Source organism: Eublepharis macularius, chromosome 5 (genome assembly GCF_028583425.1).
Source record: "Eublepharis macularius isolate TG4126 chromosome 5, MPM_Emac_v1.0, whole genome shotgun sequence".
NCBI lineage: Eukaryota > Metazoa > Chordata > Lepidosauria > Squamata > Eublepharidae > Eublepharis > Eublepharis macularius.
In genome coordinates, this window is record NC_072794.1 from 12,452,580 (window position 1) to 12,523,384 (window position 70,805).

The 70,805-nt window shown below is 46.8% G+C and overlaps 2 protein-coding genes across 4 annotated transcripts; both read left to right on the plus strand.

Annotated features, from left to right (window-relative positions):
• The first annotated feature begins 10,454 nt into the window (after positions 1 to 10,454).
• TMEM59L (transmembrane protein 59 like) lies at positions 10,455 to 36,102 on the plus strand. 2 transcript variants are annotated; one of them, XM_054981847.1, is made up of 8 exons: positions 10,455 to 10,699; positions 15,372 to 15,477; positions 17,677 to 17,771; positions 21,630 to 21,776; positions 23,472 to 23,580; positions 25,683 to 25,800; positions 27,587 to 27,785; positions 32,629 to 36,102. In XM_054981847.1, exons 1-8 carry the CDS (start codon positions 10,538 to 10,540, stop codon positions 32,788 to 32,790), a joined length of 1,098 nt encoding a protein of 365 aa, XP_054837822.1. In that variant the 5' UTR covers positions 10,455 to 10,537; the 3' UTR covers positions 32,791 to 36,102. The 2 variants fall into 2 exon arrangements, with proteins under 2 accessions (XP_054837822.1, XP_054837823.1); XM_054981848.1 differs by having other exon boundaries at positions 27,668 to 27,785.
• An 18,907-nt stretch (positions 36,103 to 55,009) lies between these two features.
• On the plus strand, positions 55,010 to 70,707 carry KLHL26 (kelch like family member 26). Of its 2 annotated transcripts, XM_054980874.1 has the most exons (3): positions 55,010 to 55,091; positions 63,761 to 63,943; positions 68,333 to 70,707. In XM_054980874.1, the coding sequence occupies exons 1-3, from the start codon at positions 55,024 to 55,026 to the stop codon at positions 69,912 to 69,914; spliced, it is 1,833 nt and encodes a 610-aa protein (XP_054836849.1). In that variant the 5' UTR covers positions 55,010 to 55,023; the 3' UTR covers positions 69,915 to 70,707. The 2 variants fall into 2 exon arrangements, with proteins under 2 accessions (XP_054836849.1, XP_054836850.1); XM_054980875.1 differs by lacking the exon at positions 63,761 to 63,943 and having other exon boundaries at positions 55,032 to 55,091.
• Positions 70,708 to 70,805: the final 98 nt, after the last annotated feature.

A 70,805-nucleotide genomic window follows, 5' to 3' on the forward strand; every position in this document is an offset into this window, starting at 1 on the left:
CAGTTGGTACATCAGTTTTTCCACCATTGCAATTTGTCATAATTCAGAGTACCAAAGATGCACTGATAAAGATTCAGCCGACTTCCAGCACTTTGCTATACCCTTACACACTGCCATTGAGGATCATTAAGCTGTTTTGTCAACCTCCAGAGTGTTTTGCCAGGGGAAGGTCCATTCACAAAAGCACACGTAACACTCTGTTTTACTCTGCTCCAGGCAGGACAAGATAAAACGTGTGGGAGTTCTACTGATAGCGGAGCACGTACAGAGTTGTCCTCTTCCCTCGTGCCATTGGGAATTGTCCAAAACCCATCCCCTGAGTTGGATAGATAACAAGTTTTAACAATCAACCAATGCGTTCGGGATTTAGACAGGAGCTAATTTAATCAGTACTGCTGAGATAGGAGGGGGCGCTTCTCTACAGCTTAAACTAAAGATGTGTTAGTTCTGGGATATTTCCCTGGAAATAAGAACTGGGGTGGGGAGGGGAATAAAAGAGTAAACAGCTCCCTTTTAACAAATAGTAGCCATTTTGGTTTGCACATTAAAGTTCTTACCTCCTTCAGCGTTATGAAACTCACTCATACAGGGAGGTTTGGCTAATCTGCAAACTGATTTAAATGACTGATTGTGAATCTGTTAAAAGGCAGGTGATCAACTAGATAAAACAATCTTTCTTGAAGCAGCGCCTACATATTCCAAAGGGCCATGTTCTAGGTCTCTATTCTGCAACTGAAAAGATGGAACCTGACTCCCTTGCTTAGAACACAGACAACAAAAGTTAACCTACTTATACTACGATACCCAAGTGGTGATGACGGGTGACTTGAAAGCCAGTTTGGTGTAGTGGTTAAGAGTGGCGGGACTCTAATCTGGAGAACCAGGTTTGATTCCCCACTCCTCCGCTTGAAGCCAGCTGGGAGACCTTGGGTTAGTCACAACTCTTCCAGAGCTCTCACAGCCCTACCCACCTCACTGGGTGATTGTTGTGGGGATTATTATTATCATTTTGTAAACCGCTCTGAGTGGGTGTTAAGTTGTCCTGAAGGGCGGTATATAAATCTATTATTATTATTATTATTATTATTATTATTGATCATCCAATTACTAACCGAGGCCGACCCTGCTTAGCTTCTGAGATCTGATGAGATCAGGCTCACCTCGGCTATCCAAGTCAGGTCACATAAGGTTATTACCCTGTCCCTTACGCTCACAACTACCCTGTGAGGTAGGTTGGGCTGAGTGTGTCTCTGTTTCAATGAACTACAGAAAATCACCCTGGCATTTCTCTGGGACTCTCAGAAAATTACTTTGGGTAAGATGCACAATTAGCTCCATTTAACCAGTCAGGAGATGAACCAAACAGAGCCAGTTTGGTGAAGTGGTTAAGAACGGCAGGACTCTAATCTGGAGAGCCAGGTTTCATTCCCCACTCCTCCACTTGAAGCCAGCTGGGTGACCTTGGGTCAGTCATGGCTCTCTCAGAGCTCTCTCAGCCCCACCCACCTCACAAGGATTGTAAGGATAATAACAACATACTTTGTAAACCACTCTGAGTGGGTGTTAAGTTGTCCTGAAGGGCGGTATATACATCAAATATTATTATTATTATTGATTGTCCATAATATGCAAGGTCAAAAAATGGACCACGTGGAAGCCATGCACGGGTGCAAATGGACAATGGCACAGATGTAGGCCTGTCCAATGTGATCCTCGTACTCATTCTTGGAGCTTCCTAGCAGTCTCTTGGTGTGGATGAGAAATTCACCATTCTGCACATCAGACTAGAGGCACACAGCACCTTGTGGTAGAGAAACATCACTAGTGAGAGAAGGGAGGCTGCAAAACTAAATTCAACGGGCATCCTTCTATAGTACATCACAATCAGAGTAGTACAGAGATGCATGTTGCTGTAGCATTGGGCTAAGCGTTTAAAGACATAGGTTCAAGTAGCCAACTTTGTTCCAATCTCTCTTCACCTAACCTCACAGAGGTGTTGTGAGGATAAAATGGAGAGCCATGCGTGCCACTGCGTACTCAGTGGAGGCAGGCTGGGTTAACGATCTAATAAATCGCTCCTGGGCTGCAAGGAAGCTGCTGGCATTGCCACAAAAAAGGAGAAAGGAATTGAAGATGCCTGCAAGCCAAAAGGAGGAGGATGCCCACTGTGTCTCTGCAAGAGCCCTGGCTGTGGATGTGACTCCTTCCCGTGATATCTGTTGTAAAAGGGGTTAAACTGTCACATCATGGATGTGTCTCTGCATGAGTCCGAATTCTAGGCATGCCTCTTTCCTCCCAGTTCTTTGTAGGTAATTCTTGCATACTAATCGTTACGCATGCTAAAAATAAAACTTTTGGTGTGTAAGAAGGAAGTGTAATTAATTCAAGAAAAATACATGCCTCATCTGTGTAAATCTGGTGTCACTGGCACTCTAAATTATTGGCTTCGCCTTTCTTTCCTCTTCCCGTGGGGTGCGCTGCAGCCGTCAACGCCCGAGGGCTCTGGCATTGTTCAATTAAGGTTAATGGCTTTTGCTCAGCCGGACATAAAAATTAATGAAGACATTGTTAAAAGGATGGGGGAAAGGCCATTAAATGTTCATAAGGCAGGATGAATCAGGATTCAGCTATAAAAGGACAGGAACCAGCCGAATTTTTGGTCGGGGGCACAGACATGTCCCCTGCCCCCCACAACACACCGCTCAGTCCAACTGATCACTCAGTGTTAAGCACAACTCGGAGGTCAGCTCTCTTTCTCATAATGGGATTTACTTTGAAGGAAGTATGTTTGGGATGCGGTCAAAGCATCTGGGGAATGATACATAACGGCATCTGATGAAAGGAACTCTGATGCTTGAAAGCTCATACCCTGGAAATCTATTTGGTCTTTAGGATGTTAACGGACCTAAATCTTGCTCGCATACATTACCAGACGAAGTTGGATCCCCTTCCCTATGCATGCGTGCGCATGTGAATGGACAGTCAACTTCAGTTTTGTACAAATGAACAGATTATTAAAAAGGGCCTAGGAAGGTCTACTCAGAAGTAAATACCATTCAGTGTTCTTAGGACTGCAGCCAATGACACGCAAGAGAAAATGCACCAATTTTGATGAAGGAGCAACCTCAAGGGGTATCACCTCTGGAGAGCATTCCTTCAGGGGTGAGCGGAAGCCGTATTTTGGAGACCTTTGGCCGGCTAAACCGATCGATAAAAATAAAAATGGCTGGTGAAATCTTCATTGATGCTTCTTCAAGAATACTTTCACTTCATCATTCAAACAATTGAATTATTGTGGCTGATGGGTAATGATAGAGCCTATATCACCTGGATTTTCCAGTTCGGCTTCAATCTTTTAACCTTGGGGCCATTATTGCATCTCTTGGCAGCAAGGCCCGGACCATGTTTAAGAAATTCTTTTGCTGGATACTTTTGCCAACCACCTTCATTGGCTTGATTTCTAGCATTGCAACAGATGGAGAGAATGCACACACACTCCCTCTCATTCATCATTTCGGAAACCTCATCGTGCCCCGTTCTCCTGATCGGTTATCTTTGTTTTTAAGCTAAAAAGCCCCGCATTAGTCAGGCCTCTTAGTTTTTCCTGGTGGGCAGTCCGTCTTTGCTAGCGGAGGAAAGATGAAAGAGAAAGGAAGTGTGGGGGACCACAGGAATAGAGAGTACAGGGAGGGACACAGCAGAGCCTTTGGATGGCCATACTGAAATAAATGTGCCCCTGAACTTTTATTTTATTTCGCTACAAGAGACGAATAGTTATCCTTTGCAATCACGGAAGCTCAGAAGGTAGGAAGATCCCATTCTTCTTCCCAGGGCCAAAGGACAGATGGATAAAGGGTTGGGGAAGGCCCCAAGGAGCTTCTTCACTCAGGTAATAGGGCAGTGCTGTAAGAAACGGCTCAGAGAGATCCTTTGGTAAAGGGAGAGGAACTGTAGGCTACACTACTGGGCACTGTCTGTTGATGCCGATATGCTGCTACTGGGGAGTTTCCACATGGTTTAACATGCCATCTCAAATTACTTATGTTCTGGTTCACCAATATATTTGGAATTATGCTTATTACTTATGTTCCGGTTCACCAATGTATTTGGAATTATGCTTATTTTCAAACTTCTGCAATCCACTGTCTATTGTATTGTTTGTCCCAGCCGTTGATCATATTGGCTTGCACGGTGTAATCCACATTTGAGTTTCAGTGAAAAAGGAGGACTATAAATAACACAGAAATAAAATGAAAATAAAAATCTCTGGCTCAGGTTGAAAGATGCAAAAAGCGCAATCCCTGAACAGAGGAATATAAACCCTTCTACGTGCATTGACTTTAATGGACAGGATATAATTGACAGCTCTGTAAAATGTTTTCCATTATTCAGTAACAGCTCTTGGGTCTAAAATCGGGCATGAGTGAGATGAGAAGCTTTTGATTTGAATCTGATCTTCACAATTAGTTTATTAGAGTCTAATAGCGCGATGGAAGGCCACAAAGAGACAAATGTTATTTTAGACAATCTTATGGGTGGTGCTAGGCGGAGCCCCCTGGCCAGTAGATTGCAGAATATGCCCTCCATACTAGCAATACCTCCATCTAGCAAACAGTCCCCAGTATGATGCTCTAGAGATGGGTGAAGATTTGTTGGTTGGTTGCTGTGCCGTTATGATTATGTATATATATGTATTATAACTGTGTAACTTTGACTGTTTTATGGTTTTAACTGGTATTATTTGTGTTTTAATTGTATATGGTTGTAATCCGCCCTGAGCCTGCCAGTGTGGGGAGGGTGGAATATAAATCAAAAAAATAAATATAAATAAATAAAAAGAATTGAACCTGAATGGGGAAACCTTTCTCATCGTCCCCAAAGTAAAGAACGTATTTAAATAGGATACTATCCAATTTTGTGGCCATGTTGGTCTGACGGTTATATTTATATAAACATGTAATTTAACATCAAGTTTTTACTACAGCCTTTTCCTATTTTTTAAAAAACCTTCTGAAATCTGACGGTTTGCTAACAAAGCTGGAGGAAAAAACATTTTTCAAAAACTTTGTAAGGTTATCTTGGGTGGGCGGTTTTCCCCCATCTGAAAACGGCGTAATCGCTGTAACCTGCCTTATAGGACAGTTGTTATGCTGTCATGCAGTCGAGACGAGATATCAAAGCGTCATATGCAAATGCTAGCATGTCGTTATTCATTATTCTTTTGCTGAAAGCTGCCCCTTAAGCAGCCTGACGGGTACACAAATGGTGTGTACAAAAACAGCTTGAGGATATAAGCTACCGACGGCATGCCCCCCACCCCCAGCTTTGCATCTGCTTGATGTCAGTCGAAAGCAAGGTTAGAGAGGCAGGACACATTGGCACCAGGGTGGCCTGGGAGTGTGGGAGGGCAACATAGCTTCCCACTGGTTGGTGCTTTGGCAGGGAAGCTGCCTGCTGCGGACCCAGACGGGAAAGGCAAGGCGCCCCACTGCTTGTTGCCCGTGGCGTAAAGACCGTTGGCAAACGTTGAACAGATGTTTGCCATTGGAGCAGAGAGTCCCACACATTCCTGGGCGATTATACCACTCTTGCCCGCTTTCACCACCTCCAAAGATGGATGAGGCACCCCAAGAATGTAAACCCATCTCAGGCCCAGGGAATAACAGGAGAGGTCAGACCAGAGGGGGTCATGACATCATGGCTGGCCAATCAAAACCAATGCACCTTGCGCCTTCTGTTGACACGGGTGTGACATCATTGGTAGCCAATCGGAAAAAGCCATTTGCATCCCTCAAGTGGCTGAAGTTTTCCTGCAGACATCAGCCAAGAGCCTTTCCGTGCTGAGTTGAGAAAAGGGTACGATTTCAGATTTCCAGTTCTGGAAGCGCAACAGTTGGATTAAACTATTCCAAGTTTTTAATTCACCCATCTCTAAATTTCACCAGCCGTGTCAAGCGTAACCTGAACAACACGCACGCAATGTTCCAGATCTTCATCCACCACAAATCAACAGATGGTGCTCATTTGGGTTTCCAAAAAATCTTCAGGACTGCTTCTCCTGTACAACTGCAGACAAATTTTCTCTGCCTCTAATCTCGCCATGCAATCTTTCAAACGTGCCAACAACGCAGGCATGTATTCCAGGAACTCCACACAAATACAGAAAAACCACAAGATTTGGTCGTGGCTGCAGAATTTGGAGTCCTCTGACCATTTTTTAAAAATTGATTTTCTAGCCCTCCTGTTTGTGGAGGCTGGCTTAAAAAAACTCATGAACGATGCCAGGTGAAATTTCGGCAGACAAAGGGTATTAACTTCTTAAATTGTTTTCAGCCTGGTATTTAAGCTGTTGCAAGGCACAAATTGCTTGAATAAATAAAAAGGGAACGAGTGGCTTCCGTGCTTTGCAAAACTGCTTTGCCTCCCAAAAGAAAGCAGAACAGAGTATATCAACTAAGAAAAACATGTTATTTTTGCTGACATGTTGTGATGCCAAAGGGAGAGGGGCAAAGTTGTCTGTTTTCAGGAGGGCTCCTCTCAAATATATTGTATGTCCCATAAAATGTAATTTTTATTTCCTTTGACTCTTTTGGTCCTGCACTTTATTTTATCAGTGGGATGGGAAGTCCTTTGGAGGGCAGGGGTGTTTGGCCTTTACAAAAACGCATGCATCCTTTGGTGCTAGGAAATGCGAGATACTGTTCTAACGATTAAAATGAAATAAATCAATACAGGTTGTCACATGCAGTTCTCCCCACCCTTCTTTTCAAGGCAAATTATAACAGAATATCTGAAAGAGTGACCGCTGTTTACACAAAGCCTCTGGTTGCTGGTAGTGTCCACCAGATGTGCAAATAGCAGAATTCCAGCAATGACTTTCTTTCAAGAGCTACCATGTGGCCTTCTAGGTGCCTCGTATCAAGGCCTGGGACAGCAGAACTGAAGAGACAGCTAAGGAAAGGAAAAATGCCTCTGGGCATGTGCAGAAACTTGGATCCCTTTGCCACTTGGCTCCACTACAGCCTGCACACATACACCATCTCCGGGTGTCCATTCTATAAAGAGGCAGGTTTTCTTGTGTCCCATCAACTCTCTTCTTAGAAACCACTCGCCCCCACCCCATCCTTTCTCCTTTCTTCTACACAGCGGTAGACCCCAGAATGTCTATTTCACCACTGCTGATTTGGCTCCATGCCAACTGCCTGGAGCCCCAATGCCACTTTTTGGAAAAACATGGCTGGCTTTGTCCATTTGCCAACCTTCCACTGCTGCCTCTTTTTTCCTTATCCTTCTCTTCCTTCCCCAATCCAACACTGCATGAGCTTAGGAATGCCAACCATGGGTTGGAACCAGGGCTTTTTTCTGGGAAAAGAAGTGGTGGAACTCAGTGGGTTGCCCTCAGAGAAAATGGTCACATGGCTGGTGGCCCCGCCCCCTGATCTCCAGACAGAGGGGAGTTTCGATTGCCCTCTGTTACGATCTTTACTTTCCTTGGGGTAGATGTTTCTTTTAATCTTTCCCTTACACCCTCTGGGTAGTTGGCTGCCACCAGGAATATATTATTCCAAGATATTTTATTTAAATTTTCCCTTTTGGTAACGTTCTTAAGCGTCAGGCTCCTTCGTGGTTCTATGTGGCCCTGAGGATAGGAATGGGATATAGCAAGGACAGCTACACTGGGATATAACAAAACAAAAATAAACTTTTATTTAGTCAAGAAGCGTATCGGTTTCATAAATGTAGTTCTCGGTTCTTAAAGTTACTTCATTTACTCTCATTCACACAGATCTCTTCTAAGGCTTCACACACAGTTAGCCTCTTTCTCTAACTCAATATTTGTCTCACAGAAATGCTTAAACTCCTCAGACAGCACACAGCTAGCCTCTCTGACTCTTATTCACAGATATATTAAACCTGCTCAGGCAGCACACAGCTGGCCTCTCTTTCCCTGACTGAGTGTCCTTTCACAAACATGCTCAGTTCAGGTTCCACACAGGTTATATCTCTCTCATAAACACTTCAACATACTCAGGCAGCACACAGCCAGCCTGCTTTCTTCTGACTGAAACCTTTCTCTCTCTCTCCCAGTCTAAACTGCATTCACTCCGCCCACAATCTCAGTCAACCAATCATATCGCTCACTCGTTCCTCTCTTTCACCCCCCCCCACTCTTCACCTAGCTCAAACCAAGCATTTAAAGATACATGCACCCATTTCTTGAAATCATTACACCCTCCCTGCCGCTCCACTTGGGCAATCTAAACTCCCCTCTGTCTGGAGATCAAGGGGCGGGGCCACCAGCCATGTGACCATTTTCAAGAGGTTCTGTAACTCCGTTCCACCATGTTCCAGCTGAAAAAAAGCCCTGGTTGGAACATTCTCCGAGCCTGGGGTGGACCCTGGGGAGGGCGTGGTTTGGAGAGGAGGGACCCTAGCCTGGTATAAAGCCATAGACTCCATGCACCAAGGCTGCCATTTTCTCCAGGGGAATTGATCTCTGTTGTTTGGAAATAGGATTGCCAGCCTCCAGGCAGTGGCTGGCGATCTCCCAGAATTACAGCTAATCTCCAGGCGCTAGAGATTAGCACCCTGGGAGAAAACGCCTGTTTTGGAGGGTGGAGTCTATTGCCTAATAGCCTGCTGAGACCCTTCCCCTCCCTGAACTTCACCATCTCCAGACTCCACTCCAAAATCTACAAGAATTTCCCAACCTGAAGGTGGCACCCCTATTTGGAGATCAGCTGGGATTCCAGGCAAACACTGGCCTCACCTGGAGGTTGGCAACCCTATCCCCCAGCACTGCACTCTTGAGCCACACTTGACTCATCTGCATTTCTTCATGGTACTGAGCCCCACCACCTCCTCCCCCCGCACTTCTCTCTTTATTTATTTATTTATATTCCGCCCTCCCCACATCAGCAGGTTCAGGGCAGATCACAACCAAGTTTAAAAACATATTTCATCATATATACAATTTAAAATCATAAAACATCCTAATACATAGATTAAAATACATGTAAACATATTCACACACACATATATATGCGCATGTATGTATGTAAACACAGTGGCACATAATCCCCCTATTTAGCCATCTCCAGAGTATTTTGCCAGGGATGTATGAGAGATGGAGGTGTCACTAGTAGGGAGGGCATAGACTGTGCTCCCCCCCCCCGCTAGGGGGCACCAACCGGCATCAACCATATGCCTGGCGCAACAGCTCCGTCTTACAGGCCCGGCGAAATGCTAATAAATCTCGCCGGGCCCTGGTCTCATTGGACAGAGCGTTTAGCCATTCCTAGCTCCATCTTCTCTCAGCCCCAACACTTCTCCCTTACTCACTCTAGCCAAGCCAAGCTTTGCTCTGGCTTCTGAGCCCCAGTACCTCTTTCCTTACAGCAGCTCTCTCTTCAGCTGCTTGTAGCTTGGCTCTATTTTGCCTGAGCCCCAGTACCTCTTTCCCCAGCATCTGTCTCTTTAGCTACTCCTAGCCTGACTCTACCTTCCCTGAGTCCCAGCACCTCTTTCCAACAGTACTTCTCTCTTCAGCTGCTCCTAGCCTGTCTCTATTTATCCTGAGCCCCAGTACCTCTTTCCCCACAGCAGCCTCTCCTCAGCTGTTCGTAGCTTGGTTCCATTTTCCCTGAGCCCCAGTACCTCTTTCCCCAGCACCTCTCTCTTTAGTTGCTCCTAGCCTGGCTCTATTTTCCTTCAGCCCCAGTACCTCTTTCCCCATGGCACCTCTCCCTTTAGTTACTCTTAGCTTGCCTGCTTATTGCCCGAGCCCCCGCCTCTCTTCCCCCCAGCACCTGTCTCTTTACCTGCTCCTAGCTTGGCTCTACCTTCCCTGAGCCCCAGCACCTCTTTCTGACAGTACTTCTCTCTTCATCTGCTCCTAACCTGTCTCTATTTTCCCTCAGCCCCAGTACCTTTCCCCCCACAGCAGTTCTCTCTTCAGCGGCTCGTAGCTTGGCTCTATTTTCCCTGAGCCCCTGCACCTCTTTCCTATAGCACCTATCTCTTTACCTGCTTCTAGCGTGGCACTATCTTCCCTGAGCCCCAGTACCTCTTTCCCCAGCACCTCTCTCTTTAGTTGCTCCTAGTCTGGCTCTATTTTCCTTCAGCCCCAGTACCTCTTTCCCCATAGCACCTCTCCCTTTAGTTACTCTTAGCTTGCCTGCTTATTGCCCGAGCCCCCGCCTCTCTTTCCCCCAGCACCTGTCTTTTTAGCTGCTCCTAGCTTGGCTCTACCTTCCCTGAGCCCCAGCACCTCTTCCCTGAGCCCCCCCCCCTCTCTTTCGCCCCTCCTTTCCCTCCAGAGCCCCGGCGCCTCTCCTCCTCTCCCTCCCAGGCAGCCTCCGCTCGCCCGGCGCGCCCCTGACGCGCCACCGACGCCTCCCCGCCTCCTTCCTCGCTCGCTCGCTCGCTCCCTCCTCCTCCTCCAGCGGCCGCTCCGTCCTCTCCGCTTGCTGCAGCCCCCGGGCGGCGCCGCGCGAGGCCCAGCCGGCACCCCTTCCCTCCCCGGCAGGCAGGCAGGATGGCCGGCAGCGCCGCTGTGCCCTGGCTGGCCCTCTCGCTGGCCTTCGCGTGCGCCTCGCAGCCGCCCGACGGCGACCCCTTCGCGCCGCAGCTGGGCGACATCTCCGCCTGCCAGGCGCGCTGCGCGCAGAGCCCCCCGCCGCCCGGCGCGGCCGCCAAGGTAGGGGGCGCGGGGGGCACTGCAGGGGGCGATCCGCGGGGCGGGCTGTGCATTGCACGCGTTGCACCAAAGCCCGGCTCCTTGGCTCGGGCCACCCGTCCGGCAGGGTCCTGCGCTCGCAATTTAAAGCGATGCGATATTGCGCGCGTGTGGCTTTGGATGCGTGCGTTGGGGAGCGGGTGCGTCTTTTCTCCCCTTCTCCTACTCCGGCAGCGGAGAAGAACAGGGCGTCCATCTTCCCTGCCTAGGAGACCAAGAAAAAAAATCACCCATTTTGTAAATGTCCGCTTTGGCGAAGCTGCCTGCAAGCCTTCCTTGCAAACGGCAGCATCAGGATCTCTGATTATTTCTGTGTCTTCTCGAGCAGTTTCCTGCCGTTCGATCAAGGCTACTGTGGGTCTTCTCCGCCTCTTGCTTTGGGCAGGTGCTCTTCGGCCATTCTTCCTTCGCACCTTCCCACTTTGGAAAGAAACGGTGCTCTGGGTATCTGGGCGAAGTTGCCTAGAGCAACCTGCTAGCATCTCACCTGCACGAACACGCGTTCGTTTTCCAGAAACCGTTAGTTGTGTGCATGCGTGAGCATGCGGGAAGGCTGCAATGGTGTGTGTGCCCTCTTGCAGCGGTAGAGATTTTTCAAACATCAGGATTTATTCCCTGCGGCAAAGCAGGAGAAATTCATCTCCGAAGCCCAACCTTTGCAAAGGCCGTGTAATCGTATCCAGGAATTTGTGCGTCCAGAGGGTGTCTTGTGTTTCTTTTTAGAACAAAATATGCCAGGTCTGTATGCTATGATGCCATCAGGGCCTCTGCCAAAATAAAAGCCGTTCTGAATTGCTTGGCTGGATCCAGGACCCGGATATGACAGAACACCATCTGTTTAAGAGGCCCATACAATTAAAAAAAATATACGTTTTTGCATTCTTAGAGAAATGACGCTGAAAGTAGAAATATGATTTTTAAATTTTTGCGTACCTAGAAAGAGACAAAAGTAAAAAAAACAACAACCCTACAACCTTCTTTTATTTTTTTAGAGGCCTTTTAGATTGTGAGGCCCCACCAAGCATATCCCGAAATCCATCTGTGGCTGAACTGGACCGAATGGCCATTTGCCCCGGCGTTCTGCTTCTAACAGGGGGCCACCAGGCCCCTTTGGAAACCCACAAGCCAGGCATGGAAGGGAACAGCTGACCTGTATTGGGCCTGTAGCAGATATTTATTCAAAGATAAATTACCTGTCTACATACAGGCTCAGTTTCAAGCTTTTGTGGCTGATAGACCTTGATGGACCTAATAGATGAACTGTTTTACTGGAATAAATGCCACCGAACTCGTCTTATTTTGCTACAATAGACTAGCTGGATTGGTTCACCAGCCCCTAGATATTCATAGTTTGCCTGCTCCTGAACATGGAGGTTCCATTTTGTTATCATGGCTATTGGGTTTTTAAATTTTATTTTACAAAATTTATTCCCCACCTTTCTGCTCTCATAAAGGCCACCAAGGCAGCTAACAAGTTAAAAAGCATACATTATAAAATCATTGTAAAAACCAATAGCTAGATCAAACCAAAAGTCTAGCTCATCTGGCATCCTCAGTTAGATGTCTCAGGAAGTCCACAAGCAGAGCATGAGGGCTGTGGGCATCCCAAGCCGTTTGCCCTGTACATCTGGAATACTGCCCCAGTACATGGAGGTTCCATTGTCAGCACCATAGATGGTAGCCTGCTAAATCAGAGGCCAGCCTTCTGTTGGCCAGACAGATTTGCAAGCATCCAGGTTTGCAGACAGGTTTGCAGGCATCCATCCAAGTGAGAAATGAAATCACTTTGTTCTCTCCCCCCCACTCCACACTTAGAGGGCTGGATCCACCAGGAAAGCTCACAGGAGGAGTTGGCGGATCAGATCTTTCTTCCCCTTCCCCTTCCACCCACCAGCAGCCTGTTGTTTGTCCTGAGAGTCGGAGATAGAGGAGCTGGTGAAGAAAATGCATCCCCCAGTGGGAGGCTATACTGAGAGGGGTATCTAGTCCAAGCTGCCAATGGAAGTGGGGAGAGGTGGCAGTGCCCCCCCCCAAATCTCTGCAGCTTCCTCACACTGTGAAGCCACCCGACCCAGGCTCACTCTTCCCACCAGCTTTTCTGCTGGGTTCGAGTCACAAGGTCCCCTCCTTTCTTGTGCTGAGGTGCAAATTGTCTCTTGTTGGAGAAGAGATTGGGACCCCAAATGCCACACACACACTGATAGTGCTGTATGATCAAGATCCATGGTCTGGTAAGGCTGCCAGCAGGCTAGGAGAAAAGGACATAAAAAGTCCCTTTATGAGAGGCTTAATGAGAGGTTAAATAGTCAAGAGTCCAGTAGCACCTTTAAGACTAACCAACTTTATTGTAGCATAAGCTTTCGAGAAGCACAGCTCTCTTCGGCAGATGCATGGGGGGGGGTGTAAAGGAACTGGCCAGAGATATATAGGTAGTGAGGGGAGTGGGGAAGAAGGTGCATGGAGTGAGGGCCATGTAAATGTAAATCAGTTGCAAAAGTCATGAAAGAAACCTGTGTATCTCTGGCCAGTTTCTTCATACCTTCCAGGTATCTGACGAAGAGAGCTGTGGTTCTTGAAAGCTTATGCTACAATAAAGTTGGTTAGTCTTAAAGGTGCTACTGGACTTTTTACTGTTTTGCAACTACAGACTAACACGACTAACTCCTCTGGATTAATGAGATGTTGTAAACCAGGAAATATTTGCTTAGGAGTTTGGGTTATTAAAATAGTTATACTTGGCCTTTCCTCTTGGAAACGAAGAGAGCTGACGAAGAGAGCTGTGGTTCTTGAAAGCTTATGCTACAATAAAGTTGGTTAGTCTTAAAGGTGCTACTGGACTTTTTACTGTTTTGCAACTACAGACTAACACGACTAACTCCTCTGGATTAACGAGATGTTGTAAACCAGGAAATATTTGCTTATGTGTTTGGGTTATTAGAATAGTTATACTTGGCCTTTCCTCCTGGCTCAAGGCACCTATTTTATCTCCCTGCTGTGAAAACCTTCAGCTGTCCATTTCTATGCACAAAAAATCTCTATTAAAAGGACAGGGTGTTTTTTTTCTGCAGGTCTGTTGGCAACCCTACAGTCTGGGCTTGCCGGTTCTGATCGGGTTCAGAGCAGGTGGAAGAAAGACATTCTCACAGGTGATGCACACTGAGCGTATCGGACATCTTGCTGCAGGACATGAGGACAGTCAGTAGCTTTAGAGGACTGTGTAAAGAAAAGGATGCTGAGAGGAGAGAAACAAGATTTGGGTCCAGTAGCAACTTAAAGACCAACTAGATCTCCAGGGTGTGAGCTTTCCAGAGTCAAAGCTCCCTTCATGGTTGATGATCACCAACAGTGATTATGTTGGTTTCTTGGAGGCACCTGGCTGTCCTCTGATGGAAACAGGAATGCAGAGCCAGATAGACGTTTGTTCTCTAGTGTGACACTTGTCATTTTTACTGCTTTGTGATGTTAAACTTAAGATCTCGAAACAAGCCAAAATCCTGGAGGCCATCTTATGCATCGTACACTAGAAATGCTTTTTTGGCTGAAGATTGGCCCATGGAGAAAGATTATTGTGGCTGTGTCAATGTATATATTACTAAATGAGTTGTCATTTTACTAGTTACCTATGGTGAGTAGAGGATTGTCTCCAGGTGAGCAGGGGTGTTTGTCAAGTAGGGAGAAATTGCATATCTGCTACGACTAACACGCAGGTAAGAGAGCTGTTGTATGTTAGAATCTTTTGTAGGCTTAGTCACAAGGCAGTGTTCGTATCCTGTCTATTTCTAAAGTTCTCTTCTGTGCCACTGATTTGACCTCAAGGAGAAGCTCATTTTTATTTTATTAAGTACTGTTTTGGAATTGTGGGATCATGAAATTGGGGTGAGGAATGAAGGTCTCTTTTCCTGCCCATACTTGGTAATAGACTTTGTAAGAAAACTTCTGGCAAAGTTATGCTTGCAAGATGTTGATGCAAAAGACAGCTCAAACATGGATTGTTTGGGGTTCAGCAATAATTACTGATAAAATATTTTTTTTAAAAAGCCTTGATCTGTTTTCCTAACACGTGTGCAGGGTGTGCACAGAATTTCTGGAAGCTTTCATAGCAGTAAAATGATTTCATTTGTCTTGGGTATCCTTACAACAGCCCTGTTGAACATGCCAGGACAATAACCCTCTCCCATGTTTACAGTGCCTTCTTGTGTTCATGCACATGGATGGTGAGAATTGCAGGTGAGAAGGGCAAGGAGTGATTTCTCATGGAGGGTGGCTCTTTCTCTTCCCATGCCTCCATCTACAGAGCCCTGCCCCATATCCTGGTTCTTGCTCACTCTAGTAGGCTTTCGTATATGTGATTCTCCAGCAGCAGCAATATCTACGGACCCAAAGGACAGCATTTACCACGTAGCCACCTTGTGAGCCGAATTGTAAGAAATACCTGTGTGTGTGAGATGTGCTGTCAAGTCGCCTCCAACCTACGGTGACCCTATGAATGAAAGACCTCCAAAACGTCCCACCCTTAACAGACTTGCTCAAATCCTGCCAACGGGAGGACGTGGCTTCTTTGATTGAGTCAAGCCATCTCGTTTTACGTCTTCCTATTTTGTTCTGATTTCCCCCTCTTTTGTTTCTCTCCCAGGACGCTGTTCTCAATGCCTGTTATCGTGGCTGCCGCTTGTTTTCCATCTGTCATTTTGTGGATGCTACTGCCGAGCTGAATGCAACGAGAGCCGAGTGCGAATCAGGTGAGGCCACATCTGTATAGCGTACCTCCACCCAGCCCCTGTTTGGTTATGTTATTGAGAAGCTTTTGTCCATATCGGGCTGCCATCCCTATTGTGCTTTTGGACTTTTCCTACAGATGCTCAAGGACAGAGCAAAATGCAGGTGCAGATATAGCAGAGCGCCCCCCACACACACACACACACTGTCTGTGCTTTTACGAGGCTTGTTTTTCTCCTTTGGATCATTCGGGATGGTTGGAGGGAAAGAGTACCATGATTTTTAACCAGCATAAGTCTTTGTAATCTTGTGACAGCCACTCTGAACTGAAGTGAAACTAACATAAGAAGACAGCAGTGAGTGCTCTGCCCCTGTCCATCCATTCATCCATTTTTACTCTCTCTTTCCTCTAAGAAGCTCAGGGCAGCGTGCACAGTTCTGCCCTTCTCTGTTTAGCCTTCTCAGCAGCAACTCTGTGAAGTAGGTGAGACTGTGGCTGATTCCGCACACGTTGGATAATGCACTTTCAATGCACTTTATCCATCGTTTGAGGTGGATTTTTTGTTCCGCACACACAAAAAATGTGTTCCAAATGATCTATAAAGAGGATTGGAAGTGCATTATTCAACGTGTGCGGAATGACACTAGGAGAGAGTGCCAGGCCCCCAGTGACTTAATGAGCACTTTGACAAAAGGGAGATTTTGAACTTGGGTCTCCCAGGTCCCCAAACATGGCTGAATTTAGAAGGTAAAAAGCGCTGCCAGATCGAGGTAAATGTCCCACCTAGTGTGGCATTCTGACACATGCGCACATTTGCAGCCAGCTGGATGCCTCCCTGGAGCCCCTCAGCCAGGCGTGAAGGGCGGCCTCCTTTGCCATTTGTCTGAGATCTGGGATCTTGGAGGTAGACTTCTTCTGGTCATGGAGGTTCTGCCTGGGGCGAAAAGATTCTGATAGACCCATCTAAGAATGGGCCTTGCTGTTTCGTTCTTCTTCTAGTGGTGGCCAGGTAGGGTATGTTGACAGTTGCCTTCCTTCCACTGAATTTTCCCAGCACCCACTATTCAATGACAGACTACTGCTGAACGTGGCGTTCCCTTTAAAAATGGTTAGGCGAATAGCTCTCACAGCCTGTCTGCTGTGAATTCCTTTATCCCACGTAAGTGATGTTACAAGCACTAAACAACATAAGCATTGTTTTGCTGGACTGGACCCAGAGGTTCTTCTAGCTTAACAACAACAACAGCACTCGATTTATATACTGCCCTTCAGGACAACTTAACACCCATTCAGAGTGGTTTGCAAAGTGTGTTATTATTATGCTCACAACAATCACCCTGTGAGGTGGGTGGGTCTGAGAGAGCTCCAAGAAGCTGTGGCTGACCCAAGGTCACCCAGCTGGCGTCAAGCAGAGGAGTGGGGTATCAAACCTGGCTCTCCAGATTAGAGTCCTGCTGCTCTTAACCACTACACCAAACTGGCGTTCTTTCCAACACTGGCTGGCCAGTTTTCCTCATGGAAGCCTGCAAGGAGGGGGGCATCAAAGGAACAGCTGTCCTATGTTGTCGTTATTTATTTGTTTTATTTAGTTAATTAAATTTAAATTCCAGTATTCTGGGATAGACTGTCTCTGGCCATGGAGACTCCATTTTGCTATCATGGCTCGTAGCTGTTAATAGGTTTCTCAATATGAAAGGTTTTACCGCATCACACCAATGGTCCGTCTAAGCCTGGGATCCTGTTTCTAGCCAGGACTTAAAAGTCATGGTCTTCCCTTGCCAAATGACCACATCTGGTATTCAGAGGGGTAGACTGCCACCGAACCTGGAGGTTCCCTTTTAAAGAAACATGGCCAGATAGCCACCGGTACATCTGACTTCTAGGTTGGAGGGGCTTTGGAGGTCAGACTGAGGAGTTTGTACTGGATCTAGGAGGGGACACGAAACCGACAAGGAGGAAGAGTGGTCCATCAGAACTGAGAGAGAAGTGACTGATTTGGGCATCAGGCGGAAGGGAGACAAGGTGCAGCCGCTGAGGATCAGAGAGAACGAGGCCGCTGTAACCAAACCAAGGCAAGAGATGGCCAGATAGGCAAGGGATAGTTGTGGTTTTTTGCAGTGGTGCATGCAGAGAAGTGAGGTTCACAGGAACATCTTGTCCTCCTTCTCCTGAACAAGAGAAGATCTCATTGTCTCCTGCCTCTCTTCTCCCCCATTTGCAGCCTGCATGGAAGCTTACTCTGGAGGCATGGAGCAGTTCGGCTGTATGACCGGGTGCAGGACGCAACTGCCAGAGACAGAGAGCAGAGCTGAAAAGGTAACTTCCAGACCCTGTCCTTTGGGCTCAGTCTTAGATGGCGAACTGCATTATCAGCGAGCGGTTCTTATCCAGTGTCATAGAGCATGCAGGACTCCAAGATGTTTAAAGACGCACTTATGCATGGCTGTTTTTTGTGATGGTGAGGGACTTAAGTTCTGCACATGCTTGGGGGATGCTCTTGCTGTCGTCCTCAACAACTGTGCAGGACCCAAAACCCAAATGTTGTCACAAGCAACCTGCTTTCAAGCTGAATGCTGGGTTCAAGTAACTTCCTGTGACGGGCAGTGATTCTTCAAGGTCTCAGGCAAAGAAAAGTCTTGTTGAAGACTGCTCCGTAAGATCCTGTCAGTGGGAATGATGAATAGTGACCAGGGGTCTTCTGGAAGCAATCTAGATTTTCCTGAAAGCGATCTAGATTTTTAAGATCTTTTCTAAATAGTAAAGAATCCAGTAGCACCTTTAAGACTAACCAACTTTATTGTAGCATAAGCTTTTGAGAACCACAGCTCTCTTCATCCGATGCTACTGGACTCTTTACTGTTTTGCAACTACAGACTAACACAGCTAACTCCTCTGGATCTAAAATCTTTTCTGTATTCATGAGAGCTAGCAACTTAAACAGCTGTTCTTATTGGGGCCTCAAACCCTTGAGACATTGGAGTTTTTTTGGTAAAAAATCTTGGTTGTTCACCCGCCAGTGGTCTAGGCTCAGTCTCAGAGTTCTGAGCACATCAAGAGATGGTTACTGTCTTAGCTGACCTGGGCAGGAGGAGACGGGGAATCAGAGAGGAAGTACCTCTGGCCACTTCTGCAAAGTGTTTGTGGGCCTGGATGGCACAATGTGGACCAGAGCCATAGCATAATTCATGTAATACCTTTTATTAGGACCAACCCAATGACACGTAACAATGTGCAAGTTTTCAAGTTCCCCAGGAGTCTTCTTCAGGTTGACATTACCAAAAAAAAAAAAGTTCTAAAAGGGTTTGGGGAAGGAAGAATACCTCAGAACATGTGACTCATGAAATCTTATTTTGAGATATATATTGTTAGTCTTTAAGCTGCCCCTGGACCTTTTTTATTGGGCTATAACAGACTAGCACAGTTCTCTCTTTGCAAGTTCTGTTGAAGCCGACATTCTGTGTTAGATGCAGAGCAGATTCAAACAGAGCTGGTTTGAAGTTACTCCATAATAAAAACTTTGTTCAACGAATGCCTCTGACAGTTCTCTAAATTACTGAGACTCAAAATCCCTTTTCAGAAGAGAGATTAAAAATCACTTGGAAGTTATTTCAGGTGTTGCAGAAGTGTAGAGTCAATTGAAGCCTGTTGCATTCTCATGGTGGCCATCTTTTGCTAGTCCCAGCAGCCTCCTTATGTCACAATCCTTTATTGGCTAAAATTCAGGTATCATAAAAAGTAGGGAGAAATTGTTGACAACCACGTCGGTCCAAAAGAATAATCCAAATGCACGATCCATGTTATAATACTTTGTGTTAGGACCAACCTAATGATAAAACAACAGTGTGCAAGCTTTTGAGTTAATAAAAAATGGTATAAAAAGAGTTTGGGGAAGGAAGAATGCCTCAGGACATAGCACGAAGTCCTCTTAGAGCCTGCATTGTGTGGGAGATGCACAGACTTCAAACAGGGTTATTTACCTGACATCGGGAATAACCTGTGTCCCACTGAGAGCCAAAACAGATGAGACACCTGACGCGTGGAGGATGTGTCAGTTTCCCTCAAAGTTCCACAGGAAGTATAGTGAGAAAAAAACTCTGCCAGGAAGAAGAGGGAGAGAATCCCTCTTCTCTCTGGCAGAGGTTTTTTCTCACTATACAGAAGAGAATCCCTCTTCTCCCTGGCAGAGGTTTTTTCTCACTACACAGAAGAGAATCCCTCTTCTCTCTGGCAGAGGTTTTTTCTCACTATACAGAAGAGAATCCCTCTTCTCTCTGGCAGAGGTTTTTTTCTCACTATACAGAAGAGAATTCCTCTTCTCCCTGGCAGAGGCTCTTCCTCTAGGTGTCTTGTCTAGTCTGCTCGGCTCCCTCTCACCACCACCGGCTCCCCTAAAAGCCCTCAGCAGCTAGAGGGAGCTGAGCATGCAGGTGGCGGCAGTCAGGAGGAGCTTGGAGCGGCAATCGGCTCGGCTCCCTCTCGCCGACGCCAGCATGCTCAGCTCCCTCTAGCTGCTGAGTGCTTTTAGGGGAGCAAGAGGAGCTGGCGGCGGCAGAGGGAGCCGAGCAGACTAGACAAGACGCTTAGAGAAAGAGCCTCTGCCAGGGAGATGAGGGAATCTCTCCCTCTTCTCCTGGCAGAGGTTCTTTCTCACTACACTTCTCGTGGAACCTTGCGGGAAACTGATGCGTGTCCTCCACGTTTCAGGCGTCTCATCTGTTTTGGCTCTAAGTCATCAGTGACTGTTCTGACGGTTAAAAACATTTGTGGATGAAAATTGCCCAGGGCTGCTTGAACCGAGTGGGGTACCAGATAAGAGCATTTGAAGCTGCCTTACACCAACCCTTGGCCCATCTGGCTCAGTTGCTTCGGACTGGCCCTGGCTCACCAGGGTCTCCAGCAGAGAAGGGTCTCTTCAGTTCTGAAAGTGTAGACTGAACAGGGGGTCTTTGTGGGCTTCAACTGCTAGGCTGTGGCCCTTCTCAGGGGAAGCAGCAGAGCATAGCTGTAGGTTTTTTTTTCTTCATAAACATGTCAAGAAGAAGAGGCCTTAGGCCGAGCCCTTGAACACGTGATGCTGGGTTTGAACCTTGTGTAAGGAAAGCATGTGTGAGCTGTTCACTATAACAGGCCTTAGGCAGATTCTGATCCTTGGACTACTGACTGTCCATGTTCTCAAGCAGGGAGAGGCCACGTCCGTCACTCACAACAACCCAAGATGCTTTCAGACTGCCTGCATTAGTAGCCTCAAGTTTTGATGGGAAATGTAGGCGTCCTGGTTTTACCGCTTGGCTCTCCATTACAGCTGCAAGACCAGGATGCCTACATTTCCCATCAAAACTTGAGGGAAGCTGACAAGTGTCCAACCTGTGTCAGGCGTCACTTGTAGCTTAGCTGTCAGTGTCTTTGCACATGTGGGCACCCACACTCATTTTTGCAGGCCCAAGCAGGCAGAGGAAACCGGTGTGTTTATCATGTTGCCTGCTGAACATAGGAGAGACTAGAACAGTTTATCCTCCCCGTAAAAATATTGTGAGTATCCACATTTACAGACTTAGATACACTGGAGAATTTGCGTGGTTGGTGGTGGGATTTTCACTCATTCTTCCCCCCATAGCAAACTTCTGACTCCCCCCTCATGCTATTTCTGAGAGTCCCCTTCCCCCAGGAGTGGCGTTTGGGGAGGTATTTGGGTCTACAGCAGCCCAAGGCAAAGCCACACTCTGTGGACGCAAATCTCTTCTGTCCATGGAAACCATCCAGTGGATTCAAACCGTGTTTATGGCACTTGAACACCACTGAATCAGACAAACGGTCCATCAACTCAAGGAGTTCTGTTTCCCATAGTGGTTCCCCAAATGACCCACAAGTAGGTGCACAGAGGGAAAAACATCCCCTATTGTTGCCTCTAGTATTCAAAGCTACACTGCTTCTGAACATGGAGGTTCCATTTAGTAATTCTCCCATTACAAATTCTCTTTGAAAGGCAAGTTCCCGAAGTTGTTGATGGATTTGGAAATAAAAATGGAACCAAATGTTGATTTTTCCAACTTACAAACATCTTTTTCTGGTCCGGTCATCAAGAGGCTACTGTTACCTGCCAGGGACAACCTCTCAAGCAGTATTAGGAGGGCATAAAAGAGTCAGAGAGCATTCACTTGTTTTGCTATTGGACAGGTTCCGGATCTGAAACCCACCTCATTCTCTGTCTTCGACCTGGTCTCCACTTTCTGCAATGACATTGTCAGTTCTGCCCAAAGTTTCATCTCCTCGACGTGGACTTTCTACCTTCAATCGGATGATGGGAAAGTGGTGGTTTTCCAGGTGGGTCAAAGGAGGATTCCATTAAAGGGAAGACACAGAGATGACAAAATTCCTCCCAGAGGCAGGGCAGAGGATATCCCAGTTGAGTTGGCCAAAATGATGGCCGGGGGTGGGTGGGTGGGTCCAGCCCTGCATGGAGGGATATCCTAACAGTCTCTTTTTGTGTGATCAAGCCACGGGTATCTGGAAGCTCTGAAGCACCCTTCAAAAGATACAAGAAGAAAAGGCAAACGCATGGGTGGGTTGGTGTTGACTCGAGGCGACATGAAATCTTGCAAAATTTGGAAGGAGAAGGAGAATACTTTCAGAAACCTTAATGTTGTGGTATTTTATAATGGCCATTTCCACACACGTTGAATAATGCACTTTCAATGCACTTTAGCAATCCTTTGGAAGTGGATTTTTTGTTCCACACATGGAAAAGCAGTTTCAAATGTTCACGAAAGCGTATTGAAAGTGGATTATCAACGTGTGTGGAAGCAGCCAATAACAACACGAAGTATCCCCTACTAAAATTCAGTACTTTATACACTCCACGTGTGTGCACGTATGTGTGCATCGATGCAGCAATAACAGAGACTCTTGGGCTGAAACGAAATAGGCATCAAATCAGGAGGAGCTGATTTGAAATATTGAACAAGAAGAATTTGGTTGAAGTTTGGTTGATAAAATTGAGGGGAGTTGTGGTTATTGTTTGAACCTTTAAAATGGATTTATTTTATTTTATTTTATTATAAGCACACACAAAACTACTATTTTAAACCTGTACACCCAAATCCAAGCCCTCAGAAACATTCCGAGCATCTTTTAGAGTCATGAGAAGATGGGCTCCCCAACCGTGGCTGACAAAGAACGGTTGCACAAATCTGGTCCAATTTGACTTGACTCCACAATTGTTTTCAGTTTTAAAAAAAATCTATACTGCCTTTTGCCGCAAACACTTGGATTCAAATTGTCAAATTCTTGTTCATCTCTTGCTCTTCTGTGGAACATTCTAGACAATGCAGTAGAAAAGAGCAAGAGTCCAGTAGCACCTATAAGACTAACAAAATTTGTGTTAGGGTATGAGCTGTGGCTCACGAAAGCTCTTTCCCTACCACAAATTTTGTTAGTCTTATAGGCAGGGGTCATTTCGTGAGCTGGAGGAACTTATTAGCATAACTCACTAGCATATGCTATGCCGTTTCCCATCACCAGAAGTGTGTCATTAGCATAACTGATTTGCGTATGCCACACCCCCTGACATCACCTATCCTGGCTGTTTTGGACCCAGTCCAGGCCATTCAGGGCTGAAATTGGGCCCAAAATGGCAAAAAAGGGCTGAAAATGGCCCGAAAGGGGCCCAAAATGGCCAGGATCGGGCCGCTGCTGAGTGGGAAAGTGACCCACCACCCGTAAGAGGCCCGTTCTGGGCCGTTTTGGCCCCAGTCCAGGCTGAAACAGGCTCAAAATGGCTGAGAGTCAGGTGGGCGGGGCCACCTGACATGTAACGTCTTTGGGGAACTGCCAGAACTGTGTTCCTGTGCGTTCCCCCTCGAAATGAGCCCTGCTTATAGGTGCTACTGGACTCTTGCTCTTTTCTACTGCCACAGACAGACTAACATGGCTACCCATCTTGGACAATGCAGAGATGCATCGATAATCTCTTGATATTTACCAGCTGTGAAAATCATCCTGCTTCTCTTTTGTCCTCAGTCACAGCCAGAGATTGAGTACCCTGTTCCTGAGGTGCAGGCACCCAAATCAGAGGTGTCGGAGAAGGCCTGGACTGTCTCGAACCCCAACACCATGAAGCCCCACACAGGTAAAAGAGACAGTGACGTGGGATTGCTTGGAAAGGGACTTTACCACTACTGTAGTGCCCTTGAAAAGATCTCAGGTGTGACCCCATTTTATTTCTCTTTGTAGACAAATTGCTCTGCTCTAATATCATTATAATTTTGTTGTATATTTTGGTGCGGCTGCATTTTAAATTCTGTTTACATTTTTGGTTGCTGTATCTGAAAATAGTCGTTGCAGAGCTGGAAAATGTGCAGAAAAGAACAATGAAAATAAAGGATGGGTGGACATGAGGACAGAGGCTTTTCTGTTTAGATAAAAGATGTCTGTGGGGGGGACAGGATAGGTGTTCATAAAATCACACATGGAGAAAGTGGATAGAAAGAACTTTTTCCTTCTCTCCCATAATAGCAAGATTTGAGTAAGGAAGCACCTTAAAGATGAACAAGATTTTCAGGAGATAAGCTTTCAAGAGTTAAAGCTCCCTTCATCACATAACGTATCTTTATCTTATCTGACAAAGGCAGCCTTGACTCTCAAAAGTTCATACGCTGAAAATCTTGTTGGTCTTTAAGATGCTATTGAACTTGAATTTTGTTGTTCCATTGCAGACACACAGGGCTACCCACCATCTCCTATAATAGAATTTAGGGGGGCATCCAGTGAAGTCAGTGAGCAGTAGATTCAAGAGAGTCTTTTACTCAACAAGCAACTTGGCGATGTCCCCCCATGGGTCAATAATGACTTGGTGCTTGCACAGGGGACTACCTTTACCTTTTTAACTTGGCGAACTCGCCGCCACATTATAAAGTGGCACTTTTTCTGGGACTGTCCCCGAGCCATGTGCTATGCTCATATATGGACTCCCAGATATTTGGTTGTTGTGGATTTTCCGGGCTGTATAGCTGTGGTCTTGGCATTGTAGTTCTTGACGTTTCGCCAGCAGCTGTGGCTGGCATCTTCAGAGATGTAGCATCTCTGTCTTTTGGTGCTACACCTCTGAAGATGCCTGCCACAGCTGCTGGCGAAACGTCAGGAACTACAATGCCAAGACCATGGCTATACAGCCCGGAAAATCCACAACAACCATCATTCTCCGGCTGTGAAAGCCTTCGAAAATATATCCCAGATATTTATTTGAATAGCGTGTTCCTGGACTATTTTAATTATTCTTTTAAGATTATTATTGATTTTATGGCTTTGTGATTGATTCTCTGTGTTTTGTGAATGTTGTTAGCAGTCCTGAGCCCATTTGTGGGGAGGGCAGGGTATAAAGCAAATCAAATAAATAAATAAAGTACTGGCCACTAGATACGTTGGCTTTAGGGGAGATTAGATAAATGGATGAGAGAGGTCTGTCAGTAGCTGTTAGCAGTTGAGCAAAGTAGAACCTCCATGTCAAGAGGTTAAGTGAAACCAGGGGTCATTTCATAGAAAAAGAGCTGGAGGAACTCATTAGCATAACTCATTAGCATATGCCATGCCTCCTGCCATCACCGGATGTGTCATTAGTATGACTGATTTGCATATGGCACACCCCCTGACATCATCTATTCTGGCTGTTTTGGACCCATTCACGGCCCAAAATGGCAAAAAGGGGCTGAAAATGGCTGAAAAGGGGCCCAAAATGGTCAGGATCCGGCTACTGCTGAGTGGGAGAGTGATCCATCACCCATCAGAGGCCCGATCTGGGCCATTTTGGGACCAATCCTGGCTGTTTCGGCCCCAATCCAGGCCGAAATGGGCCCAAAATGGCCGAGAGTCAGGTGGGCGGGGCCACCTGACATGTGACCTCTTTGGAGAACTACCGGAACTGCGTTCCTGTGCGTTCCCCCTCAAAATGAGCCCTGAGTGAAACGGTTAAGCTTCCATTGTTGGGGACTCACCTCAGGGGAAGATGGTTGAGTCCAGGCCCTGCTCGTGGGTTCCCTAGAGCCATCTGCTGGTGCACAAAGGAGCTGGACTAGGTGGACCCTGGGTCTCATTCTGCAGGGCGCTCTCTGTGAGCAGTGAGGTCGGGTCCCCCCCCCCAGGGGGGGTCAGGTACTTGCTAGCATGGAGTACCGGCTACATGCTTGTCCTGTGTCGTGCACATCCTTGGTAAACAACTGTTCCCCCCCTCTTTAGGTCTTCGGGAGAAACTGGAAAAACCTCCCGTTGAGGAACCGAAGGGCAAAGCCAAAGGGCACCCCCCAGTGGAGACCGTGCCCTCAGCCGAACATGACTTCCTGGGCTGCATGTCCAAGTAAGACAGTTTGGGGGAATTTGGTGCCTGATTAAGGGTTGGGCAGAGGAAGTGGGGGTCCAGGGAGAGGCAGGGGTCTCTGATTGAAAGAGGGTAGGGAAAAGCCCATGTTACTTGGGTAACGTCTGAGTCCGTTCATGTGCTAAAGGCAGGACTGTTTGTATGGGTACAGAGTCTGCAAGGATGCAGAATTCACCCCACTGAAAAAAGAAGGAAATTCAATTTCCTAGCCTCTATGAATGCAGTGTTATGCTTGGAGCTGCTCCTGCTGAAAACTCCAGAGCTGGAGGAGCTGCTGAATTAGATTTCCAGCCGTCGGAGGGTGGGTTCTGTGTATCTCTGGCTCGTTCCGAAAGCGAGAATAAATTATGCATAACTTATGTAGTTATGCATAGCTTATCCAGGTCACAGAACTTAGGTTTTCCTAGTGCAGTACAGACTCTTACAGTACAATCCTTTCCTGGGAGTAAGCCCCGCTGGATATACATGAGTAGGAGTCTAAGTAAACCTGCTTAGGGCTTCTCTCTTAGAATTGTTTTTCTTACCCAGCATGCACATAGCCCAAGAGACCAAGTACAACATTTAAGGGAGGGTCACTGAGAGTCTGTCTACGTGAGACATCTTACACAAGGACACTCAAGTCTAGGGGAGACGCAACGTTAACTGGGAAGCATAGTTTCACCTCTCTACATGAAGGTAGTTTAAAAAGACAGAGCCGACGGAGATCGCTCAGAGGGTTTGTTAATTTCATCTTTGCCTCCTTGAAGGCTCTGTCAATTTCACCTCCCCTTTAGGGAGGTGAAGATGAAATTAACAAACTCTCTGAGCAGTGATCTCTGCAGGCTCTGTGTAGAGGTGAAATTGAACTTTAAACTACGCTTCCCAGCTAACATTATGTCTCCCTACACTTGAGTGTCCTTGTGTAAGATGTCTCGTGTAGAGAGGCTCTTAGAGTCAACCCAAAATCCCGATATGTAGGAAACAGAATGGAAATTGTGGCCGGCCATGGGGGTAGGCCAGGGCTAGGGAATGTCTTCACAAGTTGCAAATTTAATGCACCGATTCTCAGAGTGGATTCTCCCACTCCCACCAAGGGCAAGAAGAGGTACATGTGGAACAAAAGACATGAAGATCCTGCAGTAGGCAGAACGTGGGTGGGGGGCTTCTTTCCCATTACAAAGGGTTAATGGCACAGACTCCTGCTGCCTCGAGAAGCCACAGAGAGGCAGAGGACATACAAGAGGGGTCTGAAATGCGACACCAGATTTTATAATACCCTTTCTGTGTCAGGGCCCCGATCCGCAGAGCCTTCCCCACGCACCCCGCAGAAGGCTGCATTCCTGGAGCTGAAAGTCAAGGTTCTAGGCTTTCACAACACCCAGGAGATGTAGAAAGGGGCTCAAGTTAAAAACCTTAGGAGAAACAGTTTGCCTGTGAGCAAAATCCACAAATTCAGATCTAGGGGAAGATGCCCTTTGGCTAGGAGGAGGGTTTTAGTACAAATGGGAATTAAAGTTCACTTGGAGAAGGGAGGCAGGATTGATTTGGTTTATGAAGAGGGCTACTCTAGGGAAGGGGGTGGAAATATTGGGCTTAGAGCCAGAGCTTTGGCATGGTAACAGGCAGGTTTTGCTAGCTGGAGACAGAGTTGCTGGAGAAATATGGGTAGGTGGTCCATCAGAGTGGGCAAAGCTAACTTCCCTCATCCCAGCAGTTGACGTTCATCTCCTCCCTCCCCACCCCCACCCCACACCGGCCTGCTCCTTCCCCTTTACCTCTCCCTCAGCCAAATTGAAGTTTCCTCCGTCCCCATGGCCAGCCATAATCTCGTCGTCTCTCTCTGGCGGGGGGCATCCGGGTGTTACAGGCGTTCAGGGCTGCCCCGCTGGATCCTGGCCGCGTGTCTCTTCCTTTCCATCATGGTGATGCTGTGGCTGAGCTGTGCCAGTCTGGTGACTGCACCGGACCAGCATGTCAAGACCCAGGTAAGGGGAAACTGACGGGCATTTCTGACGCCTCTCTCCTTGATTGACCTGTATAGGAACTTTGTTCACAAACACCAAGATGTTAGTGGGAAGATTGCTATTGGTTATGAATGAATTACTCCATTTAAAAAATTGGGGAAATTTGGGGTTCTGCTTGCCTGGAAGAGTATTCCTGAAATCCATGTTGTTGCCATTCACTCCAAGTATTTCTATGCTCCCATGGATATTCAGTGTCTTAGACATGCATATACCTACAAATCTTTTAATGTTTGAGGGAGAGGCAGTATAAAAAAATCTAAAAAATGAAAAATAATCCTAAGACTACCAAACCTATGATGCTGTGCATTTCTGGGCAGTTGTGCCTTCAACCATTAGAAAAGGCATGATAGAAATATTTTAATAAAGAAATAATAAAAACAATTGTATTGCACTAGCTGGAAAACTTGGCATTGATGGGAAGGTTCAGAGCATTGGACCAAAGGGCCACCACTGAGAGATACCATGTTTTGGGGATCGCAGAAGAAATCTTAAGCAACTCTGTGCTTTACAATGAAATAGTTTTCTAAATAAATACCCAAAAGTCCAGGGCAAAGACATACTCAACACCTGAACACTTAAACTATTCCAGCGTGCGTTTTGGACTAGCTCCTCCTGTGTCCTTTTTTATTGAAAAGCTGCAACTAGTTACTCTCAAAAGTGGATGGAGATGCAACGGTATATCTGCTGCTGTGCGATTACTTCTGCATGGCCTGTGGGAATCTATTTTTTCATTTTGCCGCATGTCAAAATGTAGACTGTAAGCTCCTCGCAGCAGGGTCCTGCCCAGTGGATTCTGGGTAGATAAAAGGGGAGTCTTCCTTCACACGATTCACTGCCATCAGATGAAATAACGGCCTCTACATATGGTTGCCAGCTCTAGGTTGGGAAATTCCTGGAGATTTTGGAGGTGAGCCTGTGAAGGGCAGGATTTGGGGAGCTAAAGGACCTAAGTGGAGTATAATGCCATATACATGAGACATGTACTCCTAAGTGGAATATAATGCCATAGACACATACTCCTAAGTGGAGTATAATGCCAATGGCTCCAAGGGAGCCATTTTTTCAGAGGAACTGTTGTCTGGAGATAAGTTATGATTCCAGGAGATCTCCAGACCCCACCTGGCAGTCCTACAGCAGTTCCTTCACAAAGAGGACAAGGCAAGTTCTTTGGTCATGATGGCTAGATGGAGCCTCCATGTTTAGAGGCACAGAAGATAAAGTGACTGATAGAGAATGGGCAGGGGGTCAGTTAGCTGGGGTTTTTCCACTCAGGGCCAAGCTACAAGTGACGAATGATACAGGTTGGCCACTTGGCAGCTTCCCTCAAGTTTTGATGGGAGATGTAGGCATCCTGGTCTTGCAGCTTGGCTCTCCAACTGCTGTCCAATGGACTTTTCAACTGTCATTTGTCCAACATTCCACCAAGCTGCCTACATTTCCCATCAAAACTTGAGGGAAGCTGACAAGTGTCCAACCTGTGTCATTCGTCACTCGTAGTTTGGCCCTCAGATTCCTCTTGGAAGAATTGGTGAAATAACAGAGCAGCTTGGAATCTAGATGAAGGTTTTTTTCTGAGCTCATAAGGTTGCCAGTTAATGACTGACAAGCTTTTGTGCATGAGGAGGCAGCACATCAGATTCAGCGGTGGAGCCAGGTGGAAGGAGAGCTTCTTTCCTTACAACACCCAGAAGAACAATTAAAATGAAAAAAAAAATTAAAATAGCAGGCATCATTATAACCTCAGATTTTGGGATCAGGATCCGAAAACTTTACCACCAGATGGCTTTCTCAGCTCATGAAGCTTAAGGATGGAGTGGCTCCTTCCCTCAAACAGTGTACAGGGTAGGTCCTTCCTCCGAAAAACAGGGATCTTGCCCACGAGATCCAGCACACAGTTAGAGAGAGAATTCTGTACATGCAACGTTCTAGATAAGTCTTCCAAGATCTATCCCAAGAGACTTCAGATCATCGACAACCAATGAGACATAATGAATCACTCAGGAATCAAGGGACAAATGGGGCTGTCCCTTTATTTTTATTTATTGATTTGATTTTTATACTGCTTTTAAATTAAGAGCTCGAAGCAGTTCACAAGAATTACATCAGATAAAAACAAATATAGAACTGAGAGATAACTGAAGCACTCCGGAATTAAGGTACAAATGGGGCTGTCCCTTTATTTTTATTTATTTGTTTGATTTTTATACTGCTTCTCTGCAATTAAGAGCCCACAGCGGTTCAGAACAATTATATCAATTAAAAACCAATACAAAACCTAATATACTTAATAAAATCACAATAAAACAATAACATAGTACAAATACTGAAGGTACAAATGGGGATGTTTCTTGAAACTCATAATCTGCAATAAAGGGAAAATATGACCTGGATAGGTCAAGAGAGCCTGATCTCGTCAGATCTCAGAAGCTAAGCAGGGTTGGCCTTGGTTAGTAATTGGATGGGAGACCTCCAAGGAAAACCAGGGTTGCAGAGGCGGGTAATGGCAAACCACCTCTGTTAGTCTCTTGCCATGAAAACCCCACCAGGGGTCGCCATAAGTCAACTCTGACTTGATGGCTGGATTTCATTTTCATTCATGCACTGCAAGAAACACAGAAGAGAAACATCCGAATTCAAGGATTTGAGAGGGCATAAGCTTTTGAGAGTCAAAGCACCCTTCTTTTTTAGGTAAAGGCTTCAGGTTGGGGCTCTCAGAGTGCAATTCTAAGCAGAGTTACACACCCTTAAGCCCTTTGACTTCAGCAGGCTTAGAAAGGTGTAACTGTTTAGAATTGATTGCCCTGTTGCTCAAACCAAATTGGAAAAGAAATCAAACATTACTTTGATGTTATTACAAATTGCCAAGATGGGAGCAGCAAGACAAAGTCTGAGACATGTTTTAATACCCAGGCTGCATATGCAAACAGCTTAGCTGCTGCTTTTAGGAGAAAAAGGGCTACTAGAAAAAGAGAAATCTTATATATTCAAGAAACTGGATTCAGAAATTTGTCACAAGAAAAACGTGCTCAATAGGAAATAGGGGAGAATGGATATTTTAAAGCTCAAAAAGAGCTGGTCTACCTCAGGCTTCTTATGAATGGGGAATGGGGTAAAGCCAGCCAATTACTCACCGAGGTCCTTATCTTTGCAACCGGAGCTATGACCAGATTAAAAGGGAAAACCAATTCCGTCCTCGGTAAACATAAAGGTGTACAAGTCACCAGGCACTGATGACAAATCGAACAACGGCAGCATGAAAAACTTACAGAACAACTTCAAGAAAACAGTCTTTATCTGAGTACAAACATTTCTTTGATAAATTAATTGCTGTTGAGTAGTTGCAACGAGATATTAAAATCCCTCAAAAGCCAATAAAACTGCACAGGGGGATTTCTTCCTGGTGAAGTTCTGTAAAAAAAAAATTCAGGCATCTGTTGACTCTTAGCAAATAATTCTAGATCACTGGATTGCTCTCACCGCATGGCAAACAGGGTGTGCTGTGATGATCTCCAAACCACGTCTGGATTTGGAACGTTGTTCCCCGCACAGCCCGATTTCCCTGCTGAACCAGGTTGCTAAAACATTGATTTCCCTGCTCGCTGGCAGAATTAACTCATGCATACATGACTATATTAATCCAGATCAACCTAGTTTTATCCCAAAAAGACAAATTAACATTTAACGTACTTTAAATATTGTTCTCCTCTAGAACAAAACGTTATTCACCTCTAGAAAAGGAATTTGATCACCTGGAGGAACCTTTCCAGGTAGAACTTCTACTTAGTATGGATTTTGAACCAGAGTTCCTTGGGCAATCAATGCTTTATATTGCCGCCCAGCGTAAAGGTGGATGGATATAAGTTGGACTTTCTGGGCTGAGCAGAGAATATTTTTTGAAGTGGTCACAAAAAATGATCAACAAAGTCAGACTCTTTGCTGATATCACAGTAGTCTGTTTTTTTCCCAGAAATATCTTTTCCCCAAATTCAGATAAATAGAACTGCCCACTCAAAGGAGCCTTCTTCTATTTCTACTTGCTTTCTAGGAGCTTACCATTGGCAGGAAAACCAAGTTACACAAAGACTTGGGAACAAGAATGGTTGCATGGTACATAAATATTTGTATTACGTGTCCAAAACAAATGTATCAAATCCACCTGTTCCGAACCACATCTCCAACATGAGAAGCCCAGGCACATGACAGGCCCTGCAAGGTTCTCTGGGTAGTGTAGTCTTACAAAGAACAGGTGCTTGATGCGATTCTCTGCTGGGGGAAGAGCAATGGGAGGGATTCTCTCTCTGTATCTTACAAAAAGCCTCGGCTCGGGTTTTCCTCCAGGAGCTAGGGGTGGGGGGCAGGTTGGACATAAGAGGAGGCAGGAAATCTAGGACGGCTTTTTGCAACAGAGAAAGAGAATCCACAACCCAATTCTTTGCTGAAGAGAAGAGCAGTGGGGGGGATTCTCTCTCTCGCACAAAGCCATTCGGGATTTCTCGCCTCCTCTTTCGTCCACCCCCCCAGCCCCAAGCTCCTAGAGGAAAACCCGAGCCAAGGATTTTTGCAAAAGACAGAGAGAGAATCCCTCCCATTGCTCTTCCCCTGGAGGAGAATTGTATCGAGTGGCTGTTCTTTGTAAGACTACACTACCCAGGGAACCTTGTGGGCCCTGACATGTGAAGAGCATCTCATGTAGTTTGGCTCTTATTGAATGGGGCTTTCTCCCGTAGGACGGAAACATTAATGTTGCTTTTCTGCTACTAATAAACGTTGATCACGGAGGCCAGATCTATCATCCTCTTTCCAGCCCCTGAGCATCAATGGAGACAAGGAGTACCTCGATGACATCGAAGGCCCCACACCGTACTCCCTGCGGCCCGTCATTGCTGTTGCCATCTGTCCGGCAGAGGACAGTGAGGAAGCAGGTTTGCTGCCGGTCAAAGTGGATCTGGACAAGACTGCTCTCTAGGAACTCCCTGGTCACTCTGATGCCATCCACCCCTCTCCCCTCTCCCAGTTTCCTTTGAATCTCCATTACCACCTCCCCCCTCCCCTCCTTACTTGTGTCGCCTCACACCCCATCACCGGCTCCTTCACCCAGGTAGGACACAAGAGCATCTTGTTCGGAAGCAGCTCACAAAGCCCCCATTTTCACCAGCAGCGACAGCTCAAGCTTGGGGGAGACTAGGGTGGCGATACGTTTACTTTCAGAATAATATCATGAGTTGCGTTTGGTGTGACCTGACTCTGGCCATCTCCCACGAAAAGTTCTGGAGATGGACTTCAGAAATCTTGGCTTTTCCAGTTTTCAATAGAGAGGGAAATGCGTGTCTGTTTTTCTTTCACACCCATTCAGGATCACCTGTGGATGAAGCCCATGAAAAAGATCTGTGGCTTGTCCTCCCGCTGACAGGCACTTAGTTGTTAGGAAAGGTGTCTCTCTGCCTGAGTCTCTGCCAGTCAGAACAGACAGCAGTGGGTTAGTGGAACATCTGGCCTTTTACAAGCACGGCTTCAGCTATACTTTGTGAGATTGGCCATAACATGTCACTTATGGGAGGGTCTCAAGGGCTGGGTGCCTACTTCAGTCCCTAGTTAAGGGATCTCAGGTGATGGGGCTTAGCTCTGCCCATGAACCTGGAGAGCCACTACTAGCTAGAGGAGACAGTACTAACCTTGACGGACTAAGGGTCTGACTCTGTATAAGGCAGCTTCAAATGTTTCGGGTCAGACCCCTAGCTCAATGGTAGAGCATATGCTCTGTATGCAGGCAGTGCTGAGTTCAGTTCTCACCATCTTTAATTATGAAGATCTTGGGCAGTGACCGTCTTGATTGAACACGCACCAGTTGTCTGGAAGGCCGATTTGGATGTAGTAATGAAAGAGGAGAGTGGCTGGTTGTGTTTGGTTTCCTGAAGGTCTCGTGTCTTGGAGCGTTCTAGACTTCTGACCAAATTGTACATCTCTTGGCGATTCTGCGGTACGAACTGGAAAGTTCAGGAGCTGAGTTGGGTCGATTGCATGACCGCACCGGCAGGAACCAAGGCCTTCACCATTGGCCCTGTGATTGGCCAACAGTCTGGATTGGCTGGACGTGGCTTAAAATCGAGAAGCCTCGCCTTCTGACTTTGCCCGATCCATCTGAGCAGCTAGACACATCACTCTGTCCAGGGCTTTTTTTCTGGGGAAAGAGGTGGTGGAACTCAGTGGGTTGCCCTTGGAGAAAATGGTCATGTGGCCAGTGGCCCTGCCCCCTGATCTCCAGACAGAGAGGAGTTTAGATTGCCCTCCGCACCTCTGTCTGGAATTAGGGGGCGGGGCCACCGGCCATGTGACCACCTTCAAGAGGTTCCGGAACTCCGTTCCACCGCGTTCCAGCTGAAAAAAACCCCTGACTCTGTCTATGGTAAAGTTTATATTTTGTGCCCTTAGAATTAGGTGGGCACATGTTAAAAATACCACTGAGGGTCAAATTTTAATGGGCTGCTGATTTTATTTATTTTGTTGACATGCCTTGATGCACGCAAGCGTTCTGATTTTGAAACAGGGACATCTGAGCAGTTATCAAAAACATCCAGGTTCATCTGTTGAGCTGCAGGAGCTTTCGGTTGGAGAATACCCCCTCTCGGTCCGGACTTGGATAAGGTCACGGCCAATCCCAGCTTGCCTTTCCCAACTTGACAGGATCCTTTGAGTGAGAGCTCGGTAATTCAGACATAGTAGCACTACAGAACTTAAACCAGCTTACGATCACTGTTCAGTGGTGAGATTGGGGCCTGTTTGATGCCTCTTTCACTTTGGATGAGTTCATTTCCGTTTTAATCCATTAACATAGGAAATGCAACCCAGCAATGTCAAAGCCCCATAGCTAGAACAGCCCCGTGATGCATGGTTAGGCTGCGATGATTCTGGTATAATTGGTGGAATTGGCCCTTACCAATCTGGAGGGCATGCAGTGCCTTCTGCCCCCTTGGATCTCTGCTATCTCATTCTCCTGCTTGTGGGAACCAGCCCTGACTTCGACACCCTAGCATCTAAACAGCATTGCCTCTGGTTTTCTATGTATTCAGCATCTTTGGGGAACATTGAAAACAGGATGCAAAGATTCCCTTGCAGTTTCCACATGTGGCACTGAAGCACAGACAATTTACTGAAGGGAATCCCCCCAACTCACCCTGCCCTGATTTGTGTCAGTTTTAAAGCCACTTGACTATATATATATATATTTCCAAAGCACCCACTGATGGATATGGGGCATCCTATGACCCCCCCCCTCCTAGCATGGGCTCATGGAAGCAAACAAACCCTTGGATTGTTTCTCTCCCAGTATCCAGGATGCCATAACTATGGTTTAATTATGGTTAAAGAATCCTGCTTCCTGGGAAAGAATCCAACCACAGATTGTTGAGGCGGATATCTCAATGGAGAGATGGAGAGAGCTTAGCCTGACAGTTATATAGGGGTGTAACTCCTGGGAGAAGGGAGGGCTGTTGAGATGGTGGCACTTGAACGTCTGTGACTTCCCTGTTCCCTAGTTTGTTCCTTTTGTTGCACTGGTGGGTTTTCCCATCCTCGTGTTGGGCCGGTACACAGCAAGTGCTGTGTAAAAAATGATGCTCCTTGGCCGGCGGGACTTTCCGTCGGCTCTTGATCGCTTGTACATTCTGCCTCATGCTCTTTTCCTCTGTACATAAATTTAACTTATTAACTTTTCTCTCTCACCTCTGATCACTTTTTTCCCCCATTAGTTAGGAGAGGCGTGTTTAAAAATTGGGCCGAGACTGTCCTCACCCGTAGAAGTTGTTCCCATAGGAATACTTCGCTGTAAAGAGAGTTGTGAGACGCTTCCGTTTTGCTTTGGATGACTTTTTACACAAGCTTTTCTCTTACGTGTATTCTGACATATCTGTTGTGGGGAAAGTTTGGGGAGGGGGAGGGCGATTGGGGGAGGGAGGGGAATATATTTTGTGTATGGGCAGGCATTCATGTGTCAATCTTTCCATCAAAGCTTTTGCCGATGAATTGCCTGCGCGTAAAGCTAATCTGCGTTTGTGCATTCTTTGTTCTGACAGGCTCCTTCGAATTCCGTTAAAGCCCACACCCCAGCCTTTTTGGGGAGAGGGGAGGGCTGTACATTTGGGAGGCTGTATCTATCTATCTATCTCTGTAGTTCTAATGACGCCTTTTTTTGTCTGTCCTGGAAACGTCTGAGAGAGATGGAGTGTTGGTTTATTAATTGTAAATGAAATAAAATCCAAGATGTGAAAGGAAACAGCTTGAATTTTTGTCCTGGGATTTTCTTTTTTAAATCCATGTCACTCGGCAACTGAAGATTTAGATTCGTCTCGCAAAGTCAGAATAAGACACTGGCCCGCAAAGACATTGAAGAGCTCTCACACGATTAAGGAAAAGTGTACGAGTTTGAATTAATCAATTGAACTGGAATAATTCACATCTGAAGAGGCGCTGTATCCTGCCGAGCAGTAGAGGAGAAACATCTCTTTCAAAGAATCTCTCAGCAGTTTTCGTAACACAAGAGCCGGTGTGTAGTTTGTAGAATGCCAGACTAGGATGTGGGTGACCCAGGTTCAATTCTTCACCCTGCCGTGGAAGTTTGATGGGACACCTTGGGGACAGTCACATACTCTTAACCTAAACTACCTCACAGGGTTGTTGTGAGGGGAAAAGTGGAGGAGAGGAGAATGATGTAAGCAACTTAGGGTCCCCACTGAGAAAGGTGAGATATAAATGAACTAAAATAAAATAATTTTTAAAACAACTGGCGAATTTGCAGCCAAGTGGGAGATTTGAACTCGTGTCCTTCTAGACTTCAGCTCATTTTCCAGGTGGCTAAACTGCAGGGGTGGACAGGGAGGCAAAACATCCCTGGAAAGGGTCCCACCTGCATACTCCCCAACAGATGGGGGAGAGAAGGAGGAATAAGGGCCCACCCCTGTCCACACACCCCGTTCCCCCCATGGGGGTGGGTGGGAAGGAGCGGGCATGCTCTGGCCTCCAGTTGCCGGTATTGTACAGGGCAGGAGACTGTAGTGTCTCATGCCTACTTAGTGCAGGGAGTGCCAGTATCTTTCTGATAAATAAATCGTTTGTCGGCCCCAGAAGCCTAATTAAAGGATTCCATGTTTGGGCCATTAGCAGAGTCTATCGTTTGGCAGAGGAAACATGATTATAGGTGGTTGTGAGCTGCTTCTACTTGCTGGTGTGTGTGCAGGCAAGAAAATAACAAAGCATACACTTGCTTATACTTAGAAAGGAAATAAGAGTTCTTTATTATAGGGACTCCATGCTCTGATAGGAAAGGAGGAGAGACAAATCCTAACTACTTATCTAGTCTAAGGATGGACATGGATGGCAGGACAAGGCCTGCATCTATTATGCCAAGATGGAGGGAGAAGGGAGAGAGGTGTTGCCTGGAACAAAGCCAGGAAGAGAAGTGAGAGGGAGGAAGTCAGGAGGAGGAAGTCCTGAGAATAGCAGTCTACATATCAAAGGACAGTCAGAGCAGTAAATAGAATGTCTGACGAAGAGAACTTGATTCTCGAAAGCTTATGCTACAATAAAATTGGTTAGTCTTAAAGGTGCTACTGGACTCTTTTTAATTTTGCAGACCTTTTCTGTCTTTCTAACTCTGGTTTGTACCCCTCTGAAACCTGAGGAAAGGGACAGCTCTGAATCCTGCTTGCTTTTTGGGGAAAGGAGCATTCAGAAATATGGCACACTGAAGCCTGGAATTTTCCCACCTCGTTTTGCAAAAAGGCCATCTTTACACACGCAGCAGGGCAAGCCAGTTCAGGCTTAAAGTGGCAGAATGGTGGTTCACATTTCTGAATGGTCCTTAAATGAGGGTGTTTTTTTAAAGTGTTACTTGCAAGTGGAAAACTAGCTCAGCAGCAAGAACAGTTCTAGGTAAGCTCCTCAGCTTCTCTACTGGGAAGACAGCAGAGTAGGAGGGGGCTTGGCTAGAGTGTTGTTTTTTTAACTTTTATTAGCATTTTTGAAATAACTAAAACAGGAAAAAAGAAAAAACAGCAAGAAAAGAAAGGAAAAAGAAAATAAGCAAGAAATCAAACAACAATACATATTCTACACCAAATCTAACATTACCCTTGGTGAATATTTCTCCATCTACTTTTTACTTCCCTGGTTGGCTAGAATTGGTTTTTTTGCTATATTAGTTTTCTGCTTGCCGAGAAGCAATTTCACTTCTCTGTTTGCAGGGAGGTTTTTAGACTGGGAATGGGAATTCTTAACTTATTAGTTAAGAATTGCCAAACAGACTGCTCTTTGAACAAGTTCTGCTTATCAGTACGTTGTTTATAGGGTGGTTCTTGCAATGCTTTTTTCTACTCAAGGCACACAGAAACTTTCTAGAGTTTATTTCTTTTTATTGAAATTACACTCTAGTCTTTTAAAGAAGCAAGATATCAAAGCATATGATTATTAATATAAATCCTGCAAAAATAGAACACCGAGAATCAATAAGAATTAGGTTTGCTAACATTTCTTAATTAACTCTAAGTTTAAAACAGTTTCTGTGAAATGCATAAAGATTCCCATAGCGTACAATACAAAGGTTAGATTCTCACCTAGATTCTCATGAGGTTTCTTCCAGTCAGAACTCTAACACACTATCTGAATTTGCATGTTTTTTAGGTTATCTTGTGCAAATATTTAAGATCTTTTTCATGTGATTGCATAGATAAACTATGATTGATTTAATGCTTAATTAAATATTCATATTTTCTACTGCGTAACAGCCTAACTAGCCAAAAAGTGATGTCATATCCAACTTGCAAAACAAAACTATGAAAAATGACAAAAAAAGTTGTTGGTAGAACACTATTGGTCCATTCTGTGATTGGAGAACGTTGATCTAGTGTCCACTATTTTAATTGGCTGTCAAAGATGAAAGCGCACCTGTTTTAGTTACTCGACGTTCTGGAAGAAAACACCAGACAGTTCATGCAAAGTGCAGAAGTTCACTTGGAGTAGAAGTGTATTGCTTTGTGTAACGTGCTTTAATTTATAGTACTGCAACGGGGCACCCCTCAAAATCTGGGGCTTACCTAGTGATGAAAACGCGCCCATGTTTGTGCTTTAACTATCTCCCCTGTCAACGTTTGGTGGCAAGATTTGGGCTCTCTGGATATGATCAAAAAAGGATGGCAGCAGATTTCAGGGAAAGGGCTGTACGGTTTCCTCTTCAGCGGCTCCTCCACACAAAGGCAGGCCTGGAGCAGCAGCTGCCCTTAACACTGTAGAGGCAAGAAATCTCCTTCCAGCTGCCTCCATTTGCCAAGTTTTGCCAGGTCAGCCCAGGACAAAACTGCTCAGTCCCAAGGCCTCCAAATGGAGGTTTTATAAGGTCTGCAAAGCCATTTCAACAATGCGTGGCCAATGAGGAACGTGGTATCCTACCAGATGGATGCTCTCTTCCTTCGGCTTGCGCTTCAAAGATGGGCCAAAATGTTCCATGGGATGAGATGAATTCCTTGAACTCTCCTGTGCTCATAAAAGGCACAAGCTGTCGAAGATGGACTATAAATAAATAACAATTGGACCTCTATAAAGTCACATCTTTTAAAACAATGACGAGCTGCATTTGATCGTGCACTTATTAAACACATTTTTTAAATGATGTATTAAGGCCAGCTTGGAAATAACTTCTGCCTTGGGCACCTGGGCGCAGCAATATCTCCAGGTGATCTTGCACAGATCGTTTACAACTGTTGGGTGGCATGGAATCTCGCTGGGTGACATGGAGCCAATCACACACTCTCAGTCTAACCTACCTCACAAGGTTGTTGTGAGGATGAAACAGATGAGCAGAAAAGCATGCAAGCCACTTTGGGTCCCCAATTGGGGAAAAGGTGGGGTTGAAATAAAGTAAATAAAGTTTCATAGGAAGGTGGTGGGTTCCGGGGCCCTTTGTAGAAAAGAGTTTTCAAACCCAAGTTAGGTCAGAATTGTCAATCTGTCTGCTTTGTAAGTCCCAGTCTCAGCACTGATAAAGTACTACATTGTGGCTGGCATCTTGTCAAGCCAGTTATATTTCAAGCATACAGGTTGTTGTTTGTTTATAGTCCACTTTTCTCACTGAGATCAAAGGTGGATTACGTACTGCAAGTGAATACAATAAAATCAATAGCTAGGACATTTGCAGAGCAAAAATAAAACAAGATCAACATTCAGTGAAAACAGATACCGTAGGGAATGGTAGCCGCAAATTAGAAAAACTAGCAGAACTCCAAACGCATAAATAAAAACCTTGTTGAATTTAAAGTGTAAGTAATTAATATGACATCGCCAGCATGTTGAACTGCCCAGTAGGATAGGGCAAGTTCCAAGTGTTGTGGGCCCACAGTAAAAGATGTAAACAGCAAAGATGTCCCACCTTAGAGACCATCTTAGAGGCAATGCTATGCAAATCAAAGAGTCTCAAATACAGCATGTAAAGGCCCAGTTTATTTTACTTCATTTATACCCTGCCTTTCTCCCAAAATGGCATAAATCATTCTCCACTTTATCTTCACAACAACCTTGCAAGATAGGTGAAGCTAGAATGTGTGACTGGCCCAAGGTCTCCCAGCAAGCTTCTTTGGCTGAGTGAGGATTCAAACCTGGGTCTCCCAGTTCCTAGTTTGACACTAACCACTATACCATGCTGGCTTAATCCAGTGATGTACAATCTTCCATGAAGAGTCGTCATTGGGCTATCAACTGTCAGTCAGTGGACTGAAAATTACTCCATAGAAGCACAAGATAATGGCATCCCGTCCTACCTGAGATTCTTTGGTGGTGTGTTACTGCATAGTCATTCTAAGACTAAACTGAGCTTTCAAATGATATATTTGAGCCCACTCAATTTGCTTAATGTTAATTCTAAGAGAGTTTTTAATTACATTGGTTGGTTGGTGTAAATGTTTTGCAAAACATATTCTTGGATGTTGCATTGAAGAGGGGGCAGCATTCACAATACCGTTATTTCTGTTTTTGCAAGTAGTTGAAGGAGCTAGACTACGCTGGCAGAAATGTCCCCATTCTCTCTCACATCAAGTACTTGGCATCAGTGGTTCAGTCACAATTAAAAATGAGTGTTTCAACTGGTTTTGCATCAGCATGGTGGCTGGCCCAGGAGCCACTGGTGGTGCACGCTTGCAATGTTTTTGACTGCAGGGCTTACACATGCCCTCAGGTGATTTATCATGGGCAGATCATGTGCCATTTGAAACCAAGTAGATGCTGAGCACATGAGCTGCTTTTTCAGTCGGTGGTGTTCATCATGCTGTTGCATACTCTGAACTTGCTACACTTCCCAGGCAGTGGCGCACAAATGTGCAGAACGTTTGCAAGCTGAGTTGGTGCACTCAGTGGGGTCGGGCAAGCATGGAGGAAACCAGGCAGCACCCTCTTTTCTAAGGGTCCCCCCCCACATGTGGGTTGGGCAAACGGCAGGTGCACATGGGGCACAGCAATGGGAAACCGCGTGGGGCGACACAAGATTTCTACCTTTCTAGCAACTGATAGAAGGTGGGCATTTTCCCAGGTGTTGGAAGGAGCTGCTTAGAATGTGCAGTCCAATTGACTCAATTACTCAAGTTTATTCAAGTTTAACAGCCCATAGGCCATACGCTATTAAAACAACATTTAAGAATTGAAAATCACGGTAAAACAAAAGTTTTCCACGTCCACAATGCAGCTTTTGCAGATGTTACCCAGAAGTAACAATGTGTCAGGGATGGCATAATACTTCAGTAGCTATTTCCTAAGAAATCTCTCTGGCTGCTGCATTGACAGTAGAAAAAGGTATGGGACAATGAATCAACCACTACCAAAGGACAGTCACAGAAGCGCTAATCTGGAAGTGTCAAGGAAACAGTCTTTCATCTGGGCTGTCGGCAGCGCACTGCAACATGCAATCATATATGACTGCCTCAGTTTTAGAACTGCCAGCATATTAAGATACTGAGGCAGATCAAACTGGATAAAGTACTTAATTCCCAAATGGAATGGGGAGCATTTTCATGCAGCATCTTTTTGGCAAAGACCAGGGTTGCAGAGGCAGGCAATGGCAAACCACTTGCCATTAACACCCCACCGGGGCTGCCATAAATCAGTTATGACTTGAGGGCACTCTCCACCACCACCCAGTCCTGTTTAAGCAGCTTCTCTATAAGTAATGCTCATCTTTCCATTGGATTCCTTGATTTCTTAATCGGTTTATTTCCTAATCGGTTTATTTCCATATCCACAGTTCTATTCCATTTTGACCAACACCACCCATGGGTTGCTGATCTGGTGAAAACTGGGAGATCTTCCGAATTTAGCAAGCTGACTATAGCTTTCCAAGATCAAGGCGGGTTGGGTAGCTGTGTTAGTCTGTCTGTAGCAGCAGAAAAGAGCAAGAGTCCAGTAGCACCTCTAAGACTAACAAAATTTGTGGAAGGGTACAAGCTTTCGTGAGTCACAGCTAATTTCTTTCGTTATCTTCAGGTATCTGAAGAAGTGAGCAGTGAGTCACAAAAGCTCATACCTTTCCACAAATGTTGTTAGTCTTATAGGAATTACTGGATTCTTGCTCTTTTCTACTGCTATAGCTCTCCAGATTTCTTCTGATTGCTATGAGAATTAGGGACTATAAGATAGAAGTTCTGATTGTATTTTGTAGATTCAAATACAGGTTTATTTAATTTCGTTTTATGCCAATCAAGGTGTTGACTGATGGCTTTCCAGATCAATGTCGAAATATTTGGCCCGGTTGGAGATCTACGAGGCACAGCCCAATGGGAGCAGAGGGGAGATTTCTCACCAGCATCATTCAACCGACCTTGCTTGTGCCTGAAGCTGCGCCTTTTCCAAAATGTTTTCTCCAGCGCTTTGTTGGCTTCTGCCGTCTGAAAACAGACGCCGGGAGCTGGTTGCATGGCGGAGGAGTGGATTGTGGCGCTGGGAATAATCTTTGCTGAAGGCAAAGGGGGCGCTGCGCAAGAGAAGAGCCCGAGGGCGCCGGGAACAAGCGTCCAGCCCCCAGGCTTGCTTGCTGCGCGCTCTCGCCGCCCGCCGCCTTGGGCCACCCTCCCCAGGCAGAAGCTGCCCTGCAGCCCGGCTGCTCAAGCAGCCCGTGCGTGGTTGTGCTGCGCTGTGTGTTTTTCTCCCACCGGGAGCAACGCCACGCCGGTAGATGGAGACTGTCAGCTGCGGCAGAGGGAGGCAGGAGGTGCCTCGACTTCGATGGGCAGGAAAACCGAGCGGCTGCCGCGCCTGGGAACAGGTGGCGATTCTCTGGTTTGCACTCGAGTCCGGCGAGGACGCCACGGGAGGCTCCCTGCCAGGGCTAGGGCAGGGGGGGTTCCTTTGCAGGGGAGGACCCAAAAAGAGCCAGACGGTATTTCGAGGTCCATCTGGCCCTGTCTCCTGGTACCAGTTCGGTGTAGTGGTTAAGAGTGGCAGGACTCTAATCTGGAGAGCCGGGTTTGATTCCCCCACTACTACACTCGAAGCCAGCTGGGTGACCTTGGGTCAGTCACAGCTCTCTCAGAGCTCTCTCAGCACCACCCACCTCACGGGGATTTTTGTGGGGATAATGATAATACACTATGTAAACCCCTCTGAATGGACGTTAACGTCAGTTCTAGGAACGGCAGTCCATGGTAGATAGATCCCCAAGCCCCTCACAGCAAGCATTCCAAAGCATTGGTTGAAAAGGTCTTTATTTAGAAATCCATTAAGGTAATGGGTACATCCATAGATGGGATAGTTTGGCAGGAATGAGCAGGGCTGGCACCACCATTGAGGCAGTGTGGCAGGGGCCGCGGGTGCCAGAGGGCCAGAGGGGGTGCCGGAGGGGGTGCTGGGGGCGGAGGCATGCGCCACTCTGCCGCCGTCCAGCCCTGTGCCGCCGCTGCACACCCCCAGGCAGGCGCAGCAGCTGCGGGCCAGGGGTGGCAGGCAGCCGGGGCAGCGTACAGAGCACGGGCAGCCTCCTCGCGCCGCCCCAGCCACCCACTGGCCAATGGCCCTGGCGTCACTGCATGGTGACGTCATCACGTGATGATGTCATCACGCAGTCCAGGGGGTGCACGAGGATGGCCTCAAGCACCAGTAACCCTGGCACCGGGGCTGGGAATGCACTATTGATATAAGGAGCCCTATTCCCCCCTCCCTTTCAGCAGTTAGCATTTAGGCACGAAAATCCTAAAAAGTTCCATGAGAACACAATAGCTTAGTCTGGACAGAGAAAGGCAGAAGATTACAAGGAATCAAAAGTCCCTCTTTCCCCTGTGAAGAGTTACAGTACAGCTGCAAGGTCACTGAACATACTTTCAGAGATAACCGTTGCTCGTTCTGGGAGTAAGGCACTTTCGTTTTCACGCAGGTCCACATTGGTACATGATTATGTGACTACAGCACAATCATATGAGCAATGCATGAGATTAATATATTAGAGCAGAGAAACATAAATGACATGGATGGGTGCAGACATGACAGTTAAGTTGTCCTAAAGGGCAGTATCTCGAATGTTGTTGTTGTTACCAAACTAGCCAGCAACTGGGACCCAGAGGTAAACTGCTTTTGTACACAAAGGTTCCATTTACAGGAATAATTATTTATTTATTATTTATTTTATTTGTCATTTATTGTTTGACTTTCTCATTCATTCATTCATTCATTCATAGTCCGCCTTTCTCACTGAGACTCAAGGCAGATTACACAGTGTGAGATTAGTACAGTTAATATCAGGAACATTTCCATAAACAATGCCATAGGGTTAATAGATACAAGTTCACAAAGACATAGCATCAGTAGGAATCCAATACACCATAGTGGTGAGGTCTCTGGTTCCTAACTCATTAGTGGATCATCTGAGATCCCCTCTCTACGATACATCCTATCAGGTAGCTGGCCACCCTGCCTTATGGATCTGTTAATGCCTGATGGATTGTGCAATATGTGTGTGACTGTTTTAATAGATTAATTTATTGACCAATGTTTTAATTTATGCTACCATGTCGTTTAGTGTATTTATTGTATTTTGTGATCTGCTCTGAGCCTGCTTGTGGGGAAAGCAGAATACAAAATCAATAAAATAAAATAAAGCCAGTGTGTTGTTCTTATCCCCACAATACAGCTGGGGAGCTGAGGCTGAGAGGAGCGGCTCACCTAAGGCCACCTGCTGACCTCATGGCAGCAGTGGGATTCGAACCAGCAAGTGCTGATTCACAGCCCAATCAATTAATCACTATGCTGCACCAGTTTCTTCTTGGTAGTCAGTGAGGGACCCACCTTCTGAGACATCTGAGCAGCAGCATTTGGGATCAGCCCTTGCTCTTTCCCAGAAGTGGATAGCCAGATGCCCCTGTGGGTTTCTTCCTCCAGTATCAGGGGCCCTCAGAGAAACAGCACCTGCTTTGCCTCTAGAAAGTTCCAGGTCTGTTCCCTACCACCGGTAATTAAAGGGTCTCAGGGGATGGGGACCGTTCTTTGCTTGAGAGATGCAGCTGATAAAAGCAGGCTGAACAAGATGGCCTGGTGGTGGCTTCATATTTATTCATGTGAGGGGGTGAATGTGATGCAGACCTGCCCTCTTTCTGAAACCAGGTGACCGGTCTGGCCTTGGTTCGTTCCTCCAGAAAGTGGAGAGACTTGAGATACAACTCTTAGTTTCTTCCAGAGGAGATCATCCAGGATTTTGGAGGTCCTCACTGGGCCACCCAACCCTGAAAAGGCAGGCTTTGTGTGGATTTTCTTCTGCAGCATTTAAGCTCTGCTGGATTAGATGCTACAGTTTGGGTCCTTGATGGGCCTTGCCCTGGAAAATACCCACCCTCAAAATGAGAAGATGGACAAAACTTGATGCGGGTTATGGTCGGATGCTGGGAACACACGGGCATGCGCACACGCACACAAGCTCATGGATGACAAGGGTTGGGGGGGGAGCAAAAAGATGATACGTACACACACGCCTCCTCTGAAGTTAATTGGGATTTTCTCCTTTGCTTCAGGCCTTGTTTTAGACTCTCAGTCTTTGGAGGAGCAAAAGCTGTGGAATCAGGAAAAATAACAAGTTGGAGGGGACTGTGGCAAGCCAAGGAAAGAGTCCAAGCCAGAGGAGGATAGAGCTCCCCCACCCAAAAAAACCAGTAGTAGAATTTAAGCAGCCTGATTTCTATGGGAGAGTAAAGCAAATCACAAAGCTGCTGTGTGTGGTGGCTGATGGGGGCAGGGGAAAGCTTCTGCCCCTGTTTAGGAAGCTCGGAGGATTGCCCTACATAACTTAAGCCTCAATCAACATGAGTGAGACAATGAAAGCAGGGTTTAGGGAGCAGGGTGGGGGGATTTCCCAGGCTTGTAAAATTGGGGGGGGGGGCTTAAATTTGTTCAAAGAGGCCCTCTGATAGCAGGAAGAGTGGGTTGGTTAAGAGGTTTTTCTGAAAGCATCAAGCAGCAGGGAGTGATGGGAAGTGCCAGCATCTCTGATTTAACCCCCACCCGCACTTGACGCCAGGGACCCAAAACACCCCCATCAATTTTGAAATAGAGCAATATCTATTTAGCTTATTTATTTTTAAAGCCTGTCTCTCATTATAAATATGAGATTTCATATGACTGAAATAGACCCTAATTAGGCATTTATATCGGAGAATCTTAAAGTCCCCTTCTAGCATCAAAGTCATCAGTATGCATCTTTTGGCCCCAAGCCCCAAATAATCTGACAGTTCTACATTGCATGTATCACAATGCCATCTTAAGAACATTTTCCTGGGAGTAAGCCCTATTCCTTTATTTATTTACACCTTTCTCGCTGCGACTCACAGTGGATCACACAATGTAAGTCAATACAATCAACGGCTGGGACATTTCATAAACACTAGAGAGCATGGGTTGCAAAAAATCGAAAGCAAGCAGAAATCCAATACAGAGCTGAAACAAAAACAATTGGACATAATGTATTAAACCATATGGAAACTATCCAGCAGGAGCAAACTGACAACAGACAGTACACAGTAGTACATTCTACAGTCCCTATCCCTTTAACCGAAGCATCTCTCCGAATCACGTCCTTATGAAACAGCCCTCTTACCTGTGTGAAAAAGCTCTCCTGAATTATTCAGTTTTGTACAGTTTGTGGAATGCCAGGAGAGTGTTTCTGAGGATTCTGAGCAGACCTGCTTACAATTGCTCTCTTAAGTACACGAAATCTAAGAGGGGTCCAGACTTTTGAGTTAATATTAATGTTGAAATCAGCGGATGATTATTTTAGAGATTCATCATGCTGTCGTCTACTGACATTCCAAACGGAACTTCTTTCAGCCTTTTTGTTGATATTCTGGGCTATTTTTACAGATAAATGGCTACCTTCAGTCCTGAAATCCAGATTACTACTAACAGGGCTTTTTTTCGGGAAAAGAGGTGGTGGAACTCAAGACCGCACAATGATGTCACTTTGGGTCAGCTGGAACAAGGGGGGAGTTTTTTAAAGTTGAAATTGCCCTTGGAGAAAATGGTCACATGGCCGGTGGCCCCGCCCCCTGATCTCCAGACAGAGGCGAGTTTAGATTGCCCTCTACGCCGCTTCCATAGCTCCCTCTGTCTGGAGATCAGGGGCGGGGCCACAAGCCATGTGACCATTTTAAGAGGTGCTGGAACTCCATTCCACCGCGCTCCTGCTGAAAAAAAGCCCTGACTACTAATAATAAGAGGGACTACATTTCCAGGATGAAATTAACGTGCTTTCCATTTTAACCCATCCCACTTGCCTTTGTCTTTCTGTTCTAAAACCTATGAGACAGGATTAAATCAGGAAAACTAAAGGCGTCTTTCCTCACTTGTCCTTTTTATAGAGAAAACCTGGGAGGGACTGCCCAGATGAATTCTTGCCACCAATTATGAATCTGTGTATAATATTTTGCTGGAATTTGTAAGGGTATATATCTCCTTACGCAGACCATAAAATATTCCCCATCTCAAGCCTTTAGACTTATCAAAGAGTCATCCTTTTGGGGAAAATTGCTCTGCTTGCCACCAGGCTAAGAAGACGAAGCCCTGCTAGAAATAAAGATGGCACTGTAAATGAGAGACACAAATGACTATTTTGTTTAAGTCATTTCAGCTGTCTCACCTGAATGGCAGGTAAATAAAGGGTGGGGGGAGAGGCCCTCAAGAAACCCATAAACAATAGCCCTTCTCTACTCCTAGTAGGTACTTGGAAGGGCATTGCCTCTGAACACAAAGGTTCCATTTTTAGCTATTATGGCTTAGAGACATCATTATATCTCTTCTACAGAAAAGTCCATGTGTGTGTTGCAAACTTTGTGGGTCAGAGGCTATTAACACACTGTGTGTGTGTGTGTGTGTGTGTGTGTGTGTGTATCATGGAGGCAGACATAATGTTGCAGAACACAAAGTAACCTGTATGTAAAAGCAACAATGTGTGTATAGGTCCTCCTGGGTGGTTTAATAACAGACTTGAAATCCATCTTCAGAAAAGAAAAGTTTCCAGGAAAGATTCCAGTGCGACGCTGCAGAGTTGGAATTCATGGGCATATTTAAGACTGTCAGGCTTGGCCTTAATCAAGACTGGGAGCAGCTAGAAGATCCCAGAAAGTAATTGTCTTTGGGAGTGATTATAAGCAAGTCAGAAGTACATCCCACTTTACTGAAGGGGGCTTACTCCCAGGAAAGTATTCGTAGGATTGCAGCCTTTCTTAATATTAATCGCTTTGCTTTCAGGATTCATCCACCATTAGAAGAGAAGCACGGCCACTCTGATGAGATTCTTTTCTCCTTTGACTGGGATCATGTTTTCATCTGTGCTCTGCAATATAACGTTACATACCTAGGTCCCAGAAGCAGGGCTGCCAAGAGGCCTGGAGAAAAATGCCCTGTCCCTGCTTTCTATTGAAAGGAAAGGGATTTTTTTCCATGCCGGTTGGCAAACCTGCTTGGCCTCTCTCTCTCTTTTAAAAATTAATTCCTCAACTCAGAGAATGTATTTCTAATTTTTAATGCAACTGGCTTTCTGATTCCGCACACGTTGGATAATGCACTTTCAATGCACTTTAGCAATAGTTTTGAAGTGGATTTTTTGTTTCACACACGAAAAATTCAGTTCCAAATGATCTCTAAAGAGGATTGGAAGTGCATTATCCAATGTGTGCGGAAATCTGCCACAAATGCCAGAAGAATGTACAGGCTGGATCCAAATCATGTAAAAAAAAAATGTTGTGTGGGGGGGGGGAGAAAGCCAGTTTTTAAAGGGGGGATACGTTGAGGAGGAATGCAGAAGCCCTCCCTACCCATGGCATGCCACGCCACCTGGTGCCGGCTCTTCCCAAATGCTGAAAGAATAATGCTTTGAGGGTCAAGCTACAGGAAGTTAAATAATGCCTGGGACCACAGGGAAGGGGCACTAGATGGTACAAAAATTGGGGGAGCCAGGTCACCTGGGGATACCATGAATAGTATCAGCACACTTGTTCTTATCAATCAAACTTGTGTGTGCATATTTCTGCTTGTGAGGAGGGCCCAAATGTGGTGTAAAGAGAACGTTTGTCAGGGGCCTCTAAGGCGGCTCTTAGCAGCCCTGAGTTGTGGGTGTGAGCGGAGAACTGAGCACCAGATTTTGTTGAAATTTACAGACTGGCCACCACCATCTCATAGCCCAAGGACTGGAACAAGACATGGATGCCGCAACAAGCAGCAGCTTCCTCTACCGTCCTCCTGTCCCTGCTTTGCAACATCTAGTCAAACAAAACCAGGGATGTGATTACTGATTACCTTTGTCTTGCGAGGTTTCGAAGTGGAGAAATCCTTTGTTCTGGTGAAGCCGCATCATTCTGTTTTGTAGTTCCAGACTTTACAGCGCAGAGAGAGGAGGAGACGCGGGGCTGCTGGATTTCCATGGGAGTGGTGCAGCTCCTGTAACTCTGGCAAGAGAGGCAAGAAAGTGGGGTGAAGGAAAGGAAACTTGCAGACTATCAGGAGAAGCCCGTCCTCACAACAGATGCTTGGAAGAACAACAGCTGGACCCTGGGCCACAATTGACTAACGTTTGAGAATGGGGCTGGCCCACTCGTTGGGCACACCTAGCCTAGGGTGCTAGAGGTAAAGGGAGGGGCACCCATTCCAGTCCTGTTGCTGCACCATCTGCCAGCAGCTTTGGGATTTGACACTGATCTTGCAGGTGCCAGCCTGCGTATGGGCGAAATCAACAGCAGCCTGTACACAGGCTTTCTCTGTGGTGGCCCCTACCCTGTGGAATGGCCTGCCTGAGGAGGTCAGGAGAGCCCCCACTCTCCTGGCTTTCCGCAAACAATGCAAAACAGAATGATTCAAAAAGGCTCTTTACTCAGATAGGAGGGCGGTATTGTAGGGAGGGGGTCTTGGATGCTTTGCTAATGTGTTAGGGACCATATATTTCACCACTATGTTGCCTTGCATATTATCTGTTGCTTTGAATATGTACTCCTATATACTACCTGTGCTTCTTGTTATCTAATGTCAGTCCTAGAATTGATTATGTTGTTTCAGCAATTCTTCAACTCTGTATTAGATCCTTGCTAATGCTATGTCTTTGTAAAATCCTATGACATTGTTAATGGAAATGTCCTTGACACTGTATGGAAAAGTCCTTGCTACTGATTGTACTAATCTCACACTATGTAATCCGCCTTGAGTCTCAGTGAGAAAGGCGGACTACAAATGACATAAAATAAGTAACAGCTCCCGGCAAAATCTCTGTCCCCAGTTGGTGGCTCACACCAAGGCTGCTCCTCTCCCCACCTCTACTGGGAATGCAAGAGAGAGGAGAGTGAGCAGCAGCTTCTAGGAGTGGGCAAAGTAATTTGCCTAAGGTGCCAAAAACCTTTGGGCTGGCCCTGCCTGATGATTAATAAAGAGGGCAACGTCTGGATTTGTTCACCTAGTTCCACAGGAGCCAAGCACCTTCCCTCTGCACTTGTGCATGTGTCTCCATCACACAAAGCCCGTATCTTCTATGTCCTGGATCCTGCCGTAGCATTGTTGGCACACGGAGCACTTCATCAGCGCCTGCTGTCTGTGGGAGGAATTGGATTAGCTCGCGAGGATTCTGGTTTGCGTAATGATCAGGCCACAAACCCACACAGGGCAGGATGCTAGGAAAACAACAGTGGTTTTGCAAAAGGAGCAGTCCTGGGGCTCTTTGAAGGAAGACAAATATGTTTACGGGGTTATTATGAATAATAGTGAATGACAATGATAACCCAAAAAAATGCCCATCATTTTGATCAAAAACATGAGTCCTGCTGAAAAAGATCAAAGGTTCACCTAGTCCAGCATCCTTTTTCCAAAAAATGAGCAGCCAAATGTTTCAAGGAAGCCCAAAAGACAGAAATGCAAATCTCCCCCCCCCCCATGGATGGTCCCACTGCATCTGGTAACTCTGGAATAGACTGCCTTTGAACATAGATCCAGAGGAGTCAGCCGTGTTAGTCTGTAGTAGCAAAATAGAAAAAAGTCCAGTAGCACCTTTAAGACTAACCAACTTTACTGTAGCATAAGCTTTCGAGAACCACAGTTCTCTTCGTCAGATGCATGACGAAGAGAACTGACGCCTCTGATGAAGAGAACTGTGGTTCTCAAAAGCTTATGCTACAGTAAAGTTGGTTAGTCTTAAAGGTGCTACGGGACTCTTTTCTATTTTGAATATAGAGTTTTGCTAGCTCCCCTAGCTAAGATCTTTGATTTTGTCCAATCACTTATTAAAGCATCAGGCCTTTGCTGGATATTCTCAATCCACTTTTCCTCTGCCAAACACCATGATGGGATGGAAGGTCCTCAGGGCTGAGGAAACAGGGAGTGGGACATAGAGTTGGGGTCTCCATCATTGTGTAGGACTTGTTCTGACTGCATCGTCCTCAGCATCATACTTTATTTCTTACTAGGAATGAACAGCAGCCATGATATTACAGGGGAGAAAATAAATGGGAAACTATTGGGACCAGGGATCCGGTCAGTGAGAATAAGCACCACAGAGCCTTGTCCCCTCAATTGCACTGTTTCTAGGTCATACACAACTGTGATGGAATATTCCATAGACGTTTCCCTCTACAACACAAAAGAGGGGGTTTCCCCAGTAATGACACTACAGTCAGAATTTAGATGAAAAAGTATACTTTACCATTGTGTTTGTGGTCATGGTGATCAACCACAAGTTCCACGCACCAATGTGATGTAACGATTAGAGTGTTGGACTAGGATCTGGGAGACCCAGGTTCAAATTCCAACTCTGCTATGGAAGCTTGCTGGGTGACCTTGGGCCAGTCACACCCTCTCAGCCTAACCTACCTCACAGGGTTGTTGTGAGGATAAGGACAATGTAAGCCATTCTGAGTCCCCCTGCTGGGGGACATGCATACAGCACATGTGAAAAATCCAAGACCATATGAGTTTTCAAATGAAAATGGGAAGGATATTTGTGAACGGCAGGGGGCAGGGGGGGGATAGCTTGACCTATTATTTTCTAGTGCACTCACAGTCTGTGGTGGTGGTGGAGGCATGTGAAAAGAGCTTTGCTGGATCAGAACCACAATCCATGTAGTGCAGTACTCTTTTTTCCTGTTAAACCAGATTCCCCTAGAAGGCCACATGCAGACCACTGAGGCCACACACCCACCCAGTTGCTGCCCCCACACGGAGGTTTCATTTAGCCATAACTGCTAACCTTTCACGAACATGTCTAATTCCCTTTGAAGCTATGGCAGCGAGTCCCACAAGTGAATCGTGTGTTGCAAATCCAGAGGAGTTAACCATGTTAGTCTGTAGTTGCAAAATAGTGAGAGTCCAGTAACGCCTTTAAGACTAACAAACTTTATGGTAGCATAAGCTTTCGAGAACCACAGCACTCTTTGTCAGATCTGCCCACCAACTTCAGTTCTAGTCCTTCAACAGAGGGGAAAAAAGTTCCCTCCGTCCACCCCCCTCCTCCCACGAACTGTACACAAGCTTCCAACCTTTGATCAATGTAAGGGCATTATGACACTGAACATTTTGTTTGCAATCCCTTTCCTAAGAATCCCTAGCATGGGATTTGTGTTTCACTGCTGCCACGCATCTGAACTGACATTTTCCTCCAGTTATCCACTATAGCGCCAAGATTTCTTTCCTCAGCAGTCCGTCTGTTCACCCCTGCCCCCAGAAAAAAATCTTTCTGTAAGGGCATATATAGTCTCAATTGTAGACAAAGGTGCGGTTTCAAGAGGACCAGCTACACTAAAAGGGACCCCTAAATTCTGGGTTTTATGGTAAGGTACCCCCTCCCCTATATTTTACTTTAAAATGTTTCTGTTTCATGATGGAAAATTCCCAGAGCACTTTGCAAAATTAAAAACAATCCATACAATAAATGCAATAGAATAATACACTGGATAATACAATACTAAACAAAATAAAATGCTAACAAAAAGATGCATTGGAAAAGTTTTTATTTGCACTTGATGGGACGTGAGGGAACAGATCCAATCTCATGTGAGAAGGTGTTCCACAACCCAAGGGTCTGTCATCGAAAAGGCCCTGCTTCTTGGTGAAGACAATTTCTTCTCTGAGTAAGGTGATACACAAATCAGAGCCCCATTGGAGGACCCTAAAAATTAGGGGTTGGGGCATGTCCCAGAATGATGGATTTCCCTCTGGGGCTTGAGATATCCACTTCATGCATTTATATGGGGATTAGCAGGGCTTTTTTCTGGGAAAAGAGGTGGTGGAACTCAAAACCGCACAATGATGTCACTTTGGGTCAGCTGGAACAAGGGGGGAGTTTTTAAAAATTTAAATCTCCCTGGGCGAAAATGGTCACATGGCCGGTGGCCCCACCCCCTGATCTCCAGACGGAGGGGAGTTTAGATAGCCAATATAAACTCCCCTTGGTCTGGAGATCAGGGGGCGGGGCCACCGGCCATATGACCATTTTTAAGAGGTGCCGGAACTCCGTTCCACTGCGTTCCCGCTGAAAAAAAGCCCTGGGGGTTAGGATCTGTGAGGCCCTGGTTCGAATCTCCACTCTGCTACAGAAGCTTGCTGGATGACTTGGGGCTTGTCATACCCTCTCAGCCTAATCTACCTCACAGGGTCTCTGTAAGGATAAACAGAGACAGGAAGAATATTTGTAAACCACTTTGGGTTCCTACAGGGGAGAAAAGCAGAGTATAAATGCAATAAATAAACAAACAAAATACATGGGGGGATCACCCTACATCCATCCATTCCATAATGGGGCCAAGCTGTCTAAACTGAGCCAGTGTGGTGTAGCTGTTAGAGCATCAGACTAGACTCTAAGAGACCCAGCGTCGAATCTCCACTCTGACACAGAAGCTTGCTGGATGACCTAAAGCCACTCACACCCTCTCAGCCTGAGCCTACTTCACAGGGTGGTTGTAAGGATAAAGAGGAGGAGAGGAAAACAATGTAAGCTGCTTTGGGTCCCCACAGGGGGAAAAGTAGGGTATAAATGATGCGAATAAATAAATAAAGTAAACCTTGGATAAATAAATAAACGGTAGGGTAGAAATGAAGCAAATAAAATAAACCTTGAATGAATGAATGGCAGGGAGTAAATGAAGCAAATAAATACATAAAGTAAACCTTGAACAAACAAATAAATAAATAATAGCTAGGGTATAAACGAAACCAATAAATCAAATAAATCTTGGGGGGGGGAAGTAAATAAATAAAAGGTGGGGTATTAAGGAAGCCAATAAAACAAACAAACCTTGTTGCATCCAAGGCAGAGACAAGGCCATCTACCGTGGCCCTCTTGGGGGCGGGGGAGACAAGCACCCCAAATATTTGTCTCTGTGGAGCCAATTCTGGCCCCCTATTCATCTGTTTCACCCGTCCCCTTATTCTCTTCCTGGGGCCAGAAGTCTCTCTGAAGCATCAACGGGGACGCCCATTCAGACGTGGGTCGAGGGTTAAGGGTGGTGTAGACACCCCCCCCCCCCCGCGCTCAGACTTATCCTATACTGTGAGGGGGAGAGGACCCCCCCCCAATTCTGTGTGTGGGTCTCGGAGCCTCCCTTCCCCAGGCGGACGAGGCAGCCGGCCTAATATCCACCCCCCCCCCTTCCCGGGGCCGTTTTCTCCTCCTCCCGCCCGGCCTGCGCGACGCCTCCCGGCCGAGCGAGGCCCGCGAAGGGGAAGGAAGATGGCGGAGTCCGGCGGGGCCGAAGCCTTCGCCTCAGAGCGGCCGCCGACGCCCAGTAGCAGCTGCAGGTGAGGCGGGGAGCGGGGAGGGGCCCCCGGACCCAGCCCCGGGGGGGCTCCCTCGGCCCTCCTTCCCTTGAGGCGAGGCCGAGATGAACGCCCCCCCCTCAGTAGTGGCTCCCCCCCCACTTCATTGCCCCATGTTCCCCCTCCGTCGAGCCCCCCTCAGCTTTGCCTCCTTGCTATTCTGAGCTTCTCCAGTTTCCAACCTCCCTTACTCCCCCCCCCCTCAATATCCATCTTTTTCTCCCCACTCTCTTCTGTCTGCAACCCCACCCCATAACTGCCTGTCTTCTTCTAAGCTCCCCCCTCTCCCGTCTGCTCCAGGAAGGTGCCCCTTCCCCCTCTGGTTATCCTTATCTCCCCCCCCCTTGTAATGTTACCCCCACATCACTGATCTGACCCACCCTTCACTAGTTCCCTCCCTAACTATTCTTTTCCCCCTTCTCCTCCCCATCGTTGGGCCACCTGTGCCCCCCTATGCTGCATCCCCTATATGATTTCAGCCCTGAGCCTGAATGCACGTCTTTATCCCTACAGAAAGTGATAATATTGGGAGGGGGGAGTAGGATGAGAGGGTCCACTGCCCTGTGCTTAGCTGTGCCTGATGCTCCTCCGTCTGGCCCCACTTGTTCTGCTTGCACACCTCTGACACCTCCCATCTTGTTATAGCCCCCCCCCCCCGCCTTTTGTGCTTTTATTTTCTCTGCTTTGCCTTCTTTCTTAAAGGCTTAAAATTCATAAATTTTTGCTTTCCCTCCTTAATACGTTTGAATACGTTATTTTAATAATGTAGTACTTTATTTTAATAATTTGCAAAAATGCCATCTTTTCCTCCTGGCCTCAAAAGTCTTCATTTCTAATTTTCTTTGTCCTAATTTACTTTCTATTTGAGTTCTCCAATCCTATGCATGTTTACCCAGAGGTAACGCCCACTGACCTCTGTGGGCCTTACTCCCAGGTAAGTGTCCCTTATACAGGAACAGCCTTTGCTTAGACTTCTCTGGCATCAGATGGCAATCTGTCCCTTGGCTGGGAGTTATAGTTATTTATTTGTCCCTCTCTTGGTTCACAAAAAAATTGGATTTTGGTAATTCACAGGGGAAACAAGTCGTGTTGTTAAAGTTAATTCCCCCAGAAGGCAGAATGGTTGGAACATGGAAAACTGCAGCATCCCCCCCGACCTTGCTAAACTGAATCACTGCAGGCCCAATTTAAAACTTGTAAAAGTAGGATCTCAGTGGGCAGAACTGTCTCTTGGCTGGAAAAAAGAGATGCGTGTCCTTGGCACAACGTTAGCTTTGGATAGGTAGTGATAAAAGTAAGGAAACGCAGGGTGACAATGCCGGGAGGAGTCTTGGTTGAAGCAGGTGGTGGTGGGGGCAGCCAGAAACCGAATTGGGCACAGAGGAAGGATCCGGTGTTTGGGACTCAGAGATTGATCTTCTAAATAGCCATTTTCTTGGTCTGCTATGGCAAACGGAATTGCTTCCGGATGATCTGAAAGTGTTCTGAAACTGAAAGAGAATTGGTTCAACTTCTTTGTTCTTCCTTTTCAACCCAGCCATGGTGCCACTAATGGGTACCTGTGGGTGGGATGGCTGGCAGAGCAATTTAACATGTGTGAATCCTGTGGTCTTATTTACAAGGCTGGGTCAGAGTGCTGAAAAACCCGATGGGTTGAAGTGTGTTCTGAGCAGTGTCTGTAGCGGATGCTAGGAGATTTTTTTTCTAAAGAGTTTTTTCTTCTGCTTTTCGAACTTTCTTCCTTTTTGTTTATATATCTGCTGTTGACATAGGCAGGGCCTTTTCTAGAGTGGCCCCCTGCTCTTTGGAACTCCATCCCACTAGATTCAACAAGCAGCAAGTTTCTTCTTTTTTTTGCAAAGGAAGGTGAAAACTTCTGGGACTTGCCTGTAGTGCTCCCTGTTCATTCCTTATTTGTTTTCTTGGTCTCCTCAATTGCCATCCCATAACCTCCACTCCCTCGCCCGCTCGCCTCAGCCCTTCTCATTCTTTGGCATCATCCTGGCACAGATCCTGCTTTCAAATAAATTATAATCTCTCTTGCGAGTCTGGCCAGGGTTTGTCTTTCTGATCCTTCATGTAGGATTATCCCTTCTCTGCCTCCCCTCTCTCTGGAATGGGTTAGGTCCTCATGGGAAAAAATCTTCTCTGGTTTGGCAAGAGTTCCCTTGTTGTCCGTTGAGAGACAAATATTCCATTCTGTTGGAAAAGCCATTTCTGGTTGCTGCTTTGGGAAAGAAACCATGCGCTAAAGTGTGTGCTAATTGATTTCTAGCCAGTGACTTCTGGGCAAAGGAAGGCATTCGCACAGACTCATAAACACACTCTTCTCCCACCCCCACTAAAAATCTTGGAAAATTGAACTGGCAGATTAAGACTTAATTATTTAGTCTTCATTGTTGTCGTCCCTTACCAGAATCTTGTTGGTTTGAGATATATTTTCCATACGGCCTGTCTGTTTTTACAACTGCTACATATATTTTATCTTACATTTTTATCCTAACCTCCCACCAAAGAAGCTGAGGGTAGATGGTTCTCTCCAGGAAAGGCCCCGTAATGGCTGTTAGCTTTGATGGCTAAATGGAACCTCCATGTTCAGAGGTAGTGTATCTGCTATTCTCCATTGCTGGGAGGCAACAGCAGGAAACACTCTGGCCTCTTGGAGTCCTGCATCCGGGCCTTCCAGGACTTCTGGTTGGCCATTGTGGAAAACAGTGGAAATAGACCACCCTAGTTTTGAGCTAAATCACTCAGAGAACTGGTAGCAAGGTGGAGATTTAAACCCAAGTCTCAATGGTCCTAGACCATAGACCAGCTCTTCGTTTTGTGTGTGTGTTTTCTTATCTGAAGTTCCTCTCAGTTGCCGAGGCTGACTTCTGGCACGTGCTCTGGCATTGCATGGGGTTGAGGTTGGGTTAGAAGAGGCACAGGAGACGGCTTGCAAGCAAGGACTGCTTCCAGTCCACCAGCCAAGGAAGAATGACAAAACTTGGGTTCCCCCCCCCCGCCCTCTTCTGTTTTCAGGCTTCATCATTATGCTTTGGCAGACTAGCTAGTAAGGTTTGTGGGCTCATGGGAGCCCTGACATGCAAGTCTGCGCAGAATCCCACGCAGTGCACACATGGTCCTGTGACAGTGTGGGAAATGAAGAGGGCCAAGATTTCTTGCCACGCCGCTTTAAATCCCTTTGACTGCTTTACAGATGGTGTTTTTGGGCCATCCAGCGGTTGGCTATCTTTGAGTAAAAGATCAACAAAAGCTTTTCGTATAATCATTAGAAGAACTATGTTGGATCCTCTGGCCCACAGTGGCTTCATATGTCCTTGGAAGACCCCCAAGCAGGAGTACAGGCCAAAGTTTCCTCCCCCTCTTGTTCCATTGCACCTGATATTCAGAGGTATACTGCTTGTGAATGTGGAGGCTTCATTTAGCTATCATTCTTGAGGCATTGGTGGGCCTTTTCCTCCATGAACGTGTCTTAGCTCCCTTTGGAAGCCATCTAGTCTGGAAGCCTACATTGCTACATCTTGTTGGGGTCTGTGGGTTCCACAATTTAATTATCTCAGTATGAAACCTATTGCCCTGGGAGATGCTGTACATCAGCCTCTTTGGGTCCCTCCCTCCCGTTCTAGTATTTTCGGGCGGTGCAGAGAACAGTTCTCTGTCTTTTCAATAGCAAGACTTGTGCTGCAGCGTTTTTGGGCAAAACCTTTCATATCACAGCTGCAGAACAGCATGAGGTGATGTTATGGGAGCATTCTGGTGCACTAGTGAGGCCTCATGGGCTAGGCTGAAACACCCGCATGTGCACGTGTGCATGCACGCAGACATACACACACACTTTAGAATTACATTTGTGCCTTCAGACCCTTTCCAGAAGTCTTTGCATTGTTCTGGAATCACAGCAACCACGTCAACATGGAAAAGAGTCCTGAGAACAGAAGTCTTGATAAAAGTGCTTAATGTAGGGTCTGTTTCTTGGTCCATCCAGCTACTTTCTACTTGATCCAGCAGAGGATTTCCAGAGTCATAGCCCTCAAAGGGATCTATCCTGACACCTGGTGCTGATTTTGTCCTTTCAAAGCATGAGCTCTACCGTGGTTCCTCCCCAAAATAGGCTGAGACTTGCCCATAGCACAGATTTTCTGGTGAGACTCCAGGGACAAATTTTGCTTTCTTTCCCCATGTCCCATCCAACTGCCTCTCAGTGCTCGGCCATGTTTGGCCTGACCTTCAGTCGGAACCATTTACGGGCAAGGAGCAGCATCCAGCTGCTTTGTGCAGAGTCAGACCCTGGGTCCGTCTAGCTTTGTACTGTCTTCCCTGACTGGCATCGACTCTCCAGGGTTTGGGGTCAAGAGAGAACTTTTCCAACACTCGCTACCCGAAACCTTTTAACTGGACATGCTGGAGATCGAACTGGAGAATTTCCACTATCTCTTTTGTCAAACTCTTGGCTTAAACAATACCTCTTATAAGTATCCCTCTGTAAAGGACCTGGCATAGAGCTGGAGAGGGCATAAGTTAGAACCCATTTGGTCTTACAAAGAATCTGGGTTTGTGTCTGATCCTGCACAATACTTCTTATGTTTCTTAATCCCTTTTATCCAGGAGGGAGCCTCCCATAGAGGAGGAGTCTACCTCTAAGTGCTGGATTCCGAATAAACCAGAGGGGGTGGGCCTAGCCTGGATTCTGAGCTTCCCATAGGCATTTTATTTGTTTCTTTCAACTATTTATGTACTGCTTTCCTCCAGGATTACAGGACTCCAAGCGGCTTCCATAATTTAAACACACACGCACCCTGAAATCCCAGTCCAGTCATCCAGAATCCAGATATATCAAGACACCCACGTTACAAAACTCCAGCTTGCACCCAATCCCTCGAAAGCTCACGAGCACAGTTGCCAAAAACTCTACAGCAAGCAATGCATCTTTGGGAGGCAATAGTGCCCCCCCCCCGTCTGTTGAGTCAAAGCCTGATACAGCAGTCTGGGGGATGGATCCTCAGCCCTAGCCAACTAGGTGATGGTGGGGAGGTAGGTAATTGAAGTCTCCCCACAAGTCACTGCTCCAGACCACAGCCTCCACAATACTGTTGGATGCCAAAGGCTGTAGGACCAGTGGCCAGTCTTGGTGGACAATCTTCCCTTCCTCCAAAGCAGGACAACTAGAGGAAATTAATGCTGTCGTCACTCTGCAGGACAAAGTGGGGAAAAATATCTCCTTTTTGGTACTAAGTACCTGCCTTGTATATCATCTCAGGGCAGGGTGGCAGGTAGAGCAGGTGGCAATCCAGAGGCCAAGGTGAGAAGTAAGACCCGATGGAACTTGGGTCCAATTCAGCAAAACCTTCTGATCACAAGCTTCCAGATCACTAAATGCTGCAGCTTTATGCCAGCTCTTAGGGGTTCTCTTTAGGGGCACTTGCTGGGTACATTTAAAATACATCTGTGGCCCCATGGAGAATGGAGCACCAGATGAAATGGACCATGTGAGACTGGCCAGGCCTGTCCCTGGGCTGCAGGGCTACCGAGATCCCCTCCTGGTTTCAGCATCTGCAGAGGGCACTTTTCCACCCAAATGAGGCCTCGAGGTCTCATTTCGTGCATGGGCGTGCGATGGCGGAGTGTAAAGATCCATAATGTTGCAGTAACCATGGTTACCTTGGAATTATCTGACGGAGCCTGGCTTTCTTATCTCTTTATTGTTGTTTTAGATTTGATTTTGTCTTTTAAGTGTCCAATTGCCATTTTAGAAACCAGCATTGTACCTCTGGTGCGGGCATTAACTGAGCAGCTTTAGCAGAGAAACATTACTTTGTCGGAACACTTCATGCGCCTTTCTTCATTTTCTCTTCAATGTGCAGAGGTATAAAGTTGAAATTCCTCCTCTCTTTGGTGCTTTAAGTTTCGCTTTTGCCAGATATGGAGCTGGCTGAAACTTGTGCTGAGCCTGTTGGGCTTGCTTTCACCAGAGGCTCACGAGAGTCCTGAGAATCCTGTGCCCAGGGGAGGTGACAGAGAGCGACATCTAAAAGACCGGAGGGGAGGCCAGTCTGTTTCTGCCAGCATGTACCTAGCCACAGGCCTGGTGGTGGTTTGGGATGAGTGGAAATCCTTTAGCAGTAGCTTTACAAAAGGCCCTTTCTTTTTTTCTTGGCAGGTTGGTAATGATGTCAGTGGCCTAGTGGCGTTCAAGGACATGTTAGCACAGCTAAGTGAAAGGGGAACTAATCAGCTCAAGGCTCTGTGCTCCTTGGAACCAGGTGCAAATTCTTGCACAGAATGCAAATTGGGGAGGATCTAGTGGGAGGGAGGGGGAGAACCATTGGTTCTTTGGCATGTGCCCCTGTGCCGAACGTGATCGGGTGCAGCGACTAAGGAGGCATGAGGCCAGAAGTTCAGACCTTGCCTCAGCAGTGCACTTGCTAGAGACTGAAAGAGTGGCTCAGCTATCTGTACGATGGGAATAATATTGCAAGCCTACCTTGCAGGGCTGAGCAACATGAGACACAGGAGTGGATTTGAAAACTCAAAGACCAAGCGCTGTTCTTGCATATGAATATTTCAAACTGCACTGCTACTCCTCTTGGAATGCATATCATTGTAAATGCTGAGGACTATTATTGGGAGGAACTGAGCTGGGGAGGCACCTGAAGGCTGCCCTGGGGGCTGATCCCCAAACCCCAGTCCTGTAAGCTAACCTCACATCTGCACTGTCATAATGGCTACTTATGATCCAGGCCTTGGGGCAGTGGGCATTTGCTCACACTGCTGAGCACCCTGCCCTGTGTTTTTTTTGGCTCATGGTACCCAGTGCACCTCTCCGTCACACCAGGTACGATTCTGTTAGTATTGCTAAGCAACTTGTTAGTCTGTTCCTCATGCATTCTGCTTGAAGGACAAAGTCAGTTTAAAGGGCTGAAAATAGCAAAAACAGTAAAGCAGGGCAAAACATCCAACTCCTTTGGACAAAAAACCTGGGTGAACTTTTGTCCTGGCACTGAAGGCATAACAAACGCGGCACCTGATGAAGTTCTGCTCAGCTGAGGATCTTGGAATGTTTTTTCCATGACAGCCATTTTGGACATACTGGTTGGCCTTTTGTGCTGGGCCACCCCTACAGCAAAGCTGTACCTGAACGTATCAGGTGTGTGGCTCGGGGGTGGGGGGGCGGTTGGGATATGTGTGGGTCTGATGACTAACTGCAGAATAAGAGGTGTCCCTGGTGCGTGGCATGGGGATTGGTAAATGGAATGGCAAACTTGGCGGTGATCGAACCAGGAGAGAGAGAACCTGAATAGGGACAGTTTGGCAGCGCCTCCCCGCACGGTGTCTATGTCCCACCCATTAGTGGAGAGTTGGAACAGGATAGGAGGTGAAAAAGATCCACCAGCTTTCAGCAGCAAGAGTCTTGTTAATAATTAATTGAAATGGAGGACTCTTTGCTCAAGAATGTAATGCCCAAGTTTCGGGGTTTAGATTCTGAATCGATTGAGAATTGTGTGTGTTGCAGGCAGTGTTTCGGCTCCCTTGACCTGCTTTTTCACAACTGCTGGCAAACAGCACAGGCAGATCTTCAGGCATCCACTTCATCAAAGAATTGTTCAAGGCCTACTTTTGTACCTCTCCTCCCTCTCCTCCCCGCTTCTTCCCCTCCACCACCACAATAACACAAAGCACATAGCTTCACAAAGCTCAGGAGAGCTTGTGTGTGGTGCTGTTACTTCCAACCCTGTGATAGGGCTGGGTTCGAGTGCGTGCTTCTTCCTTCCCCAGCAAGGCGTCCTTGGACTGCAGGATTATATCCTCCCCCTTCTTGTTTTCTCAAGGGACCCTCCATTTTTGAAAACGCAGAATAGTAAATGCCCACCTAAACCCTTTCTACAGTGGTGGGTCCAGGCCAGCCAGAAAACTCAGCATAAAAGAGAATCAATAACAACAAAAATGCATTCAGAAGTGGGTTGAGTTCATTCCACTTCTGCGCATTGCGGGTGTTTATATAAATCACCTTTCTCTCTCTCTCTCTTTCTGTCTCTCTCTCTCTGAAACGTTCCTCATTTTTTATGTCCCTAATATTCCACCCAATTTCATCATGACCGAAGAACAGAACCAGATCTGGGTGACGGAGAACAACAACAACAACAACAACAACAACAACAACAACAACAACAATAACAATATTCAATTTATATACTGCCCTTCAGGACAACTTAACGCCCACTCAGAGTGGATTACAAAGTGTGTTGTTATTATCCTCATGACAATCACTCTGTCTCTCGCCCTGTGAGAGAACTCTGGAAGAGCTGTGACTGACCCAAGGTCACCCAGCTGGCTTCAAGTGGAGGAGTGGGGAATCAAACCCAGCTCTCCAGATTAGAGTCTTGCTGCTCTTAACCGTTACACCAAACTGGCTGGGGAGCTGTGGACGGACTTAGCTCCCACCCAAAGGTGGAGTTGACTGCCCCCCCCCCCCCGTTTCAAGCATGCATGGTTTCCGATCATTCTTACGTGTGTAATTGAAAGCACTGCACTTGGGGGGGGGGGGCTGTAGAGCAGGCAGAGCACACCCCTCCCTCCTCCTGTTTGTGAGTCTGCATGGCCAGTGGCAGATGGGTCCCTCCAACTCCTTTCTCCGTTTCTCGTTCCAGCATGGCAGATAAGAACAGCGCCTTGAAATGCACTTTCTCTGCTCCTGGCCACAGCGCCACCCTCCTGCAGGGCCTGGCCTCGCTCCGCGCACAGGCGCAGTTACTCGATGTCATGCTGACCATCAACAATGAAGTATTCCAGGTTCACAAAGTGGTTTTGGCTGCCTGCAGCGATTATTTCAGGTGAGGCTCCGAGTGGGTGGGAGGCGACACTCCCGCATCTCACTGGCCCTTGGCCCCCCTTCCCTATCAGCGTGGCAGAGGCACTCCAGCAGTCTGTTCCCCAGGCTCATTCGAGTTACACAAAAGTACAGTCTTGGCAATTGGCTGGAGTGAAAAGGAAGCCCCTCCAGAGAAATTCATTGACTGCAGTGAATGAATTCCCCATCTTAATATTTCTAATACTTTGCCTTGGTATGGTGCTTTCCACGTTCGGTATGTATAGCACAGCAGTCAGCACAACAACCATGCAAGGTAGGTCAGTATTAGGCCTGTGCTGAAAGATCTTCAGTGGCTTCTCATTTGTTTTCAGGGCAGTTTTTGACTTCCAACACTCTTCGCAGCTGGCTGTCTCCCATTGGAATCTGCCGGTTTGCTTACATCATCATTAGCCTTTTCTTTGAGCCCCCCCCCTCCCCCGGCCATACAAAGGTTGCGGGCTAGTGAGACAACACACTTTCTTGTTGTTGCGACCCCATCTTCATAAGGCCCTCCTTAGAGAGGGTCTGCTGAGATGTTGGTTGTTTGGTGTGCCAGGTGACTCTTCCTTCCTCCGGCATCCCTTTCCAGTTTTCCTTAAAACTGTATGTTGGTGCAGCTGTCCAATGTGTTTGCTGTTGTCAAATGGTTCCTTTTGCTTTTGCAGTTGAGGAAACCCTATAAGCTGCTTCGGTGCTAACAGAGCGAAGGCAGGGCACGTGCTTCAAATAAGGAAAATATGCCTAGTAGAAACCTAGTCTGCTTTTGCTTAATTGGAAGGCTGTGCCTGGAGATGTAAGCCCATCCAAGTAGCCCTGCTGGATCAGAGCAGCTGCCTGCCTAGTCTAGTGTATGCTTTCCAACAGTGGCCAGTCAGAAGCCACAGCAGGGTTTGCTGACCACAGCCCTCCCCTCCTGACAAGTCCCAGCATCTGGCGCTCAGAAGCGTTCTGTTTCTGAAGCCACAGTCAGCTCTCGTGGCCAGCAGCTGATACCTTTATTTTTCTAGAAATTTTTATACCCCTCCTTCCCCTTGGCTCAAGACTGCTTTGAGAGACCTGTCTTCTGAAACATTTGTCCAACCACCTTTTAAATCCATCTTAGCCAGGGGGCATCAGCATGTCTTGTGGCAGTGAATTTCACAAGTCAGATACCCAGTTTTTGAAGCAGCAGAGCTTCCATTTCGTCAGCCTTGAATCTACTGCCAGTGGGTTTCATAGGGCAGCCAGGGGCTTCCCAGTATTAAGGGAGAGAGAAAAGCCCATCAGTTTTCTCTACCCCTTCATCACTGGGTTGACCTCCGACATGCCATCCCTCAGTCTTTTTTTCTAAGCTACAAAACCCGTCTTTTGCTTGCCCTTTTTTGCACTTTGCCTGGCTCTTCAACTCTTTTTGAGGTACAGTGACCAGAACTGTACACAGTATTCCAAATGCGGCCATACCACTGCCTAGTTGGAAGCTGAGCTAAGTGTGTATGAATTGGTAGGAGGACAACAGCCTAAGCCGAATCAGTTCCCAAAGTAGTGGTGTGGCCGTCTGGCCTCTTCCGCCTTTCTTTTCCATTTCCGATTTAAAAAGAAAGAAGCCCTCAAAGTTGTCACTTAGAGACTTAAGAGAGCATGAATGGGCTGTTAATCTCTGCCTCTGCTCAGCTGCTCTGTGGGTGCTCTCAAGGTGCAGAAAGGAACAGGCAGAAGATTGAGAGGTTGGAGCATCTTTCTACAAGGCAGCGTTAAAAGGTTGGAGGCTTTTTAGTTTAGGAAAAAAGATGCTTGGGGGTGACAGAGGGTTCAGAAATTATGCCTCATGTGGAGACAGTAGACTTTTCTCTCTGTCTCCCAAAATACTTGGGGGCAGCTGAAGAAATTAACAGCGGTCTAGGGCACACGAAAGGATGTACGTTATCGTGCCGCACATCATTAACTTATGGAACTCGCTGCCACAAGATGCAACCATCATTTTTAGATAGTTTTGAAAGTGGATTAGACAATTGAGTGCAGGAGGAGAGGTCTGTGGATGGGATTACAAAGATTACTGAAGCTTCTGTGCTCGGAGGCAGTCTGCTTCTGAATGCCAGCTATTGTAGGGGTTACAGCTAGGGACGGCCACTGCCTTCCAATCATGTATGTGGACTTCCCAGAGGCATCTAGCTGACCACACTGGGAAACAGGGTGCTGGATTTTTTGGTCTGATCCTGCAGCTTATGTTGCTGTTTGTAAAAGGGCCAAACTGGGGGTGTGAGTGGCATCACTGGGTCAGGCAGCTGAGAAAGTAAGTTCGGGGAGAAGTAACAGGAGGATTCTGGGTAGGTTTAGAGTCAGAGGAGGATATAGTAAATAAAGGTAATTATGGGCAGGTAGGTGGGCAATGGCGGCTTGTTTCAGATGAGTGACAAACCAAGGCCAAGGGAGGGTGAGAAAGAACTCTGTGTCTCCATCTAACTGGAAACCCAAACCCCAATTGGCCACTTGCATGGCTTCTGAGATGTCTTTTGGTGTGGCTGTGTGGACTAGTGTCCTGCTCACCACAACAACTAGTAACTCACTTTGGAGAAAGAATCTGTGCATCCTTGCACTGCAGTGTGTAACATCTGTTAAGCAACATCTGGGGAAAATGTCCTGCTGTGGAAGACATAGCCACAGGACACCCTGCAAGCTGAGGCAGGACCTGGGAGAAGCAGAAAGCCCAGCGGGCCATTCTGCCCTGAGGACCCCTGGAGGGAGAAAAGGGATGGCGGGGCTGGCACATGGACTGAGAGCTCTGCACTGCACCATTCTTTGTTTAGTTCCTCTTTATCCTGCCCTTTCCCTAAAGAGCTCATGATGGCTCCTTCCATTTTATCCTCATAACAACTCTGTGAGATAGGTTAGACAGAGAAAGTGACTGGCCCCAGGTCAGTTAGTTATTTTCATGGCGAGCGGGGATTTGAACCAGAATGCCTGTGTTTGTACTTCATGCAAAAGTATAGTTGAGTCTAGCTGTGGTTGACAAATCAACTTCAGATCCTGGACTCATGGACTCTGGCTAACCGGAGATATTTCAGTGGCCCGTATTTGGGCAGTCTCATAACTAGCTTAATCAAACCACAGTTTTGCGCAGCGTCTGAATTGAGCCAACGCCCAGTTTGTGCCTTAGCTGGCTTGTGCGAAGTGCATTTCAGCCTCTGGATCTCCCATTGTCACAGTGACCCTGATCACAGCCTGGGCTGAAATATGAAATTCTCTGTTTCTCCTTCTGTGATTTTTTGGGGGAGGGGGATAACTTGGCTGTTAAGCCAGTGTGGTGTAGTGGTTAGAGCACTGGCCTAGCATTGGAGAGGCCTACTTGGTCACGGACCTTGGGTAACCTGGGGGCCAACCACTGTCTAACCTCTTTCAGAAGGTGCCTGGGTGGCGGTGGAGGAGCTTGAGATTAAATATGTCATGGAGACCTTCTTTTATTGAAAGAGTTCACAAGATATGCCAAGGTTGTGTCTCATTCCTTCTGTCAGCAGAGTGTGCTGATCCGTTTCGGTCTGTGGCTGCCTCTTAGACACCCCCCCCGGCCATGTTCTGGCAGTCTCTTTTGTAGGCTGCTGGGTCCTCTCCTTTGCTTGTCTGCGCTTCTGCCAAATACTAGGAATGTTCGAGGTCACAGTGAGGAATGTCTCCCCAGTGAAGGAACCTTTGAAAGGCTGCCAATAGGTGGGTTCAGAGACCAGCTATTGCCAGCAGGCGTAGAGATCGAGAGCTGAGGGGCCAGGACCATGGACAGAGCTGAGTGGCGCCCAATGCAGAGATCAGGGAGGCAAGCTGATGGCTTTGAGTGGTACTTCAATAGCAGCCAGTGGGCCCGTTCAGGGATATTGAGCATCTTCCTAAAGAAAGCATCTTCAAGCTAAAGGGGTGGTTCTTTGATTCAGAGACATGCCTCAGAAAGAGTGTATACTTCTAACCGTGTTAGAAAAAAAATAGTTTATCTTATGCTTGTTTTGACATGCCCTCTGTGCTTCTTTGAGAGCCAGTGTGGTATAGTGGTTAGATTGTCGGACTATGATCTGGGAGACCCAGGTTCGAATCCCCACTCTGCCATGGAAGCTTGCTGGGTGGCCTTGGGCCAATCACACCCTCTCAGCCTAATCTATCTCACCGGGTTGTTGTGAGGATCAAATGGAGGCAAAGGAGAACAATGTAAGTCGCTTTGCCGTCTCCGTTGTGTGTAAATGGTGTGGTGTAAATGAAATAAAAGTTGCAAGCACATTTAAATTCGATGAACTAGTAAAAAAAAAAGGCCATTGATTGGTTGGTGAGAACTTGCTGGCAGCAAAAAGTGTCCACGTTACAGACACGAGATGGGGCATCTGACTTATTTCCTCTTGTGTTCTTTGACCCTCAGAGCGATGTTCACTGGTGGCATGAGAGAAGCCACCCAGGATGTCATTGAGTTGAAAGGCGTGACTGCCAAAGGCCTGAAGCATATCATTGAGTTTGCTTACAGTGCTGAAGTGACCCTTGACCTCGACTGCATCCAGGATGTGCTCGGAGCCGCTGTCTTCCTGCAGATGGTGCCTGTGGTAGAGCTTTGTGAAGAGTTCCTGAAGTCCGCCATGAGTGTTGAGACGTGCCTCAATATTGGGCAAATGGCCACCACATTCAGCTTGGCCTCCTTGAAAGAGTCAGTGGATGCTTTCACTTTCCGGCATTTCCTGCAGATTTCCGAGGAGGAAGACTTCCTTCACCTGCCTTTGGAACGCCTCGTCTTTTTCCTCCAGAGTAATAAACTCAAGACTTGCAGCGAGATCGACCTCTTTCGGGCTGCCATCCGCTGGCTACAGTATGACCAGTCACGCCGCAGGAACGCTAGCCAGGTTCTCTGCCATATCCGCTTCCCTCTTATGAAATCGTCAGAGCTGGTGGACAATGTCCAGACGTTGGACATCATGGTGGAGGATGTCTTGTGTCGGCAGTACCTCTTGGAAGCCTTCAACTACCAGATCCTGCCTTTCCGGCAGCATGAGATGCAATCGCCCCGAACCGTCATTCGCTCAGATGTCCTTTCCCTCATCACCTTTGGCGGAACACCCTACACGGACAATGACCGGACCGTGAGCAGAAAAGTTTATTATTTACCCGACAGCAGCATGCGTCAATTCAAGGATCTGACGGAAATGGAGGTGGGGAGCAGTCACACGTGTGTGGCTGTGCTGGATAATTTTGTTTATGTGGTCGGGGGGCAACACCTGCAGTACCGGAGTGGCGAGGGGGCCGTTGACATCTGCTACCGCTATGACCCCCACTTGAACCAGTGGCTGCGTATCCAGCCCATGCAAGAGAGCAGGATTCAGTTCCAACTGAACGTTTTGTATGGGGTGGTCTATGCCACAGGTGGCCGGAACCGGTCCGGGAGCTTGGCGTCTGTCGAGAAGTATTGCCCCAAAAGTAACGAGTGGTCCTATGTTTGCTCACTCAAGCGCCGGACGTGGGGTCACGCTGGGGCCACGGTTGGAGGCAAGTTGTATATATCGGGTGGGTATGGGATATCCGTGGAAGACAAAAAGGCTTTGCATTGCTATGATCCGGCTGCTGACCAATGGGAGTTCAAAACTCCGATGAATGAACCCCGTGTCCTACATGCCATGGTCAGCGCCAACAGCAGGATCTATGCCCTTGGAGGCCGCATGGACCACGTAGACCGTTGCTTTGATGTGTTGGCAGTAGAATATTACATGCCTGAAACCAATCAATGGACGACGGTCAGCCCGATGCGGGCAGGGCAGTCAGAGGCTGGCTGTTGCTTGCTGGAGAAGAAGATCTACATTGTGGGGGGTTACAACTGGCACCTTAACAATGTCACTAGCATTGTCCAGGTGTACAACACTGAGACAGATGAGTGGGAGCGGGACCTTCATTTCCCGGAATCTTTTGCTGGCATTGCTTGTGCGCCCGTGATTCTGCCGCAGACCACAGCCCGGAGGTGACCAAGACTTTCCGAGACATTGCACGTCATTGAGATGTAGATGCTTCCCTTCTGTTGCTTTGCAAAATAAAGTCCATTTGAGGCAGACTGACCAAGCCCAACTGCGTTCTAGCGGCACGTTCCGTCTGCGCTGAGATAGGAGACCTTCCTAAGGAAGACTGACATGAGGATAGGGGAGGGATAGCGCTCTCCATCAATCCTCTGCCTTCGTCCCGTCTCTTGCAGATGCTTACAAAAGAAAGAGCTGCTTTTTGTAAATGAGAAATCGTTTAGACGCACCTTAAAGCATTGTTACCTATAAGCCCCGGCAGCTGACTTCAAACTGGGAAGCCCAGGCTTTCACCAGCGCCATCAGAAGAAGGGGGCAGGGTGGGATGGTTAGGAGATGAGGAGATGTGTGATTTCTTGGTTTGGCTTTTTTTGTGATAAGCACATTTATGTGCAGTGTGGCTTCCAGAGGGAGGGGTGCACGGTACCTCCCTGACTCAATTGTAATGGAGCCACAGACAGCAAAAGGCCACTCCAAGGGCCTTTACTGTTGCCCATGATTTCACAAACAGCTTCAGCACTCTTCGCAGCACTCCAGCTTGGGCACACCTTCAGCATTCCGATGCCAGGTTCCAACCCGTACTTCTTGGGGTGTCCCTGTCCCCCCTCCCCTTGAGCTCCTGGTGGTGCGTCACCTGCCGTTGCTGGGCAGGCCAGTGGCTGGCTGCCTTGTGATTGCCTCCACTCACCACCCCTGTGGTCCATGCCCTTGCAGGGCTCTCTGCCTTGGCTGGCTTTCCTCTCTCCAGCTTTGGGTAATACTTCATGGGCAGTCAAATTGCCCCCCCTTCTGTATAACATTCCTCGCCTATCCACTGGCTCGTCTCTCCCACAGTGCCCCAGA

Bases quoted from the DNA above. Each gene is read 5' to 3' on its own strand.
- TMEM59L (XM_054981847.1), top strand. From the start codon at position 10,538: ATGGCCGGCAGCGCCGCTGTGCCCTGGCTGGCCCTCTCGCTGGCCTTC. The intron at 25,801-27,586 runs GTAAGACAGTTT...CCTCTCCCTCAG, and splicing joins TTCCTGGGCTGCATGTCCAA to CCAAATTGAAGTTTCCTCCG. The intron at 27,786-32,628 runs GTAAGGGGAAAC...TCCTCTTTCCAG, and splicing joins ACCAGCATGTCAAGACCCAG to CCCCTGAGCATCAATGGAGA.
- KLHL26 (XM_054980874.1), top strand. From the start codon at position 55,024: ATGGCGGAGTCCGGCGGGGCCGAAGCCTTCGCCTCAGAGCGGCCGCCG. The intron at 55,092-63,760 runs GTGAGGCGGGGA...TTCTCGTTCCAG, and splicing joins ACGCCCAGTAGCAGCTGCAG to CATGGCAGATAAGAACAGCG. The intron at 63,944-68,332 runs GTGAGGCTCCGA...TTTGACCCTCAG, and splicing joins GCCTGCAGCGATTATTTCAG to AGCGATGTTCACTGGTGGCA.